Source organism: Oncorhynchus kisutch, linkage group LG2 (assembly GCF_002021735.2).
Source record: "Oncorhynchus kisutch isolate 150728-3 linkage group LG2, Okis_V2, whole genome shotgun sequence".
Taxonomy (NCBI): Eukaryota; Metazoa; Chordata; class Actinopteri; order Salmoniformes; family Salmonidae; genus Oncorhynchus; species Oncorhynchus kisutch.
The window spans coordinates 34,669,785-34,741,873 of NC_034175.2; the positions used below are offsets into that span (position 1 = coordinate 34,669,785).

Consider the following 72,089-nt stretch of genomic DNA (forward strand, 5'->3'; position numbering starts at 1 on the left):
GAGAGACATGACCAAGGGTCCCCGACCGATCATCGCCAAATTTGAACACTACCAACAAAAGGAGCTGATCAAAAGCAGAGGAAGGGAGCTTAAAAGGACCAAATTCGGTCTCAATAACCAATTTCCAAAGGAGCTAAACGAACGTCTAAATAGACTGTATAAGGTACAAAGACAACAAAGGATGGATGGTAGGCGTGCCTTTATCATTGTGGACAAACTCTTTATAGATGGACAGCTTTTCTGAGACAGTTCCATAACACCGTGGCTGTACTACATTCTACAGGGACTTCAGGTTACGAAAAAAAAGAACTATTTTCTTGACTATTTTCTTGTCTCTTTCTCTCTTGCATCAAAAGGTCAAAAAAGTTTTAATAGGAGACAGAATGAACTCTTATAGATTTTCCACGTGGACAGGGATATTGGAAATTTAATCCAAGTTTACTGGAGGACAACATATTTTTAACTAAGACAAAATAATTTATAACTGAATTTTTCCAGTATAATATAGGTTCATCAAATCCCATTATTGTTTGGGATACATTTAAATGTACCTTCAGGGGTCATTCAATTCAATATTCATCAATAATTTAAAAAAGCCGTTTCTGGCTAAAGAAACAAGACTAACAAGAGAAATCCATGAACTAATAGTACAGGTAGAGAGCAATAAAAACGATACTACAGAGATAAAAAATAAGTTAGAGGAAAAATAAAAAGAACTCGAGGAACTTATTCAAGAATGGTCTAATGTAATCTATAACAAAAATAAAGAAAACTGGATGGAATATGGAGAAAAATGCACAAAATTCTTCCTGAATCTCCAATACAGGAACGCTAACAAAAATAATTTGCAGAAACTCGTTACTGAAGACGGATTCATCTATATTTTAATAGAGGTAACTAATTATTTTAGGCAGATGTTCTCTTATCCGTCTCATCCTCTCCCACTGAATGAAGATTACGGTAAGGAATTATTTTCAAACAATATAAAAAAATAGAAAATTAACAAAATGTACAGAAATATCAGTGCAAAGGCCAAATTACAGAGGAAGAACTTTGAGGCTATTAAATCCTTTCAGTCTGGAAAAAAACCAGGGCTTGATGGCATACCGGTAGAGGTATATCAAGTATTTTTTGATAAAACCTCCATTGTTAGATTGTTTTAACTACTCCTATAGAAATGGTAGTCTGTCAGGTACTCAGCAGGAAGTTCTGATTCCTCTATTATTAAAACAAGACTCAGATGGCAAATATAAAGACCTGCTCTATCTAAAAAACTGGAGTAAACTCAATATTGTGATGCAAAAATACTAGCAAAATGCATAGCACTCAGAATTAAAAAGGTTTTACCAGGTATTGTTCATCTTGATCAGACAGGTTTTTCATATGGACGATACATTGGAGATAATATACGACAACTACTAGAAATAATAGAACATAATGAAACATATAAGAAGCCAGGAATGGTATTTATAGCGGATTTTGAAAAGGCAATTGATAAAGTCAGACTGAATATCGGTAATTCTCTTATAAAATGGGTAAAAATAAATGTATAGCAACCCCAGGTGTAAAATAGTAAGTAACGGCTACTTCTCAGAGAGTTTTGAATTGTCAAGAGGAGTTAAACAAGGGTATCTGCTGTCACCATATCTATTCGTTATGGCCATCAAAATGCTAACTATTAAAATCAGATCCAATAACAACATTAGAGGATTAGAAATCCAAGGCTTAAAAACAAAGGTGTCCATGTATGCCGATGACTCAAGTTTTACGTTAAGTCCGCAAGCTAGATCCCTGCAATGTCTCGTTAAAGATCTAGATAACTTTTCTGTACTCTCTGGACTAAAACCTAATTATGATAACTGTACAATATTACATATCGGATCCTTAAAAAATACAAGTTTTACATTACCTTGCAGCTTACCTATAAAATGGGCTGATGGTGAAGTAGACATAATCGGTATTCATATCACAAAAGATATAAATAACCTCTCTACAATGCATTTCAATAGAAAACTTGTAAAAAGAGACAAGATCCTGCAACCACGGAGAGCTAAATACCTGTCTATTTATGGAAATATTGCCCTTAGTCATATCTCAGTTTACTCACTTACTTATGGCACTGCCTACTCCTGATGATTCATTTTTCAAATCATATGAGCAAAAAATATTTTTCTTTATCTGGGATGCTAAACCAGACAAAATAAAATGAGCCTATCTATATAATGAATATGAATTGGGTGGGTTGAGATGATTAAATATAAAAAGCACTAAACCTCTCTCTAAAAGCTTCACTCATTCAAAAGTTTTATTTGAACTCTAAATGGTTCTCAAGTAGATTAATAAGAAAAGCTCATCCATTGTAAAAAAAAAAATGCCTCATTTCCGATTAATTGAAAATGATACTTTGAAAAAAGTATCTGTCTTTTTCAAACAAGCATTACAGAGCTGGAGACAATTTCAATTTCATCCCCCTGAAAAGATAGAACAAATATTACAACAAATATAATGGCTGAACTCAAATGACATAGCAGGGGTTGATAAAATACCTGTAGTTATGGGAAAAAATACCAAATTGTATTTTGTTCTTAAATGATATTGTAAATTGGAATGGTAGAGTTATGTCCTTTATGGAGTTATCAGAATTGTACGGGGAGGTCTGCTCAATCCATGAGTACAACCAATTTATTACAGCATTGCCCCAAAAATGGAGGAGGCGGGTGGCAGCGGGAGGAGGTAGGGAACTGGTCTGTCTGCCCAATTAAAGGATCAAAACTGGAGGATGAATAAAAATAGCATAAATAGGAAAGTATACCAGTTTCATTTGAGGACCAGGATGTTGACAACTATGCCATACAGATTGCAAAAGATGTACAGAGTCCATGGTATAGGGTGTATGAGTTGATATATAAAACAACGCAAGATTCAAGACTTAGTGCTTTTCAGCTAAAATTATTATATAGAATTCTTGCCACCAACAAAATGTTGAATATTTTGGGCATAAAATCATTGAAGCTCTGCAGATTTTGTTGTGGGGATACAGAATCAATAGACCATTTATTTTGGTATTGTTCTCAGGTAGCATGTTTCTGGTCTCAGGTTCAGGAATGGCTGAAAATACATAGCATTGATCTAAAATTGACCCTAGAAATAGTACTGTTAGGAGATCTGGAGAGACCGGGTAGGTCAATTACTAATTAGTAAAAGTATTTATATTCAACACGCACTCTGTAGATTCTATTTGATTAGATATTTTGAAATTGTACGTTAAACATCATAGCATAGTTGAAAGATATGTGTTGCGTAGAAACACGAAGTGGGTGGCCAGCCGAGATAGAAACTGGAAACACTTATCTCCCTCACTAGCTTTAAGCACCAACTGTCAGAGCAGCTCACAGATTACTGCACCTGTACATAGCCCACCTATAATTTAGCCCAAACAACTACCTCTTTCCCAACTGTATTTAATTTGTATTTATTTATTTATTTTGCTCCTTTGCACCCCATTATTTTTTTATTTCTACTTTGCACATTCTTCCATTGCAAAACTACCATTCCAGTATTTTACTTGCTATATTGTATTTACTTTGCCATCATGGCCTTTTTTTTGCCTTTACCTCCCTTCTCACCTCATTTGCTCACATTGTATATAGACTTGTTTATACTGCATTATTGACTGTATGTTTGTTTTTACTCCATGTGTAACTCTGTGTCGTTTTATCTGTCGAACTGCTTTGCTTTATCTTGGCCAGGTCGCAATTGTAAATGAGAACTTGTTCTCAACTTGCCTACCTGGTTAAATAAAGGTAAAATAAAATAAATAAATAAAATAGATGGGATGGGCTGAGGGAAGCTGATGGTTGGTATGTGGAATTGGAGACAAGTGGGAGTGGAGTTGCTGTGTGAGAGAGAGAATGTTGGTCAAAAGATAAAGGGAAAAAAAGTCGAAATAAAACATAATAAAAGTACATTTGAATGACACTAAGTGGCAGTGTTTTTACAACTAATGCCGGTTTGCCTGAGGCTGATGCCGTGCAGGTGTTTTTACACATGCATATACACACACACTTCATTCAAATAAACACATACAAGAACACACACATACATGTAATCGTACCAGACATGCACACAAACATATAAAGTAGGCATTGCTGTTACGATTTCAGTTGTCCTTGATGTCCTTTGTTTTAAATGTATTATTTGTTAAAAAAATTGCATTGTTTTTTGCTGTTTTCTGCTGTCTTTTCCTTTTTTCTCTTTAGTTCATTCTCCTGGAGGTTCTTGGGGATGGGGAATGGAATTCATGGAAAAAAATATCTTCCAGTGGGGGAGGGGGGGGGTCTCGAATGGTTGAGGGACAGCTATTGGGGAACTGTGGGGGGATATTGGAGGGTTCGGGCTTCACAAGATTGTGATCATGAAAAAGGAAACTATGACATTTTATATCACTATCATGCACACGCACCCTCACACATTATACAAATAAGACAGAACAGGTAGAGGGCAGCACACGGATCCCCTACCAAATCAAACCCACTCCAACCTCCCAATGCTCTAACAGAGCCCCACCCCAAAACCAGACTTAAAGCAAGCATTAAATACAATGAGTAATATAATATATATATTTTCTTAAATACAAAGATATTATAAAACAAAAAGTTAAGAGTCAAAATAATGATACTAATTCTAAATTTGGGTTGGTTTACGGAGTTGTGAAATTAGCTGGGTCCATGTCTTCTACAAAGGATAGGAAAGGTTGCCAGATATTATACAATGTAATTGCATATCCCCTAAATGAGTAGTGTATTTCTCTAGCTTGAGATGTTGCATATCTTCCTTTATCCAATGCTTAAAAGTAGGAGGAAACTGATCCTTCCACTCACATACAGTGCCTTGCGAAAGTATTCGGCCCCCTTGAACTTTGCGACCTTTTGCCACATTTCAGGCTTCAAACATAAAGATATTAAACTGTATTTTTTTGTGAAGAATCAACAACAAGTGGGACACAATCATGAAGTGGAACGACATTTATTGGATATTTCAAACCTTTTTAACATATCAAAAACGGAAAAATTGGGCGTGCAAAATTGTTCAGCCCCTTTACTTTCAGTGCAGCAAACTCTCTCCAGAAGTTCAGTGAGGATCTCAATGAATGATCCAATGTTGACCTAAATGACTAATGATGATAAATACAATCCACCTGTGTGTAATCAAGTCTCCGTATAAATGCACCTGCACTGTGATAGTCTCAGAGGTCCGTTAAAAGCGCAGAGAGCATCATGAAGAACAAGGAACACACCAGGCAGGTCCGATATACTGTTGTGAAGAAGTTTAAAGCCGGATTTGGATACAAAAAGATTTCCCAAGCTTTAAACATCCCAAGGAGCACTGTGCAAGCGATAATATTGAAATGGAAGGAGTATCAGACCACTGCAAATCTACCAAGACCTGGCCGTCCCTCTAAACTTTCAGCTCATACAAGGAGAAGACTGATCAGAGATGCAGCCAAGAGGCCCATGATCACTCTGGATCAGATGAAACCAAAATTGAACTTTTTGGCAACAATGCAAAACGTTATGTTTGGCGTAAAAGCAACACAGCCCATCACCCTGAACACATCATCCCCACTGTCAAACATGGTGGTGGCAGCATCATGGTTTGGGCCTGCTTTTCTTCAGCAGGGACAGGGAAGATGGTTAAAATTGATGGGAAGATGGATGGAGCCAAATACAGGACAATTCTGGAAGAAAACCTGATGGAGTCTGCAAAAGACCTGAGACTGGGATGGAGATTTGTCTTCCAACAAGACAATGATCCAAAACATAAAGCAAAATCTACAATGGAATGGTTCAAAAATAAACATATCCAGGTGTTAGAATGGCCAAGTCAAAGTCCAGACCTGAATCCAATCGAGAATCTGTGGAAAGAACTGAAAACTGCTGTTCACAAATGCTCTCCATCCAACCTCACTGAGCTCGAGCTGTTTTGCAAGGAGGAATGGGAAAAAATGTCAGTCTCTCGATGTGCAAAACTGATAGAGACATACCCCAAGCGACTTACAGCTGTAATCGCAGCAAAAGGTGGCGCTACAAAGTATTAACTTAAGGGGGCTGAATAATTTTGCACGCCCAATTTTTCAGTTTTTGATTTGTTAAAAAAGTTTGAAATATCCAATAAATGTCGTTCCACTTCATGATGTGTCCCACTTGTTGTTGATTCTTCACAAAAAAAATACAGTTTTATATCTTTATGTTTGAAGCCTGAAATGTGGCAAAACGGTCGCAAAGTTCAAGGGGCCGAATACTTTCGCAAGGCACTGTAGTATAAGACGTTGTGCTAGAAGAGTAGTAAATGCTAGCATGTTGCCCATAGAACTGTTTAGAGGGGCCTCCTGTGGTGCCACTCCGAATAATGCAAAAAAGGCAGAAGGTTCTACAGGTCTCTCCAGGAGCTTAGAAAACGTTAAAAAAAAATTGATATCCAGAAATCGGTCAAGTTCAAAATATGTGTAATAAAGTAGCAGGAGCCTGCTTACATCAGTCACAAGTGGGATCTATTTCTGGTCTAATCTTGGATAATTTGGCCTATGAACAATGCAGCCAATTAATTATTTTAAACTGAATGACAGCATGTCTTAAACATATAGATGAACTATGTATTCTCTGAAGCTGTCACGGCTTTCTTCCTGCGAAGGAGAGGCGGACCAAAACGCAGCGTGGTTCTAGTTCATGGTTCTTTAATAAGAAAACTCAAACATGAACAAACTACAAAACAATAAACGTGAAAACCGTAACAGTCCTAACTGGTGCATAAAACACAAAGACAGGAAACAATCACCCACAAAATACCCAAAGATTATGGCTGCCTAAATGTGGTTCCCAATCAGAGACAACGATAAACACCTGCCTCTGATTGAGAACCACGCTAGGCAACCATAGACTTACCTAGACAACTAAACTGAACACAACCCCATTAATCTAATAAACCCCTAGACAAGACAAAACACATAAATCACCCATATCACACCCTGGCCTAACCAAAATAATAAAGAAAACAAAGTTAACTAAGGCCAGGGCATGACAGAAGCTTACTCTGCCAAGTGTCGTCTGAGAGTTGTTCACCTAAATCCTCTTCCCATTGAGTTCAGGGAATCCAGATTGTGCGATTTTAATAATGTATAGATCAAGCTTATGCCCCCTTTGATATAAGAGTACACTTATATATAAAATATAGAATCTAGAAGGGATGTAGGTGGTTGTGATGGTAAGTGGCTAGAGTATGCAGATACAAAACTACCCAATTGCTGGTATCTAAAGAAATGGGATCTAGGAATATTAAACTTTTTTATTAACTGTTCAAAAGATGCTAAATCCATATCAATGTACAATTCGTTCAGTGAAGAAATTCCTTTTCCGGACCAGATATGAAACGCCCGGAGTAATAATGGAGAGAATGTACAGTATGGTTCTTTAATAATAATGGGGGAGAAGTTGAAAATTCACTGAGCCCAAACGATCACCTGAACAGTTTCCAGATTTTTTGAGAATGTTTTTAGTGTATTTGGAAACAGGCTCAGCAGAGTAAGGCAGCTAAGGAGGTGGAGCCACAGCATGGGGTCTCCAAGGTCAACCAGGGATTTCTGTCAATATAGCATGATAGCGTGATTCTTATATTAGCTGCCCAGTAATAATATTGAAAGTACATAAGTGCAAGACAACCCTGGGGACGAGATCTCTGCAATACGCTCTTACGTATCCGAGGGTTTTTCTTGTTCCAGATAAAAGCAGATATCAGTTTATCTATGGAGATAAAAAAAAAGATTTTTTTAGAAAGATGGGAATACATTGAAATGAGTACAAAACTGCTGTGAGTCAGATCTGTACCGGACTGTGTATCTGTGTGTAGAGTACGTGAGCAAGATCTCAACCAGCTTCATGAGGTAGTCACCTGGAATGCATTTCAATTAACAGCTGTGCCTTGTTAAAAGTTAAATTGATGAATTTCGTTCCTTGTTAACACTTTTGAGCCAATTAAATTAGATTTGTCACATGCGCCAAATACGACCTTACAGTGAAATCCTTTCTTACACGCACCAACAATGCAGTTCAAGGAAGAGTAAAGAAAATATCTATTAAATAAACAAATGTAAAAAATTATAAAAATAAATAAATAAAATAACAATAATGAGGCTATATACAGGGGGTACCGGTACTGAGTCAATATACAGGTTAGTCATGGTAGTTTGTACATGTAGATTGGGGTAAAGTAAACATGCATATATAATAAACAGTAAATAGCAGCAGTGTAAAAAGAAAAGGGGGGATCAATATATATAGTCCGGCTGGCTATTTGATTAATTGTTCAGCAGTCTTATAGCTTGGGGGTAGACTTTGGACCTAGACTTGGCACTCCTGTATCGCTTGCCGTGCGGTAGCAGAGAGAACAGTCTATGACTTGGGTGACTGGAGTCTTTGACCATTTTTGGGCCTTCCTCTGACTCCGCCTAGTATATAGGTCCTGGATGGCAGGAAGCTTGGGCTCAGTGATGTATTGGGCCATACGCACTACCCTCTGTAGCGCCTCACGGTTAGATGCCGAGCAGTTGCCAAACCAGGCGGTGATGCAACCGGCCAGGATGCTCTCGATGGTGCAGCTGTATAACTTTTTGAGGATATTTTCAGTCTCCTGAGGGGGAAAAGGTGTTGTCGTGCCCTTTTCGACTGTCTTGGTGTGTTTGGACCATGATAGTTTGTTGGTGATGTGGACACCAAGGAACTTGAAACTCTCGACAAGCTCCACTACAGGCCCAGTTGATGTTAAGGGGGACCTGTTCGGCCTTCCTTTTCCTGTATTCCACGATCATCTCCTTTGTCTTGCTCACATTGAGGGAGAGGTTGTTGTCCTGGCACCACACTGCCAGGTCTCTGACCTCCTCCCTATAGGCTGTCTCATCATTGTCGGTGAGCAGGCCTACTACTGTTGTGTCGTCAGCAAACTTAATGATGGTGTTGGAGTTGTGCTTGGCCACGCAGTCGTGTGTGAACAGGGAGTACAGGAGGGGACAAAGCACGCACCCCTGAGGGGGCCCAGCGTTGATGATCAGCGTGGCAGATTATTTGTTGCCTAAACTTACCACCTGGGGGCGGCCCATCAAGAAGTCCAGGATTCAGTTGCAGAGGGAGGTTTTTAGTCCCAGGGACCTTAGCTTAGTGATGAGCTTTGTGTGCACTATGGTGTTGAACGCTGAGCTGTAGTCAATGAACAGCATTCTCACATAGGTGTTCCTTTTGTCCAGGTGGGAAAAGGCAGTGTGGAGTGCGATTGAGATTGTGTCATCTGTGGATCTGTTGGGGAAGAGTAAAGCGATTTGGAGTGGGTTTAGGGTTTCTGGGAAGATGGTGTTGATGTGAGCCATGACCAGCCTTTCAAAGCACTTCATGGCTACCGATGTGAGTGCTACGGGTAGTCATTTAGGCAGATTACCTTTGCATTCTTGGGCACAAGGACTATGGCATGGTTTCCATAGTAATATATCAGTTTTGGTTGCCAATATACATGCACATAGTACTTCAAATCACCCCAACTATCTCATACCCCAGTACACTGACAAGGTACGCCTTGTATATAGCCTCGTTATTGTTATTTCATTGTTATTTTATTGTGTTACTATTTTACCTATTTGCACATTTTCTTTTTAACTGCATTGATGGAAAAGGGCTCGTAAGTAAGCATTTTACGGTAATGTCTACACTTGTGTGACAAATAAGTTGAAATGCACATCAAATAAAGTTTAATTTGATATTGGATCTTTAATTGATGATTGTATTAATATATAATAACCTCAGTCTACAAACCCTATTCCCCCTCAGGAGACTGAAACAATTTCGCATGGTTCCTCAGATCCTCAAAAGGTTCTACAGCTGCACCATTAAGAGCATCCTGACTGGTTACATCACTGCCTGGTATGGCAACTACTCGGCCTCCAACCGCAAAGCACGACAGAGGCTAGTGCAAACGGCCCAGTACATCACTGGGGCCAAGCTTCCTGCCATCCAGGACCTCTATACCAGGCGGTGTCAGAGGAAGACCCTAAAATTAAAGACTCCAGCCACCCTAGTCATAGAATGTCCTCAGTGCTACTGCACGGCAAGCGGTACCAGAGAGCCAAGTCGAGGTCCAAGAGTCTTCTAAACAGCTTCTACCCCAAGCCATAAGACTCCTGAACACCTAATCAAATGGCTACACAGACTATTTGCATTGTCCCCCCCACCTCTCTTTTACACCGCTGCTACTCTCTGTTGTTATCATCTATGTATTGACACTTTAATAACTCTCCCTACACATACATATTACCTCAAATAACCGGTGTCCCCGCACATTGACTCTGTACCGGTACCTCATATAGTCCCACTATTCTTTAATTACTTGTTACATTTATTTTTTATCCTTATCCATATTTTTTTCAAATGTCACACTATCCAGGTCTATGCCCAAACAGTTCGAGCTTACTTTTAAAATTCCATCTCTCCAGAAATAAGTCCTTCACTGTTGCCGCTTGTTATAGACCCCACTCAGCTCCCAGCTGTGTCCTGGACACCATATGTGAATTGATTGCCCCCCATCTATCGTCAGAGTTCGTACTGTTAGGTGACCTAAACTGGGATATGCTTAACACCCCAGCCATCCTACAATCTAAGCTAGATGCCCTCAATCTCACATAAATTATCAATGAACCTACCAGGTACAACCCCAAATCCATAAACATGGGCACCCTCATAGATATCACCCTGACCAACTTGCCCTCTAAATACACCTCTGCTATTTTCAACCGGGATCTCAGCGATCACTGCCTCATTGCCTGTGTCCGTTATAGGTCCGCGGTCAAACGACCACCCCTCAGCCTTGTCAAATGCTCCCTAAAACACTTCTGCGAACAGGACTTTCTAATTGACCTGGCCCGGGTATCCTGGAAGGGTATTGACCTCATCGAGTCAGTTGAAGATGCCTGGTTGTTCTCTGAAAGAGCTTTCCTCACCATCTTAAATAAGCATGTCCCTTTCAAAAAATTTAGAACTAAGAACAGAAATAGCCCTTGGTTCACTCCAGACTTGACTGCACATGACAAGCACAAAAACATCCTGTGGCATACTGCACCAGCATCGAATAGTCCCCATGATATTAAACTTGTCAGGGAAGTCAGGAACCAATATACACAGTCACTTGGGAAAGCAAAGGCTAGCTTTTTCCAAACTCCCCAAATTTTAGGGACGCTGTAAAGTTCATGGAGAATAAGAGCACCTCCTCCCAGCTGCCCACTGAATTGAGGATGGGAAACACTGTCACCACCGATAAATCCACGATAATCAAGAATTTCAATAACCATTTCTCTATGGCTGGCCATTCTTTCCACCTGGCTACCCCAACCCAGGCCAACAGCTCTGCACCGCCCGCAGTAACTGGCCCAAGCCCCCCCGCTTCTCCTTCACCATAATCCAGACAGCTGATGTACTGATAGAGCTGCAAAATCTGGATCCCTACAAATCAGCTGGGCTAGACAATCTGGACTCTCTCTTTCTAAAATGATCCACCGCCATTGTTGAACCCCCTATTACTAGTCTGTTCAACCTCTTTCGTATCGTCTGAGATTCCTAAAGATTGGAAAGAGGCCGCGGTCATCCCCCTCTTCAAAGGGGGAGACACTCTAGACCCAAACTGTTACGGACCTATATCTATCCTGCCTTGCCTTTCTAAAGTCTTTGAAGGCCAAGTGAACAAACAGATCACCGACCATTTAGAATCCCACCGTACCTTCTCCGCTATGCAATCTGGTTTCTGAGCTGGTCACGGGTGCACCTCAGCCACGCTCAAGGTCCTAAACGATATCATAACCGCCATCGATAAAAGACAATACCATGCATCGACCTGGCCAAGGCTTGCGACTCTGTCAATCACTGTATTCTTATTGGCAGACTCAACAACCTTGGTTTCTCTAATGACTGCCCCGTCTGGTTCACTAGCTACTTCTCAGAGTTCAGTGTGTCAAATCGGAAGTCCTGTTATCCGGAACTGTGGCAGTCTCTATGGGGGTGCCACAGGGTTCAATTCTTGGGCCGACTCTTTTCCCTGTATATATCAATGATGCGAGTGATTCTCTGATCCACCTCTATGCAGACGACACCATTCTGTATACATCTGGCCCTTCTTTGGACACTGTGTTAACAAACCTCCAAACAAGCTTCAATGCCATACAACACTCCTTCCGTGGCCTCCAACTGCTCTTAAATGCTAGTAAAACTAAATGCATGCTCTTCAACCGATCGCTGCCTGCAACCACCCGCCTGACTAGCATCACTACTCTGGACAGTTCTAACTTAGAATATGTGGACAACTATAAATACCTAGGTGTCTGGCTAGACTGTAAACTCTCCTTCCATACTCATATTAACCTTTCTGGGAAGGGGGTTCTGCTAGCGCAACACCTGGCCTACAGCCAGTGAAATTGCAGGGCGCCAAATTCAAACAACAGAAATCTCATAATTAAAATACAAGTATTAGACACCATTTTAAAGATATACTTCTTGTTAATCCAACCACAGTGTCCGATTTCAAAAAGGCTTTACGGCGAAAGCACACTATGCGATTTTGTTAGGACAGCGCCTAGCCACAAAAAACCATACAGACATTTTCCAGCCAAGGAGAGCTGTCACAAAAGTCAGAAATAGCGTTAAAATTAATCACTAACCTTTGATGATCTTCATCTGGTGGCACTCCCAGGACTCCATGTTACACAATAAATGTTTGTTTTGTTCGATAAAGTAAATCTTTATGTCCAAAAACCTCAGTTTAAATTGGCGCGTTATGTTCAGTAATGCACTGTCTCAAACAAACATCTGGTGAAATTGCAGAGAGCCAAATCAAATTACAGAAATACTCATCATAAATATTGATGAAAGATACAAGTGTTTTGCATAGGCTTAAAGATAAACTTCTTGTTAATCCAAAAAGTGTCCAATTTCAAAAAACCTTTACAGCGAAAGCACACCATGCGATTATGTTAGGACAGTGCGTAGCCACAAAAACCATACAGACATTTTCCAGCCAAGGAGAGGTGTCACAAAAGTCAGAAATAGCTTTAAAATTAATCAGATGATTTTCATCTGGTGGCACTCCCAGGACTCAGTGTTACACAATAAATGTTTGTTCTGTTCGATAAAGTTCATCTTTATGTCCAAAAACCTCGGGCACAACATCCAGACGAAAAGTCAAAAAAGTTCCATTAAAGTTCATAGAAACATGTCAAACAATGTTTCTAATCAATCCTTAGGGTGATTTAATCATATATATTCAATAATGTTTCAACCGGAAAATACCGTTTTCACTAGAAAGAAAAGGGAACAAACGTCACACTCATGGCCACGTGAGATAAACAACTCATGGCTTTCAGCTGAGCCACTTACTCTGAGTGCTCTTATTCTCCCCCCTTTAACAATAGAAGCATGAAACAACTTCTAAAGACTGTTGACATCTACTGGAAGCCTTATAGGAAGTGCAATCTGACCCCACAGACACTGGATATTCAAAACTTGGAAACTTTAGAGTGTTTTCTATCCAAATCTACTAATTATATGCATATTCTAGCTTCTGGGCCTGAGTAACAGGCAGTTTACTTTGGGCACACTTCTCATCCAAACTTCCCAATGCTGCCCCCTATCTTAAGCATATCCAATCCAAAATTAAATCTAGAATAGGCTTCCTATTTCGCAACAAATCCTCCTTCACTCATGCTGCCAAACATACCCTCGTAAAACTGACTATCCTACTGATCCTTGACTTCGGCGATGTCATTTACAAAATAGCCTCCAACACTCTGCTCAGCAAATTGGATACAGTCTATCACAGTGCCATCTGTTTTGTCCCCAAAGCCCCATATACTACCCACCACTGCGACCTGTATGCTCTCATTGGCTGGTCCTCGCTTCATATTCGTCGCCAAACCCACTGGCTCCAGGTCATCTTTTAGTCTTTGCTAGGTAAAGCCCCGCCTTATCTCAGCTCACTGGTCACCATAGCAACACCCACCCATAGCACAGCTACTCGCTAGCCAACACCTACTTTGGCCGCCTTTCCTTACAGTTCTCTGCTGCCAATAACTGGAACGAATTGCAAAAATAACTGAAGTTGGACACATATCTCCCTCACTAACTTTAAGCATCAGCTGTCAGAGCAGCTTACCGATCTCTGCAGCTGTACACAGTCCATCTGTAAATAGCCCATCCAACCAACCAACTACCTACCTCATCCCATATGTTTTCCTGCTCTTTTGCACACCAGCATTTCTACTTGCACTTCCTCATCTGCACATCTATCACTCCAGTGTTAATTGCTAAATTGTAATTAAGTCGCCACTATGGCCTATTTATTGCCTTACCTCCTTACATCATTTGCACACACTGTATACATATTTTTCTATTGTGTTATTGACTGTACGTTAGTTTATCCCATGTGTAACTCTGTGTTGTTGTTTTTGTCGCACAGCTTTACTTTATCTTGTCCAGGTCGCAGTTGTAAATGAGAACTTGTTCTCAACTGGCCTACCTGGTTAAATAAAGGTGAACTAAAAATAAAAACATTGTTGGTTTGGGGCTCTTAAGTAAGCATTTCAGTGTTGTATTGCATGTGACTAATACATTTTGATTTGAAATGTATTAACTAGGTTGGAGGCTGACTGGTCAAGCTCTGTTTTTATCATTAAACATATTCTGATTTACATGTACACAGTCGGAAATAGGCAATTTTATGCAGTCAGTAGCCTACATATAATTCCATTTTAAATTTGGCTCCCCAGTGCGGGCTTACATCCTGGCTATTTTGACGCATCTGGCAGTTTCTTCTCTCCCTAGCCTGTCACGTGGCATGGTTTCCATAGTAACGTATCAGTTTTGGTTGTTTTGATGCGTTGCTGGACTGAAGCAAACTGTGGATGTCCTAGCAACAAACAAGCACTTTACGTGTAGATATAGCTAGCGAACTAGCTAAACTATTGTTATATTTTTTACAGTAGGAAGCTTTCTAGCTAGTAAACCGTTCCTGAAACGTAGCTAGCAAGGTAAGCTGAAAGGTAAGCCTAACGTTAGCTAGCTAGCTAGCTTTGACTATCAGTGTCATGGTTAAGTTAGCTACGTTAGCTAACTAGCTAGCAAGCAGGCTCCTTAATAACTAATTTGTAACTAACAGTAACGTTAATCTAACTAAAGTTAGCTAGCTAAATTATATAATATGCTAAATTATCTCCAGGCTAACGTCACTGTGGTTACTCAAATTAACTAGCTAACGTAGCTAGGTCCTTCTAATAGATTTATTTCGGTCTGGCACCATGCTATGTCGTGACCCCTTTGAAAAGTTTAGTTAATCTTGTTTCAATGTTCTAGAGTTGGTGGCCAAAGCGGGCCAGTGAGGAGGTCAGAATGTCGGGCGACCTGGTAGGAGTGTGGGAAGTGGCCCTGAGCGATGGAGTCCATCGGATTGAGTTTGAACATGGCACAACCACGGGGAAAAGGGTAATCTACATAGACGGAAAGGTAAATCTTGATAAATAATGGTTACGTTATACTTAACCCTATTAATTAGACAAGCAGACAAAACGTCAAGCATCAACGAACTCGGAGAATCTCTCCCCACTCACTCAACTCACTCCCTCTCTCTGTTTGAGATTGAGTGGTAGCTTCTCTTGATCTCCCTCAATGGCAGTCACATTCAGAGAACCATTTGACATGTCAGTCTTTGCCATGTTGTGTGTGTGTGTGTGTATATATTTATATTTGCTTACAATTACTACTCGGGTACTGTCAAAAAAGTAAATGTAGGCATTTTGAATGTAGGTCTAATATTATAACAGTATGACAATAACATAGAATCACACTGAATTATTGGACCTCTTGCATTTGTCCCTTTGCCCAGGAAATTGTAAGAAGAGACTGGATGTTCAAGCTGGTGGGAAAGGAGACCTTCAATGTGGGAAGTGCGGCCACCAAAGCGACCATTAACATTGACGCAGTGAGCGGCTTTGCTTACGAATACACCCTGGAGATCAATGGAAAGAGCCTGAAAACGTACATGGAGAACCGCTCCAAAGTCACCAACACTTGGCTGCTCAACCTGGACGGCATCGACTGCAGGGTCGTCCTGGGTAAGATATGTGCCCTATGTGTCCATTTCCTCTCCCCAGCTTTTAATGCAAACATACAGTGTGTCAACCACTATAAGGGAAAACTGATATTGAACACTGCCCGTCTTTTTGAGCCATTGAGATTTATTTACAAAGTGCCCAAGATTGCTGTGGCAATATTTGTATTTTGTGGATGTTTTGCAAAGCACCTCCCATAAAATATAAATTACATCAAATTACTCAAGTCTGAATGCTGATTAGGCTATGTGAGCCACTCCAGAACTTCAAAGTGAAATAGATGGGTTCAAAATAAACTTCACTGTTTTTAAAATGCCCCAAGGTAATGTTAGGTCTGACTTGTCGTAACACAATGACAGGCAATGGTGCAAAAAAAATCAATGAACTTGTCACAAACCCATGTGTTCGGTTATTGTTAGTTTGAGGATATGGAACTGACAATTACCATTGCATTAGCTAGGCTATAGTACCTTTGATGGTTTACTATTGAACAGAGTGGGCATGACTAAAAACATTAGCAACACTTATCTTCCACTGGTGGTATGTCATGGATGAGGCTGTTATTTTTTATAGCTTCTAAACTCCACACCACCATCCTAGGGCTTATGGAAAACAGTAGGCCTTGTAACTGTTCCAGACAGGTAGCCCAATCCTAAGTCTGAGGGGCAAACCAAGAGCTGGATGAGAGCTGGCAAATGGAGATGCAATCACCTGCTGTTGTGCCCTTGAGCAAGGCACCTCTCACCTAAAACTCTGCGCTTCCGAGTGGCACAGTGGTCTAAGGCACTGCATCTCAGTGCTAGACTCTGGTTCGATCCCGGGCTGTATCACAACTGGCTGTGAACAGGAGTCACATAGGGCGGCGCACAAATGGCCCAGCGTCGTCCGGGTTAGGGGAGGGTTTGGCCGGGATAGGCCGTCATTGTAAAAAATATATAACTGGTCTCATTTCTAAGGCCAAATTCTTATTTTTCTTCTTCATTTGGCACTTTGCCACCTGTCCTCTACACCACTGCTCAGATAAGTTCAGATATCAGGTGATACTCTCCCCTTTTCTAAGAAATGGCTCAGATGGGTTGGCCGGTCTAGCGGTAATGACACAGCCTCTGGCACGTCGACAGTGTCAGCATAGGTTCGAATCCGGCCTACTTTCCCCATGTTATACTCTCACTATCTGTTTTAATAGAGTCTGAAAATACCTTTCAAAAATACATCTATTTTACCATTGCGTGTAAAAATGTAAAAAACTGAAGACACCACGTCATTTTTGGACACATTTTATTGACACGGTAGCGCCACGGATACGGCAGCGTCATGAAATGTCCAAACGCGTGTTGTGGCAAAATGGCTTAAGGACAACAATGTCAAGGTATTGGAGTGGCCATCACAAGCCCTGACCTCAATCCCATAGAAAATTAGTAGGCAGAACTGAAAAGGTGTGTGCGAGCAAGGAGGCCTACAAACCTGACTCGTTTACCCCAGCTCTGTCAGGAGGAATGGGCCAAAATTCACCCAACTTATTGTGGAAAGCTTGTGGAAAGCTACCCGAAACATTTGACCCAAGTCAAACCATTTAAAAGGCAATGCTGCCAAATACTAACTGAGTATATGTACATTTCTGACCCACTGGGAATGTGATGAAAGAAATTAAAGCTGAAATAAATAATGCTCTCTACTATTATTCTGACATTTCACATTCTTAAAATAAAGTGGTGATCAGGGAATTATTACTAGGATTAAATGTCAGGAATTATGAAAAACTGAGTTTAAATGTATTTGGCTGAGGTGTATGTAAACTTCTGGCTTCAACTGTAGGTCATTATCTTTTCTACATACTTTATATCTGGTTTTAGTTGTTTCAGTTTACACTGAAAGGGTCCCCCCCACTGTTTGGATTTAGGTGACCCGAAAAAAACACTTTTTTTTTTGCTCTCAGAAACAATTGAAGTGTTATGCACACTACCCTTAAGTCACATCTACTTTAAATGAACAGTTTAATTGAATGTGCTCTCTAAATAATTACATGAAAAATAACACTGAAGGAAAACACAAATTAATTTAGTTAGGCCTACTACCATAACCAACACAATGCCATCTCGATAAAGGATAGCAGGAGAGCATTTGAAAGAGACTGGAGAAATCCAGGTTAATTTTCAGTTCTATTGGTAATTTTGACTCACGCTCCTTTGAAATCACTCAAAAGCTTATCAGAACATAGCCTAAGAAAAATGCTTTACTTTGGCAGAAGCCAAGTCACAGCTAACTTAAAGGCATGTTCTCATGGTGATCATCAATCAGGAGTACAATATGCGCTGCTTACATTTTCTGTGTATCCTGAAGTATTTTATTGATGTTTGCCTAATATGTGTTATTTCTCTTTCCACAGAGAAAGACACTATGGATATTTGGTGTAATGGACAAAAAATGGAGACAGCGGTAAGCATCTTCCCTCCAATCATGCTGAGAATCACTTAGCAAAAAGATGAATAGTAGCAACGCGGATGCCCCGTCTACCGGGCAATCTGTTTATTTCCTGTGTTTGAGGGGTGCAAAATCGCCTTGTCACTTAAATCTTGCTGGATCAATTGCTTTTATAATAATCAAATTATATTTGTCACATGCGCCGGATACAACAGGTGTAGACCTTACAGTGAAATGCTTACTTACAAGACCTTAACCAACAATGTAGTTGAGAAAATACGTTTAAAAAAAAAGTAGGAAATAATATCAAATAATTAAAGAGCAGCAGTAAATTAAAATAGCGGGGCTATATACAGGGGGTACCGGTACAGAGTTAATGTGCGGGGGCATTGGTGTCGAGGTAACTGAGGTAATATGTACATGTATGAAGAGTTATTAAAGTGAATAAGCATAGATAATAACAGAGTAGCAGCAGTGTAGAGGGAGGAGGGGTGGGAAATGCACTGCGTGCACAATTTAGGCAAATTGTGTTCCTCAGGATTAATTTTATTGTTGAACAAACACAATGCTCTCAGTCAATCCAAAATGTTATTGAACCTCAAACCAGAATGTTTAACAAAGGAGAGGTGAGTTTTGTCTTTCTCGGGGAATATATAAGTGCACAATTATTAGGCAACTATTAGTGTGCAGAATTAGGCAACTAAATTACAAAAATAACTTCTCCCAACTCATTTGTTTATTCAACATTTGAGTAAGTGTAACAAATAAGTAACACAAAATGGCAATTAAATAACATTTTTGGCCTTTCAAAAATATTCAATGACCAATATAGCCCCCTTCTTATCAATAACTGCCATGAGCCTTCCAGTTTCTTGATCTGTTCACGATCAACTTTCGCTGAAGCAGCAACTACAGCCTCCCAAATGCTGTTCAAAGAGGTGTATTGTATTCCCTCACTGTAAATCTCACATTTGAGAAGGGCCCACAAGTTCTCAATAGAATTTAAGTCAGGTGAGGAAGGGGGCCAGGTCATTATTGGGGCATCTTTGAGGCCCTTGCTGGCTAGCCAAGCAGTGGAGCACTTGGATGCATGTGATGGAGCATTGTCCTACATAAAGATCATGGCCTTCTTGAATGCTGAGGACTTATTCCTATACCACTGCTTGAAGAAGGTATCTTCCAGAAACTGGCAGTAAGTTTGGGAGTTGAGTTTCAGTCCATCTTCAACCCGAAAAGGTCCAACTACCTCATCCTTAATGATAGCAGCCCATACCAGTACCCCTACTTCACCTTGCTGGCGCCTGACTTGAAGTGGTGCCCTGTGTCCATTACTGATCCAGCCACGGACCCATCCATCTGGTCCATCAAGAGTCACTCTCATTTCATCTGTCCATAAAACCTTTGAAAAATTTGTCTATAGGTATTTCTTTGCCCAATCTTGACGCTTCAACTTGTGAATCTTATTCAGTGGTGGTCGTGTTTCAGCATTCTTGACCTTGGCTACGTCTCTGAGCACTTGACACCTTGTACTTCTGGACACTCCAGGTAGGTTGCAGTTCTGGAATATGGTGTTACTGGAGGATAATGGGTTCCTGGTGGCTTGACATTTAATTAAAGCTGACGATTCGCAACAAAACGTTTGATTGTCCGGTGGTCACGCCTCAATAGTTTAGCTATTTAAAGAGCGCTTCATCCGCCTGAAAGGCATTTTAAAATGTTTGACTTTTCAGTGTCAATTAAATCTATTTTTTGGCCCATTTTACCTGAGGTAATGAAGCTGCCTAATAATTATGCACAGCTTAATGTAAGTGTTATTCACTTTTGCCACACCCTCCCTCATTACACAAATACATATCACCTGAAAATGATTACATTCAATAAGCATTCAAGTTTGTATAGTTTGGAGTTGGAAAATATGCATAGAAATAAGAAATAAGATCACAATACTCATTTGATTAGCTTGGGGGTAGAAGCTGTTTAGAAGCCTCTTGGACCTAGACTTGGCGCTCTGGTACCGCTTGCCATGCGGTAGCAGAGAGAACAGTCTATGACTACTAGGGTGGATGTCCTGGATGGCAGGATGCTTGGCCCCGGTGACGTATTGGGCTGTACGCACTACCCTCTGTAGTGCCTTGCGGTTGGAGGCCGAGCAGTTGCCATACCAGGCAGTGATGCAACCTGTCAGGATGCTCTTGATGGTGCAGCTGTAAAACGTTTTGAGGATCTGAGGACCCCATGCAAATCTTTTCAGTCTCCTGAGGGGGAATAGGTTTTGTCATGCCCTCTTCACGACTGTCTTGGTGTGCTTGGACCATGTAAGTTTGTTGGTGATGTGGACGCCAAGGAACTTGAAGCTCTCAACCTGCTCCACTACAGGCCCGTCAATCTCTGACCTCCTCCCTATAAGCTGTCTCATCGTCGTCGGTGATCAGGCCTACCACTGTTGTGTCAAACTTAATGATGGTGTTGGAGTCGTGCCTGGCAGTGCAGTCATGAGTGAACAGGGAGTACAGGAGGGGACTGAGCACGCACCCCTGAGGGGCCCCCGTGTTGAGGACCAGCATGGCGGATATGTTGTTACCTACCCTTACCACCTGGGGGCGGCCCGGAAGTCCAGGATCCAGGAAGTCCAGGATCCAGTTGCAGAGGGAGGTGTTTAGTCCCAGGGTCCTTAGCTTAGTGATGAGCTTTGAGGGTACTATGGTGTTGAACACTGAGCTGTAGTCAATGAACAGCATTCTCACATGGGTGTTCCTTTTGTCCAGGTGTGAAAGGGCAGTGTGGAGTGCAATAGAGATAGCATCATCTGTGGATCTGTTGGTGTGATATGCAAATTGGGTTAGGTCTAGGGTTTCTAGGATAATGGTGTTGATTATAGCCATGACCAGCCTTTCAAAGCATTTCTTGGTTACAGACGTGTGTGCTACGGGTCGGTAGTCATTTAGGCAGGTTACATTAGTGTTCTTGGGTACAGGGACTATGGTGGTCTGCCTGAAACATGTTGGTATTACAGACTCAGACAGGGAGAGGTTGAAAATGTCAGTGAAGACACTTGCCAGTTGGTCAAATGGCAACTGCGACTCTTTCATACTCTTGTTCGTGCCTTTAGTATTTCCCCATTAACGTTACAACCGCAGACATTTTTGTAATGTCCTGTCAAGTACATCCTGTCAAGGGCTCAATGGAATGCGTTGTTTTTCTGTTGCATTGATAAGAATGTTTAAGCTTTGTTGTAGATTTAACTCATCGTCTCAACACTTACATCACAAGAAAGAGAAGAAAGTTACCTTTTTTGATGGGTGTTCATTTTATTGGAATTTAATTAAGTAATAATTTAATATAGTTGAAATGTTTACAAATTAATGTGCTGTTATGAAAGCAACTTCTGAAAATGAACACTTGGATTATAGTGATATTATGGCTGATCTCGCAAACAATGTAATGTATGTACAGATGTTATCTAGAGCCACGTGTGTTGATTTTTAATCCAAGAGTATCTTGCTATTGAATTATGTAACAGAACGTGACAACAATGGTAATTAATGAGTCAGTCTAGACAGCACTGGCATATGCAGGTACTGTAGGCCTAGACAAAGTAATTTTTTGGTGGTTGCAGCCCTGTTCCACACCTTTGTTAATATATTCATATATTAAATACACCCGGTGTATTAATGCAAATGAGGCACATATCATTTTGTTCATTTTAACACAAAATATGTTTTTCAATACCTGATACCATTAGAAAATGTATGAGTGGATTCTAGGAAAAAAATTGAGGTTGCATGATTAACATTATTTGATTTTATAAACAAAGCGCAATTAAAACAGGGAAATGCACCACTCCTAATCTCCTAGCCCACTTAAAATCAAATTGGCCCTCTATGTCCGTCCATACACTCTTCATTTATGTATAATATTTACATTACCGGTACATTAAACTTTACTGAAATCTGTTCATCTCTATCTCGTTCACAGGGGGAGTTTGTGGAAGACGGTACTGAGACACACTTCACTCTAAGCGACCATGACTGTTGCATTAAGGCCGTGAGCAGTGGAAAGAGGCGAGATGGCATTATCCACACTTTGCTTGTGGACGGCACAGAGATAGCTGAAACCACAGAGTGATTGTCTGTATAGGTGTTTTGAGCACTTTGTTGGAGTGAAGAAAGCCTTTTTCAAATCAGGGACAAAATAATAGACTGAACATTGGTGCTGTGTGATATTTCACTGTCAAGCTGGAGTCCATGAGGCACCTCTGCACAATGTCCATGATCTTAGATGGTTAACCACCAAAGATCATGGGCATCGTGCAGAGGTACCTCATGGGCTCCAGTTCTGTAGACATACAGTATTTTATATAATTTTATCTGGTAAACTGACATTATCACCAGTGAGTGAAAGGCAGGTTGCACAGTTGTGTCAAGAGGAGTAGTTATGTCAACTAAGTGTTTTTCCTAAATGGGAAAACATCTCTTAATTTTGAAGTTGATTTTCCAGTCATTTTCCAGAAAGTGCACTGTGTATGAGGAATCATCCTTGTACTTGTAATTTACAAAGCACACATTCTGCTTCCCAAATGACACCCTATTCCCATTGACCAGAGGGAGCCATATGGGCCCTGGTCAAAAGTAGTGCACTACTAGTGCACTACTAGGAATAAGATGCCATTTGGGATACAGAACCTGTCCATGGGCCATGCAGCTCACTTATAATGCATTAATGTGCCAGTAATTTGCTTTTTTGTGTAGGCTGCAACATTCTAAAATAAATTAATTGTAATAACTGGAGTATTTATAAAGAGATCTGTCCCGTGCATAGTTGGTAACATCAATGGTATGTTTATGTTAATGATTATTTGATGTCAGCCCTTACAATTAATTAATAAATTGAGTTTAGTCAAGTTTGGTAGGTGATAAGTGTATGTAAATACAGTATATGAACTTGTTGGCCCAAATTCTAACAGTTGCAGATAAAGGAAAACCACACTGGGGGTTCACTCAGAATGTTGATGCTCTATTGGAGCTGTTACGTGATAAGAATGATTAATCTCAGTTAACCCAGAACTATAGTCTTGCATAATTGGTCAGATACCTGAATATGTTCTGGGTGTTTAGAGAATGAGGATCAAAACCGGAACGAAGAGCTTCACAATCTCTCTTTGCAAGTTACGGGCAAGTCTATGGGCAAAATGTCCACTCCCCTTTGGGGAAAAAAGTGCTAACATCTGCGAAATTGTGATTTGTCCAAAGCACCAGAACTAATGCTGCTCGTTATCTCATGCATCCCGTTGTATTTTGACAGATCTACGCTACCATGTATATTTATGTAGTCTGTCCAGGAGAGATTCAAAACTGACACTTGCCATTGGATAATGACGTGAAAATACACCTGTCCTAAGTATAACATAAACCTGTCCATGTACCAGTTTTCCTATATCTGTGATTGATTGGTTTGGGGTCAATTCAATAGAAGGGGACTTCTTTTGCTAGATTCTAGCCAGTGTCTGACATGAACGGAATAAACTGTGCTGTTACCCTCAGATTCTATTTATTTTATATCAAAAGAGCACGATATGTATTCAGGTATAGTTACTGCATTGTTTGTATTATGTACACTGCATGACCAAAAGTATGTGGACAGACACCTGCTTGTCGAACATCTCATTTCAGAATCATGGGCATTAAGTTGGTCACCCCTTTGCTGCTATAACAGCCTCATCTCTTTTGGGAAGGCTTTCCACTAGATGTTGGAACATTGCTGTGGGGACTTGCTTCCATTCAGCCACAAGAGCGTTAGAGAGGTCAGGCACTGATTAGGCCTGGCTTGCAGTCTGCGTTCCAATTCATCCCAAAGGTGTTCGATGGGGTTGAGGTCAGGGCACTGTGCAGCCTAGTCAAGTTCTTCTACACTGATCTCGACAAACCATTTCTGTATGGACCTCCTTTTGTGCACGGGGGCATGGTGATCTTAGGCTTGTGTGTGGATGCTTGGCTATGGAAACACATTTCATGAAGTTCCCGACGAATAGGTCTTGTGCTGTTGTTGCTTCGAGAGGCAGATTAGAACTCGGTAGTGAGTGTTGCTACCGAGGACAGAATATTTTTACGCGCTACACACTTTAGCACTCAGAGGTCCAGTTCTGAGAGCTTGTGCGGCCTGCTACTTTTCCGCTGAGCCGTTGTCGCTCCTAGACTTTCCACTTCACAATAACAGCACTCACAGTTGACCGGGGCATCTCTAGCAGGGCAGAAATTTGACAAACTGACTTGTTGAAAAGGTGCCATCCTATGACGGTTCCACTTTGAAAGTCACTGAGCTCTTCAGTAAGGCCATTCTACTGTCAATGTTTGTCTATGGAGATTGCATGGTGGTGTGCTCGATTTTATACAGCTGTCAGTAACGGATGTGGCTGAAATAGCCGAATCCACTCATTTGAAAGTGTGTCCACATACTTTTGTATATATAGTGTATATTTTGTTTTGTGTGTCAGGTGTTTCAACATGTTTGTAATGTGTATATTTTGTTGAACTTGTCAGACATGACTTATTTTATTAAATCCATGTAATTTCACTCAAAGTTGACCCTGATTGTCTTTGTCTAGAATGTTAAAACCACTTTCAGAATCAGTGTGACCTCGCCAACCTGTATGCTGTAGTCAACTGTGGTGGAACATGTAGCCAAGGCCTAGTTACCTAGATTAGACCCTGCAGAAAATGGATAGGTCTCTTGAAATGGTACATTACTACGTTATTTGTGAAGTGAAAGCTAAGAGATATATTTTTAATGAGAAGCCATTCTCTGGCGAGGTGTAAGGTTAGCAACCTAGGTAAAATGTGTTTTATATTGGATATTTGGTTGTTATTCAGTATTCTCTCATCAATAGGTATTGAACCAAGCCATTACTATGAAAATGATATATTCTGAATCAGGTAGGATGGAGAAACAGTCAAATACATTTATTTTTTATGTATTTTTGACCCAGATTTTAATCTTCAATGGCTCTTAAAACCTGTTACGGCTAGACGTTCCGCTCGACAACATCCGGTGAAATTGCAGAGCACGAAATTCAAATTAAATTATTAGAAATATTTAACTTTCATAAAATCACAAGTACAATACACCAAAATAAAGCTTAACGTCCAGCCACCGTGTCAGATTTCAAAAAGGCTTTACGGCGAAAGCGAACCATGTGATTATCTGAGGACATCACCCCATCATACTAACACATAAAAATCATATTTCAACCAAGCAGGTGCGACATGAAAGTAAAAAATAACGATATAATTCATGCCTTACCTTTGAAGATCTTCTTCTGTTGACACTCCAATATGTCCCAGAAACATCACAAATGGTAATTTCTATATCCCCAAAATGTCCATTTATTTGGTGAGTTTGATTCAGAAATACACCGGTTCCAACTCGGCCAACATGACTACAAATGATCTAATAAGTTACCTGTAAACTTGGTCCAAACATTTCAAACAACTTTCCTAATCCAACTTTAGGTATCCTAAAACGTAAATAATCGCAAAAATTGTGGAGCGAGCTCCAGGTCGTGCGCACCAAACAAAAGAGTCCACTTGACTTGACACTTAGAAAGTACAGCTGTACTTCTTCATTTCTCAAAGGAAAAACATCAACCAATTTCTAAAGACTGTTGACATCTAGTGGAAGCCATAGGAACTGCAACCAGATACCTCATAAATCTAGTTTCCCATAGAAAACAAATAGAAAACACAGTGACCTCAAAAAATAAATAATCCTGGATGGTTTGTCCTCTGGGTTTCGCCTGCCAAATAAGTTTAGCTATACTCACAGACATTATTTTAACAGTTTTAGAGTGTTTTCTATCCAAATATACCAATTATATGCATATCCTATATGCTTCTGGGCCTGAGTAGCAGGCAGTTTACTTTGGGCACGCTTTTCATCCGGACGTGAAAATGCTGCCCCCTATCCCAAAGAGGTTTTAAAGCGTTCCATGACTATGAATACGCTATATTCTGAATCAGGGGAGGACAACATTTTTTGATGTTGAAATGTGATTGTTCCTTATCTCTTTCTTTCTAGAAACAACACATGATCATGAACTCACTGCTAGTTTAAAGCAATGACATTTCTAATTGTTACAAATAATGAATGTATTGGCTACATTTATGAGAATAACATGCTTTTCAAGCTTGAAGATGATACACTTATTTATCACTCAAAAAAAGTGTGAATAGTGTGTGCACCACAACATCTTTTCAGGGTGTTGAGGCATCCTCTTCCCAATGCAGCCTCTTCAAACACCATGTGTAGGGGAATGGTATCCATCTGCAAAAGTAAAGTTTTGCTTTGAAGTCAAGTCATATGGTTTCTACCTTAGCTGTTGTGGTTACTAACAGTGACGCTACTATATTGCCATACACATTGGTATTCAGTCAAGGAAGTCAAGGAAATCAGTCAATTGAAATAAATTCATTAGGCCTAAATCTAGATTTCATATGACTGAATACAGATATGCATCTGTTGGTCACAGACTATACGTACATACCCCAACCAGAAGCCATGGATTACAGGCAACATTCGCACTGAGCTAAAGAGTAGAGCTGTGGCTTTCAAGAAGCGAGACTCTAACCTGGAAGCTTATAAGAAATCCAGCTTGACTGAATCGTACTACACTGGCTCCGACGCTCGTCAGATGTGGCAGGGCTTGCAAACTATTACAGACTACAAAGGGAAGCAAAGCCGAGAGCTGTCCAGTGACACGAGCCTACCAGACAAGATAAATAACTTATATGCTCTCTTCGAGGCAAGTAACGGACGACTGTGTGATCACGCCCTCCGCCGCCAAGGTGAGAAAATACCTTTAAACGGGTCAACATTCACAAGGCCGCAGGGCCAGACAGATTACCAGGACATGTACTCTGAGCTACTGGCAAGTGTCTTCACTGACATTTTTTTAACCTCTCCCTGTCTGAGTCTTTAATACCAACAAGCAGACCACCATAGTCCGTGTGCCCAAGAACAAGAACCCTAGACCCACTCCAATTTGCATACCGCACCAACAGATCCACAGATGATGCAATCTCTATTGCACTCCACACCTGGACTAAAGGAACACCTATGTGAGAATGCTATTCATTGGCTACAGCTCAGCGTTCAACACCATAGTGCCCTCAAAGTTCTTCACTAAGCTAAGGACCCTGGAACTAAACACCTCCCTCTGCAACTGGATCCTGGACTTCTTGACGAGCCACCCCCCAAGTGGTAAGGGTAGGGAACAACATCCGCCACACTGATCCTTAACACGGGGGTCTCTCAGGGGTGTGTGCTCAGTCCCCTTCTGTACTCCCTGTTCACTCATGACTGCACAGCCAGGCACGACTCCAACCACATAATTAAGTTTGCAGATGACACAACTGTGGTAGGCCTGATCAACGACGATGATGATGATGGAGATCAGAGACCTGACCGTGTGGTGCAAGGACAATAACCTCTCCCTCAATGTGATCAAGACAAAGGAGATGATTGTGGACTACAGGAAAAGGAGGACCGAGCACTCCCCCATTCTCATCGACGGGGCTGTAGTGGAGCAGGTTGAGAGCTTCAAGTTCCTTGGCATCCACATCACCAGAAAACTAACATGGTCCAAGCACACCAAGAGTTGTGAAGAGGGCACGACAAGCCCTATTCCCCCTCAGGAGACTGAAAAGATTTGGCATGGGTCCTCAGATCCTCAAAAGGTTTTACAGCTGCGCCATCGAGAGCATCCTGACAGGTTGCATCACTGCCTGGTATGGCAACTGCTCGGCCTACCGCACGAGAATCGGTACCCGGAGAGCCAAGTCTAGGTCCAAGAGGCTTCTAAACAGCTTCGACCCCAAACCATAAGACTCCTGAACAGCTTCTAGCCCCAAGCCATAAGACTCCTGAACAGCTAATCAAATGGCTACCCAGACTATTTGCACCCCCCCCCCCCCCACACACCACCACCACCTCCCTTTTCTACACAGCTGCTACTCCCTGTCATTATCTATGCAAAGTTACTTTAATAACTCTACCTACATTACATATTACCACAATTACCTCGACACCTGTGCCCCAGCACATTGACTCTGTACCGGTACTCCCTGTATATAGCCCCATTATTGTTATTCACTGCTGCTCTTTCATTATTTGTTATTCTTATCTCTTACTTTTTTTGTTGTATTTTCTTAAAAACTGCATTGTTGTTTCAGGGCTTGTAAGTAAGCATTTCACTGTTGTATCCGGCGCATGCGACTAATACAGTATAATTTGATACCTTAAAAAAGGTAGGGGTGTGGATCAGAAAATCAGTCAGTTAAAAAAATGGTGTGCCACCATTTGCCACATGCATCGCAACACATCTCCTTCGTATATAGTTGATAAGGCTGTTGATTGTGGCCTGTGGAATGTTGTCCCAATCCTCTTCAATGAATGTGCGAAGTTGCTGGATATTGGCGGGCATTGGAACACGCTGTCATACATGTCGATCCAGAGCATCCTATATATGCTCAATGGGGAACATGTCTGGTATGCAGGCCATGAAGAAACTTTTAAAGCCCCATGTCGCAAGGATCTGTACACAATTCCTAGAAGCTGAAAATGTCCCGGGTTCTTCCAAGTGCAGTCGCAAAAACCATCAAGCGCTATGATGAAACTGGCTCCCATGAGGACCGCAACAGAAAAAAAACAGAGTTACCTATGCTGCAGAGGATAAGTTCATTAGCGTCGCCAGCCTCAGAAATTGCAGCCCAAATAAATGCTTCACAGAGTTCAAGTAATGGACACATCTCAACATCAACTGTTCAGAGGAGACTGAGTGAATCAGGCCTTCATGGTTGAATTGCTGCAAAGAAACCACTACTAAAGGACACCAATAAGAAGAAGAGACTTGCTTGGGACAAGTAACATGAACAATGGACATTAGACCAGTGGAAATCTGTGCTTTGGTCTGATGAGTCCAAATTTGAGATTTTTGTTTCAAACCGCCATGTCTTTGTGAGACGCAGAGTTGAACGGATGATCTCCGCATGTGTGGTTCCCACCGTGAAGCGTGATGGTGTGGGGGTGCTTTGCCAGTGACACTGTCAGTGATCTATTTAGAATTCAAGACACAATTAACCAGCATGGCTACCACAGCATTCTGCAGCAATACGCCATCCCATCTGGTTTGTGCTTAGTGGGACTATCATTTGTTTTTCAACAGGACAATGACCCAACACACCTGAGGGATGTGTAATGGCTATTTGACCAAGAAGGGGAGTGATTGAGTGCTGCATCAGATGACCTGGCCTTCACAATCACCCGACCTCAACCCACTTGAGATAGTTTGGGATGAGTTGGACCGCAGAGTAAAGGAAAAGCAGCCAGCAAGTGCTCAGCATATGTGGGAACTCCTTCAAGACTGTTGGAAAAGCATTCCAGGTGAAGCTGGTTGAGAGAATGCCAAGAGTGTGCAAAGCTGTCATCAAGGCAAAGGGTGGCTACTTTGAAGAATCTCAAATATATTGTGATTTGTTTAACACTTTTTTGGTTACTACATGAGTCCGTTTGTGTTATTTCATCATTTTGATTTCTAAACTATTATTCTACAATGTAGAAAACAGTAGAAGTAAAGAAGCAAAGTGCTTGGAGCAGGTGCAATTTGCAGTTCAAGAACAAGCAAACATATAACCCCTGGCTTGTCATGCAGAATTCAAAGTTGGGCTGTACAACATGCAAAAATGTAGGGAGTTTTGGTCTAGAAACGACTGGAGGGATTAAACTAGCAAAAGAGTGGGTGGAATGTATAGTAAATTAACATCCTATGTGTAACGGATGTGAAATGGCTAGCTAGTTAGCGGTGGTGCGCGCTAATAGCATTTCAATCGGTGCCATCACTCGCTTTGAGACCTTGAAGTAGTGGTCAAAAGGGGGGTGAGCAATGTAACAGTATAGACTTTACACCCGTCCCCTCGCCGTGAACCAGGGACGCTCTGCACACGTCAATAGTCACCCTCAAAGCATCGTTACCCATTGCTCCACAAAAGCAAGGGGAACCACTACTCCAAGGTCTCAGAGCAAGTGACGTCACTGATTGAAACGCTATTAGCGCGCACCACCGCTAACTAGCTAGCCATTTCACATCGGCTACATATGCATCAGACGTAAAAAAACAAAACAAGGATCTCTCAGAAAAAAAGTTTTTGGAACATGCCTGAACCAAGGCGCATTTGGTGGCAGCAAGCCTTGTAGACAAGGCTAAAGAGGACACCCAGGTTAAGACTCAAGATGAGAAAATAAATTGACACTACATCCATAGTCTTCAGAACAGCCTTAGAAGGAGGCTAAACATCACATCCACATGCCCGCTCATGGCTTTGAGATAGAAGTTGAATCTCAGGAGTTAAATGGACTTGACATGGGGAGTCTTTGTGGGAGGTTTTGAAAACTAAGGTTGGTCCTTTACCTTCACAGCACAGAACAAGTTTGTAATAACTCTCTCACATGGACTCTCCCCCCCTGCACTCACTATGTGTTCCGGGACCTCCCGATTTTCAAATTAAGCGCAGAACCTACTTCAATATTGTCATGGGTCAATATACACTTATATACACATATAAACGTAAAATGTAAAAAGGTTATATGTTTCATGAGCTGAAATAAAAAAGATCCCAGAAATGTTCCATGTGCACAAAAAGCTTATTTCTCTCTTATTTCACAGAAATGTGTTTACATCCTTGTTAGTGAGCATTTCTCCTTTGTCAAGATAATTCATCCACCTGACAAGTGTGGCATATCAAGAAGCTGATTAAACAACATGATCATAACACAGGTGCAGCTTGTGCTGGGGACAATAAAAGACCACTCTAAAATGTGTAGTTTTGTCACACGCCACAGATGTCTCAAGTTGAGGGAGCATGCAATTGACATGGTGACTGCAGGAATGTCCCCCAGAGTTGTTACCAGAGGATTTCATTTTCATTTTTCTACCAGAAGCCGCCACCAACATTGTTTAAAAAAATGTGTCAGTCCTTCCAACCGGCCTCACAACAGCAGATCACGTGTATGGCGTTGTGTGGGTGAACTTTTTGCTGATGTCAACATTGGAAACAGTGCCACAATGTGGCGGTGGGGTTATGGTATGGGCAGGCATATTTTAGGGACAACGAACACAGTTGCATTTTATCGATGGCAATTTGAATGCACAGAAATACCATGACGAGATACTGAGTCCCATTTTTTAAAGGTGACCAACAGATGCATATCTGTATTTCCAGTCATGTGAAATCCATAGATTAGGGCCTAATTGATTTAAATTGAACGATTTCCCCTACTGTAACTCAGTAGACATCTTTGAAATTGTTACGTGTTGCGTTTATATTTTTATTCAGTATCTTTATACAATACTTTTCATGGTAGCGAGCGAGATTGGGTCTAAGCTCCGGGTATCGTTATGGGAATAGCTTTTTAGGGTTGTTGCTGTTTTATCTCACACGCATTCATTCACTCACTCACTCAGGGCAAACCTTTCCCTACAGCTGGCAGTAGCTAGCTGTAACGTTACAAGCATGGCGTCTTTTGCGAGTCATTCCATTTGGCCAACAAACATACTTCAAAATGGTGATTTAATGACAAACCATGTAATTACTTAGGTAAACATATAAATGACATCTTAAACAAGGTTCTGGGAAGTTGTTTATAACTGGCTAGTTGGCGTGTAGTGGTGACGTCAGACCATCTGTTTAAGTAGTCAATAGAAAAAAAATCCTGTCTATCATGTTAATTGATTGGGTTAAGTTGAACCGTCACTCCAAAACTAGTGGACCAATGGAGACTCATTGTCTACGCCTCCTTCTAAACCCCACCCTTCACTGAAAAAAAGCAAAGATATGAGTAGCATAACCAAAAGGTAGTAAATCCAGGCAAGAGCGTAGGCAAATGGATTCAATATAACTGATTTTTGGGAAAGTTGAACTGAAAATTATTTTTGCATAAAATTATTTGCTTGAAAGTTTTGGGGTTTTGCTTTTTATATCATTGTTTTTGTTTACAATTCTATACATTTTGCTTTCAATTGTTTGTTAGTTGACTTAAACATCCATTATTTCCCCCTTCCTCGAAAAGATCATGTTTACATTTTCAACTTTATATTTAATGTTTACAATTTATTTTATTTAAAATGTAATACATATGGCGTAAAATTGGCCACATATATATCGCTCCTGGATGCTCCGGCTCAAGTCAAGCGCCATAGACCCGCAAAGGTATTAAGCTAAATATATACTTTTTTCCTGGCGTTCGATAAGAACTCCCCCTTGTTCTGCCAACAATTTGAGCCCATCGCGCTCTTGCGGCAATGTTTGTAAACACAGAAAGGAGTCTATTTTTAGCTCTCCAAGAATAGGGTTGGAGAGCCTGTACTAGAAGCACTCAGGTTAAGGTTACACAAAGCAACTTTAACGCAATTTTAGTTGGTGACATCCTCTCAAGCAACTTTGCTGTAACATGAAGCAACTCAAATGGCATGCAACTGGCAAACAAATTGAAGCTGCGTGTTTGAGAGTTCCAAACTCACCCCATGTCATCTGTTGCATTACGTCGTGGTTTCACAAATTATTTGTTTTTCCAACCGTTTGGTTATTGTAACAGAGATGTGTGTTCTCGAAATGACATGTATTGACTGTTAAACTATGTACACAAATTTGCATACATCTTGTTTTTATTGGCTGTTGCTGCAACTAGTTGCACAAAGTTGAAAAGTTGCAGATGAGTTACTTATTAGTTGCAAGAGGGTGTTGGTGTTTCATGAAGCAATCAAGAAGCAACTAAAATAGAATGCAAGTTGTGTCCTGTAATGGCAGCCATACAATCAACCTCATTGGTTTAATAGGAATGGGCTGGCAGTCTACACTGTTTTTCAAGGAAATGCAATTTGGCGGAAATTTTTAAAAGTAGTCCTTGTGCATAGAGTTGTATGGGTTGTGTAAATAAGCAATCATTCGTTTATGTTTTTACATACAAAAGTGAAACATCTTGAGTCTCGCGTAATTCCGTTACTATGGAATTGCCCTGAAGCCTTCTGTACAGGAATGGGCGTGGTTGAGAGGAGGAGGCATGTCGCGTCGCTTCCTTAGCAACCAAAATGACAAGTGGCAACAGCTCGCCGTCGAGAAATATACTTACTTGGCTGATTTTAGCTATGAAAGAAACCAGATAACGCCACATTTGATGGGCAAACAATTGCTAGATACTTGTAAAAAAAAAAGGTTATTAGCAGGTTTTGCAAAGAAGGTGCATGCAGGTTTCTTAGTTGTAGCGTTTTGCGAAAGTTGTGGTGACATTATTTTATGTGCTGTTAACGTTACCTCCTCTAACTAACGTTAGCTGACTTCGACCAGTTCTGTAAACGGTTTCAAAGTTACATTTGTTTAAATAGCGCAATCACTAGTATGTAGAGGTAAACATTACTTTACATTCTTCAACATGGAAACTCAGGTGAGTTTGCTCTAACATGACCCACATAATGTTAGCTAAGTTACTAAAGTTGGTTGAGATGGAACCTGAACGGAAAAAGTTGTTTGAGACGGAAATCCAACATATCAATTATTAATTTATAGACCAACTGGAATTAAAGCCAGACTAAGTCAGTGGCACAGATGGAACTGTCCAAGTAGAAGACACATCAAACCCCTTCAAATGTTGATATTTGTTTGTGTTGACAACCAAATTCACTAAATATCTTTACATTTGAAATCAACCTGTGCTTGAAACCACGAGGCCGTTTGTTTGTTTTGGGGGGGTTGAATCCTGTGTTAAATTGAAACAATAGCTTTTGATGACTTTGTAAATAGCATCAGGGCTGGGCCTGGTTATTAATTTGCTGCTCTGTTTAACCTACCCTTTGGCATGATTCAACAATCATTCTCACATTGGTAATATTCATTGGAAAATATCAAAGCGAAGCAGGGCTGGGCTTGGTTAAAACCGTGGATGGGAGACCAAAAGATAGCTTTAGATAGACACATTCTCCAGTAAGAGGTGCCTCCCAGCCTATTGTTATTTTTTTCCCTGATAGTGTACATAACGTTGAAGATCTGACGTTGTCTTAAAGGTACAAATTAAACATATTTTATACAAGGTTTGTCTATGTTAAAATTTGGTTACCATGATGACATAATCCTGTGGTTGAAATTGAATCCTGAAAACATTTGACGTCTTCTGGCTGGGGGAGTTTTGTTAAGTGCGCTAACATGCATCACTTGCGGTACCGTTTTGGAAATGTAAGGTCAGAACGTATCTTTCATATCAGCGAGAAATTGTTTTTGAAATCGGGTTTCCACGGCCATATTTCAGAGTCGACTACCTATGATAATGATATATCTGCAACTCTGAACAGCTGTGTGTAACCAGAAGACTTATTGTCACTGAAAAATACTGTCAGCGGCAACTGTGTTAAAACAGTGTAAGTGTATATTCTGCTTTGTGAAATTATTTTGATGTGATATCAAAGTAGAGACCTTTATGTTTTTAGAACCGTACTGCATTATTAGATATATTTTTAGATGTAAACTCAGCAAAAAAAGAAACGTCCTCTCACTGTCAACTGCATTTATTTTCAGCAAACTTAACATGTGTAAATATTTGTATGAACATAACAAGATTCAACAACTGAGACATAAACTGAACATGTTCCACAGACATGTGGCTAACAGAAATGGAATAATGTGTCCCTGAACAAAGGGGGGATCAAAATCAAAAGTAACAGTCAGTATCTGGTGTGGCCACCAGCTGCATTAAGTACTGCAGTGCATCTCCTCCTCATGGCCTGCATCATATTTGCCAGTTCTTGCTGTGAGATGTTAACCCACTCTTCCACCAAGGCACCTGCAAGTTCCCAGACATTTCAGAGGGGAATGGCACTAGCCTTCACCCTCCGATCCAACAGGTCCCAGACGTGCTTAATGGGAATGAGACCCGGGCTCATCGCTGGCCAAGGCAGAACACAGACATTCCTGTCTTGCAGGAAATCACGCACAGAACGAGCAGTATGGCTGGTGGCATTGTCATGCTGGAGGGTCATGTCAGGATGAGCCTGTAGGAAGGGTACCACATGAGGCAGGAGGATGTCTTCCCTGTAACGCACAGCGTTGAGATTGCCTGCAATGACAACAAGCTCAGTCCGATGATGCTGTGACACACCGCCCCAGACCATGACGGACCCTCCACCTCCAAATCGATCCCGTTCCAGAGTACATTGCGGACAATCTGAGCACTGATGGAGGGATTGTGCATTCCTGGTGTAACGCAGGCAGTTGTTGTTGCCATCCTGTACCTGTCCCTCAGGTGTTATGTTTGGATGTACCGATCCTGTGCAGGTGTTGTTACACGTGGTTTGCCCCTGCGAGGACGATCAGCTGTCCATCCTGTCTCCCTGTAGCGTTGTTTTGGGCGTCTCACAGTACGGACATTGCAATTTATTGCCCTGGCCACATCTGCAGTCATCATACCTCCTTGCAGCATGCCTAAGGCATGTTCACGCAGTTGAGCAGGGACCCTGGGCATTTTTCTTTTGGTGTTTTTCAGAGTCAGTAGAAAGGTCTCTTTAGTTGTCCTAAGTTTTCATAACTGTGGCCGTAATTGTCTACCGTCTGTAAGCTGACAGTGTCTTAACGACTGTTCCACAGGTGCCTGTTCATTAATTCTTTGTGGTTCATTGAACAAGCATGGGAAACAGTGTTTAAACCCTTTACAATGAAGATCTGTGAAGTTATTTGAATTTTTATGAATTATCTCTGAAAGACAGGGTCCTGAAAAAGGGATGTGTCTTTTTTTGCTGAGTTTAGTATTTGGTTGTTTTGGCAGCCATAGCCAATTAGCCTCTAAACAGAACATGTATGGTCCTTGGACTATAAGGAGTAATGTTAGGCTCTTTTTGTCCATTATTCAGTTAAGGAACAGCAGGACAGACTGGCTTAAAATACATTTTGAAGCTACATTATTTGTTTACAAAGATTGAAATTACAACAAAAACAAACATTTGCATAATATTGTTATGTACCCTATACAGTACCTTGGTACCTAGGCTGTAATTACATTATTCAGCACACAATGGATATACAGTCATTTGAAAAAGTAAATACACCCCCTGGAAAGTAATTATTATTTGTTTTTAACATATTTGGACACATGGATATTTGAGCTAAATTCCAACCACATTCATCGATAAAGGTAACCCAATTTAACAAATCACAAAAACAAAAAACAAAAATTGAAAATGTTATGCAATTAAAATAAACAAAAATGCAATTTCCTTATGTGGAAAAATGTAATACACCCCTACCTTTACCATCACATAAAATGGCAAAAATTAGAATCAGGTGCACCAAAACAGGTGCAAATGATTAGAAAATCATTAGAGTAACTGGTTGGTTTTAACCATATGGGTGTGTGATAACACATCATGCCACTATCAAAATACCTTTCCGAGGCCCTTAGATTATTCATGCCCACGAGTCTGGGAGGAATTACAAATCCAGTTCCAAGTTTTTCGAAGTACATCATTCCACTGTCCGATTGATCATCTACAAATGGAGAAAATTCCAGACCACTGGCAATCTACATAGGACAGGTCGTCCCACCAAATTCAGCCTAATAGCTGACCGAAAGATGCTCATAGACGTCTTAAAGAACCCCAGGGTAACATCAAGGGATCTACAGGCCTCTCTTGCCACAATCAATGTCGAAGTGCATGAGTCAACTGTCAGAAAGAGACTGGACAAACTTGGCCTACATGCGAGGTCAGGAAGGAAGAAGCCTCTGCTCTCAAAAAATAATATTAAGACACAACTGACATCTCCAGACAATGCCTGGGTAAAGGCCAAACTACTGGAACAATGTGATCTGGACAGGCGAAAACAAAACACTGCCTTTGAACAGAAGAACCTCCTACCAACAGTAAAGTGTGGAGGCGGTGGCATTATGGTTTGGGGCTGCTTTGCTGCTTCAGGGCCTGGCCAACTTGCCATCATTGAGTCAACCATGAATTCCATATTGTACCAGAGAATTATTCAGGAGAATGCTAGGCCATCTGTCAAAAAGCCGAAGCTGAACCGTACGTGGATCTTGCAACAACAGGACAATGATCCAAAACAAACAGCAAAACTAAAACAGAATGTCTCAGAGAAGAAATGTGGGGTTATGGAATGGCCGAGACAAAGCCCAGATCTTAATCCTGTCAAAATGCTGTGGGTGGACTTGAAGCGGGCCATGCATGCAAGAAAGCCCTCAAACATGACACAATTGAATCAGTACTGTAAAGAAGAATGCGCAAAAATTCCTCCCAGTCGATGTAAAAGACTGATACAGTTACTAGAAATGGCTACATTAAGTTATTTCAGCCAAAGCGGGCAACACCAGCTATTGAAACTAGCAATGTACTTATTTCTTCTGCATTTCTTTTGATTTTCGTTTAATAAAGTATAATCTTTCATATATTCAGTGGGGAGAACAAGTATTTGATACACTGCCTATTTTGCAGGTTTTCCTACTTACATAACATGTAGAGGTCTGTAATTTTTTTTATCATAGGTACACTTCAACTGTGAGAGACGGAATCTAAAACAAAAATCCAGAAAATCACATTGTATGATTTTCAAGTAATTCAGTTGCATTTTATTGCATGACATACATATTTGATCACCTACCAACCAGTAAGAATTCCGGCTCTCACAGACCTGTTACTTTTTCTTTAAGAAGCCCTCCTGTTCTCCACTCATTACCTGTATTAACTGCACCTGTTTGAACTTGTTATCTGTATAAAAGACACCTGTCCACACACTCAGTCAAACAGACTCCAACCTCTCCACAATGGCCAAGACCAGAGAGCTGTGTAAGGACATCAGGGTTACAATTGTAGACCTGCACAAGGCTGGGATGGACATAAGGCAAGCAGCTTGGTAAGAAGGCAACAACTGTTGGCACAATTATTAGAAAATGGAAGAAGTTCAAGATGACAGTCAATCAACCTCAGTCTGGGGCTCCATGCAAGATCTCAACTCGTGGGGCATCAATGATCATGAGGAAGTTGAGGGATCAGCCCAGAACTACACGGCAGGACCTGGTCAATGACCTGAAGAGAGCTATGACCAGTCTCAAAGAAAACCATTAGTAACACACTACGCCATCATGGATTAAAATTCTGCAGCGCATGCAAGGTCCCCCTGATCAAGTCAGCGCATGTACAGGCCCATCTGAAGTTTGCCAATGACCATCTGGATGATCCAGAGGGGGAATGGGAGAAGGTCATGTGGTCTGATGAGACAAAAATAGAGCTTTTTGGTCTAAACTCCACTCGCTGTGTTTGGAGGAAGAAGAAGGATTAGTACAATCCCAAGAACACCATCCCAACCGTGAAGCATGGAGGTGGAAACATCGTTCTTTGGGGATGCTTTTCTGCAAATGGGACAGGACGACTGCACCATATTGAGGGGAGGATGGATGGGGCCATGTATCGTGAGATCTTGGCCAACAACCTCCTTCCCTCAGTAAGAGCATTGAAGATGGGTCGTGGCTGGGTCTTCCAGCATGACAACGACCCGAAACACACAGCCAGGGCAACTATAAGGAGTGGCTCCGTAAGAAGCATCTCAAGGTCCTGGAGTGGCCTAGCCAGTCTCCAGACTTGAACCCAATAGAAAATCTTTGGAGGGAGCTGAAAGTCCGCATTGCCCAGCGACAGCCCCGAAACCTGAAGGATCTGGAGAAGGTCTGTATGGAGGAGTGGGTCAAAATCCCTTCTGCAGTGTGTGCAAACCTGGTCAAGAACTACAGGAAACGTATGATCTCTGTAATTGCAAACAAAGGTTTCTGTACCAAATATTAAGGTCTTGCTTTTCTGATGTATCAAATACTTATGAAATGCTAATGAATTACTTAAATCATACAATTTGATTTTCTGGATTTTTGTTTTAGATTCCGTCTCTCACAGTTGAAGTGTACCTATGATAACAATTACAGACCTCTACATGCTTTGTAAGTAGGAAACACTGCAGATTTTGCAGGTAGTCAAATACTTGTTCTCCCCACTGTACCAGTCAAAAGGTTGGACACATCCAGGGTTTTTCTATATTTCTACTATTTAATACATTTTAGAATAATAGTGAAGACATCAATTATGAAATAACAAATATGGAATCATGTAGTAACCAAAAAAAGTGACAAAACTAAATATATTTTATATTTTAAATTCTTCAAAGCAGCCACCCTTTGCCTTGATTAGAGCTTTGCACATTTGGCATTCTCTCAACCAGCTTCAACTGGAATGCTTTTCCAACAGTCTTGAAGGAGTTCCCACATAATATGCTGAACACTTGTTGGCTGCTTTCCCTTTACTCTGCGGTCCAACTCATCCCAAACCATCTCAATTGGTTTGAGGTCAGGTGATTGTGTAGACCAGGTCATCTGATGCAGCACTCCAACACTCTCCTTCTTGGTCAAATAGCCCTTACACAGCCTGGGGGTGGGTTGGGTCATTGTCCTGTTGAAAAACAAATGATAGTCCCACTAAGCGCAAACCAGATGGGATGGCGTATCGCTGCAGAATGCTGTGGTAGCCATGCTGGTTAAGTGTGCCTTGAATTCTAAATAAATCACTGACAGCGTCACCAGCAAAGCACCCCCACACCATCACACCTGCAGAGATCATCCATTCACCTTCTCTGCATCTCACAAAGACACTGCGGTTGGAACCAAACATCTAAAATTGGAAAGATTTTCAGCTGTCTAAAGTCCATTACTCGTGTTTCTTGGCCCAAGCAAGTCTCTTCTTATTATTGGTGTCCTTTCATAGTGGTTTCTTTGCAGCAATTCAAGCATGAAGCATTCACGCAGTCTCCTCTGAACAGTTGATGTTGATATGTATCTGTTACTTGAACTCTGTAAAGCATTTATTTTGGCTGCAATTTCTGAGGCTGGCAACTCTAATGAACTTATCCTCTGCAGCATAGGTAACTCTGGGTCTTCCTTTCCTGTGGTGGTCCTCATGAGAGCGAGTTTCATCATAGCGCTTAATGGTTTTTGTCACTGCACTTCAAGAAACGTTCAAAGTTCTTGACATTTTCTGAATTGACTGACCTTCATGTCTTAAAGTAGTGATGGACTGTCATTTCTCTTTAGCTTATTTGAACTGTTCTTGCCATAATATGGACTTAGGTTTATTTGGTAAAACTACACAACTGATTGGCTCAAACGCATCAAGAAGGAAAGAAATTCCACAAATTGACTTTTAACTGTTCAGACCTGTTAATTGAAATGCATTCTAGGTGACCACCTTATGAAGCTGGTTGAGATATTGCAAAGGGTGTGCAAAGCTTTTTTTGGTTACTACATGATTCCATATGTGTTATTTCGTAGTTTTGATGTCTTCATTATTATTCTACAATGTCAAAAAAAAATCTTCCCATAATGTCAAGCAAAGAGGCACTGAGTTTGAAGGTAGGCTGTGAAATACATCCACAGGTACACCTCCAATTGACTCAAAAAATGTCAATTAGCCTACCAGAAGCTTCTAAAGGCATGACATAATTTTCTGGAATTTTCCAAGCTGTTTAAAAGCACAGTCAACTTAGTGTATGTAAACTTATGACACACTGGAATTGTGATGCAGTGGATTATAGGTGAAATAATCTGTCTGTAAACAATTGTTGTAAAAATTACATGCACAAAGTCCTCACCGACTTGCCAAAACTATAGTTTGCTAACAAGACATTTGTGGAGTGGTTGATAAACACATTTTAATGACTCCAACCTAAGTGTTTGTAAACTCCCGACTTCAGCTATATATATATATATATATATATATATATATATATATATATATATATATAGTGCTTTTGGAAAGTATTCAGACTCCTTGACTTTGTCCACATTTTGTTACATTACAGTCTTATTCTAAAATGTGTTAAAACAATTGTTAACATTTCATCAATCTATGCACTATACCCCATTATGACAAAGCAAAAACAGGTTTCATTCCCTTTCCTCAGTACTTTGTTGAAGAAACTTTGGCAGAGATTACAGTCTTGAGCCTTCTTGGGTATGACACTACAAGCTTGGCATGCCTGTATTTGGGAAGTCTCTCCCATTTTTCTCTGCAGATGCTCTCAAGCCTTGTCAGGTTGGATTGGGAGCGTCGCTGTACAGCTATTTTCAGGTCTGTCCAGAGATGTCCGGGCTATGGTTGGTACTCTCAAGGACATTCCGAGACATGTCCTGAAGCCACTCCTGCATTGTCTTGGCTGTGTGCTTAGGGTCGTTGTCCTGTTGGAAGGTGAACCTTCGCCCCAGTCTGAGGTCCTGAGCACTCTGGAGCAGGTTTTCCTCAATGATCTCTCTCTACTTTTCTCCGTTCATCTTTCCCTCGATCCTGACTAGGCTCCAGTCCCTGCCTCTGAAAAACATCCCCACAGTATGATGCTTCCCCCACCATGCTTCACCGTAGGGATGGTGCCAGGTTTCCTCCAGACGTGACGCTTTGCATTCAGGAAACCGAGTTCAATCTTGGTTTCATCAGACCAGAGAATCTTGTTTCTCATGGTCTGAGAGTCCTGTGCTCAATTTCAAGTCTCATAGCAAAGCGTCTGTATACTTATGTAAATAAGGTGTTTCTGTTTCTCATTTTTAAAACATACTTTTTTTTTTGAAGAACCTGTTTTCACTTTTTCATTCTGGGGTATTGTGTATAGATTGATGAGGGGAACATTTAATTTAATCAATTTTAGAAAAGGATCTAACAAAATGTGGAAAAAGTCAAGGGGTCTGAATAATTTCCGATTGTTACTCAGTGACATTTGTCATGTCCAGCTAGCCACCTAGGTCCGAATGACAGTGTTCAACGTTCTCTTCACAGAAGTCTTTGCATAATAAGAAGCTGCCCAAGATCCCTGACAGTCCAAACCGCCTCCTACCACAACTTCCACAGGTACGCTGCCTAACATCAGTCTCCCAGGCTTTGGCAATTGCTAACCAGTAAGCCTATGTAACAGACGAGTTTGTCCAATATAGGCTAAGCATAATGTCTTGGTTTTGCTTCATAGAAAGTGTGGGTTGTGTAACTCAAATAACTAACCATCTAATTGTTACATTTCCAATTTTTTTTTATTTGTTAGTCCCATACTCTCTCGTTTTTGCACTAAACTATTCATTTATATCTGTCTTCAAAGATCCGCTCCAAACCCCAGTGGCAGGAGACAGCTCCTGCCTTTGTCTTGCAGCCGCCAGTCAGAGGAGAGTCCCATGGCTTTGGGGCGCCAGTTAGACTGTCCAGTAAGTTATGTTCTCACTGATATAGGCTAGTAGCAAATAGGACATAGTTTCAAATTCGTTATAGTTTTTCAAACATAATTAACCAAAGGTGACTCAAATGGAGAACAGCATATTGTATGTTGCAATCAATGAGTAGACATAGCTCCTTACAATAACAACAATACTTTTTGAACATACACACACCCTCCACAAACTGTAAATTGAGTGGTAAAAAAATGATGGATTTTATAACTGACTTCCTTCACCATGTTTTTTTCTTAGCCTCACATACTGTTACTGCGTGGAATATAATCCCTTCACCCCAATGCCCCATATGTTTCTTTGTGACCTATATGATAAAGTCCATCCACTGTAACTGTGTGGAGAAGGCAATACTATGCTTTATAATCCCCCCTATAAGTGTCTTATGTGACCTATAATGACGTGTCTCCACTGTCCACTGTAGGAGATGTGCTGGGTGGAGGGTCGGGGACCAGGCGTTACCAGAGCCTGAGCAGAGGCCTGGAGGACTCCCAGAGCAGAGAGGCCGGCCTGTCATCAGAGTCCTCCAAACATCGCAGTAGTAGCCACACTCAGCCCAAAAAAGACCGGGAGCAGTTCCGCAGTGCCCTGGTCGGCATAATCCTGTGAGTCCAATCAATTAATCAATCAATCCATACATTGCCTATTCATACCCTTCCATCCAAGCATCCACATACCGACTCACCCGACGTTCGGTAGCACTTTTCACTGAAATACAACATTCTTCTTTCACAAAATTACCCCGTGTTTCAGGCAGCATGAATCTGCCAGTGGCAAAACCATTGTGGAGGACAGTCACCCCCCTACCTGTGGGTCCCCCACAGCTACAGAGAAGGACATCCTGGTAAGGGAAGGTGACATTTTGGTATATATTGTTAATTAATAGGTCCAAAAATGAATGTAGCAACTGTGGATTAGCTCTTTAATGTGTCTTATCTTTTTATGTCCACCTTGTCAGAGATATTACTATTACATCCGCAATGGGATCGACACAGAGCATGTGGCAGCCATGGAGGACTCCTGGCTGGAGAATGTTCTGGACCTGGTGCCCACTCACCTGAAGAGGCTGACTAGGACCATAGAGCTGCTATCAGACGAGATGAAGGAGGACTACCTGCTCAGTGTGAAGAAAGCCATCGGTACCTAACCCAACACAAATCCATCTGTGTTCTTTAAATTATCATTAAGACATATCTGTCTGTAGACTCAGATTTTTCTCTAGATTCTGTTCTAAAATGTGCATATCTATTATTAGTCTTTTGCTGCACAGTAATTAGTCATGTTGTTTTGTTGCCGCTGTTTGCAGTGGATTTCGTACTTCGGGACCCGAGGGAAAACGATGAAGACAAGGTCAAAGATGTTCCTCCTCACAGAGTTGAGTAAGTCCCATAAAATGGAGAGCGAATGTGACAATGTGTGCAGTACTTTGAAACACACTTGGTCCTATTACATGGACAGAAACCACATCGGCTCAGATTAATTGCCTATAGAAAAAAAAGGAATGTCTCCTTATTGTTTTGTTGCTCCCGAACTTGGTTGTTTGATAAAGAAACATTTTGACCGTCATGGTCTTCAGTTACTTGACGAAGACCATGTTGGTTGAAATGTTCTAAGTAGCCTTTTTTGTCAAATTGTATTCCTCTTAAAAATATTAAACTTCTTCTTATCCTCTTTTCCTTGCTGTACATCATTTAAGAATGGAGGTGGTCCCTAAACCATGGAACAAATCATTCCTTCATGCCCAAAAGAGGATGAGAGACAAGTTGCATTCCATCAACCCCACTATGCTATCAGTGCTGGACCTGTGGCATGTGTCTTTCAAGTGAGAACACTTCTATCCTATCATATCCTTCTATCCTATTCTTATAGTCTTATTTCTTTCTATATTTTTCTTCTCTTTCACTGTCCCAAGCCTTTATATTCAGTATTGCCATCTTTTCTGCTCTATGTCTGCCTCTCTTTTTCTTTAATCACTCACCCCCTGCGTTCTCCTTGTAGGAAGATGCGTCTCATCGATGTTGAGGAGTTCCAGAACAGGCAGGAGTCTATGGAGCTCTCCATCTTCCAGCATCTAGTCACCAGACACATTGAGTGTGCCAAGGACATCCTCCTCAAAAAGTATGAGTACATGTAATAGAGTAGGTCCCCACTGGGCTAGAACCAGTGACCTGCATACTAACACTTTACACTTACATTTCCTGTCACCCCACAAAAGCCATGTCCCTTGCTGAAAAAGGAAACAACTACTTCAGGTCTCAGGAGGATTGATGTCACTTGCAGGATGAATACTACAAGTGCACTGCTAACTAGCAAGCGATTCCACATGGACTTTTGTTAGGTTCTGACAAACAGTGAAAAACTAACAGACAAGTAGTCAAAGCTCAAACCATGTTTATTCACCCACTGGGTCAAAAGGCTGCAAAGACAAAGACATGTTTACTTAAACACATATTTATACCCTCCTAGGCGGAGTCCACTCCTTGCAACTCTAGACAGCCAATGCATCTCTGTTGCCAGGCAAGACCTTAAGTGGTGACTGTTCCTTCTCACTTCATCTGACCTGACCTCGGCCCAAATCCTCACTCCTTCTTAAATCACGGCTGTCCTACCTTATCTGTTACTGAAACCAGACGGTTAACATTTTCCTCTCCCTATAGGATCCTTGAGATTTAACAATAACATGTTCTAACAGAATGTAAGCTCTCTGCACTCCTCTTTCCTCTCTCAGTAACTTTCCATACACCTAGTTGTTATCCCTCCATTGACCTCAACATATACATTCATTATACAGCAATCAAATAAGTTCTAAGTTCTAATATGGTAACATGAAAAAACATATTTCATGCTATAATCCAACACTTGATACCAGTGGAGGTTGCTGAGGGGAGGACAGCTCATTATATTGGCTGGAACAGAGCAAATGGAATGGCATCATGGAAACCATAGGTGTTTCTCAAAATGCATACTACTGTGCTCTGAGCACGCAAATTGGGGCATGGCATTGTCAGAGTATGAGTAAAAATCAAGGTATGTGAAATGGAGCACGCATTTGAGAAGCGTACTTCGTTTGTAAATATTTTGAAGCATGCATCGATGCAAGCTTCAATGGAAAGTATGCAAAGAAATATGACGCAGTAAAGTAAAAAATGACGCACGATTTCTTGAAATAAATGGCGGACATTATATGAGCTGAAGCGATAATGAAATGCTGACTATTCACATGTCATATGTTGCCTGACAACACTATTTTATCTTGATACGTTAATAAATACATGCTGTGTTAGTTTTGGCATGTTTACCTGCCTACGTACTATAGATCGCAAGGCCATGAGTCAATAGGTCTAACTGTCTAGCTACTACTGTTAGCTAGCCAGAAAGCCACGAAGAATTGTTAGGTAGCTACCCAAGAAGAATTGACATCTATCTTGCATAATATTTGTTTTTTTGTTATTTTTTACTTGTTAAACAACCTGACTAGATAGATTTTTACGATTCACATATAGCTAGCTGATAGTTATGAAGTAAAACGGTTGCTTTGTGTATATCTTGTTTGGTCTATTGTTGCCATTGTCCTGGCTGGAAGAAGGTTCAGTGAATGGGGAGGTGAAACGTGAGGTAATACAGTAGGGGGAGTGCGAGTGCTTCTGAAATGTAATGTTTTATGCATTCTCCACACTCACGTCCTCACAAGAACTTACTCAAGAGAGCATCGTCGGAGATTACACTCGGAGCATGAGAGTGTGGAGCACAGTAGAATGCATATTGAGAAACACCCCATGTGTTTGATGTATTTGATACCATTCCACTTATTCCGCTCCAACTATTACCATGAGCCCGTCTTCCCCAATTAAGGTGCCACCAACCTCCTGTGCTTGATATAACCGAACACCTAAAAATAACTGTAGCAGGCTTCCGAGGTGGCATGTCAGTGAAAAGTAGCATCTTAGCTGGGCTGTTTCTTGTCTTCCATTTCTAACCTATACCCTAACTTTGTGCTTATGAACAGGTGGTTTCCCGAAGTTCAGCACATTTACTACCAGGGGAACAAACGCAAGCTGGTCCCCAGCAACACCAACGCAGCCAAACTGCAGTCCTTCTTCAACTGTGTGGCTGCCCTGATGGCCTCACAGCTCCAGAGTCTAGCACTGGAGTCCATCCAGGATTACACACACCTCATTTCCCAGGACCCGGTAACTACAATACACACACACACACACACACACGCTCAGTGTATGCCAGTTATTTTCATTTTGGGGTCCTAATTCTCTCCTATCTCCCAGTACTCGGTGAGGGCCTATGAGCACCCTGGCTTTGTCCTGCGTCTGATCCTGGATGAGAATGACATCAAGTTTGAGCCTGACTTCAAAGACTTTGAGGTCATCCTTCTCAATGTCTACGACATCATGCTGAAATCCATCAGCTTGGTGCCGCGCGTGGAGACCAAGCTCTACTCAGAATGGGTAATATATATATATGTATGTATGTGTGTGTGTTGGGATGAAAGTGCCACTGTGTATCTCTTTGGCTTGAATTGAAGAAGTAGACATCCTACTGTGTTTGTGTGTCTGTCACTTACCCTCACAATTTACTGCACGAGTATAAGACTTCACACCCACCATATCACCTCATCCACCTTCCATCCTACAACACTCTTCCCAAGCCGGGCTGCCAGAGCGGGGGCACACTCAAGCCCATCGTCCTCCCGGAGATCATGCAGGCCCAGCAGGAGGAGGTGAGGAGGGTAATCTGGGAGGAGAGCGCCGGGCCTCTGGAGCATGTGCGACTCTACGACAAGTACGCTCCCCTGGTGTCCCAGCAGGCCCAGGATGACGTGGAGCAGTTCCTCCGCGAGCAGCATTCCTTCCCAGAGATCATGATAGAGGTCACCCGTTACCAACAGCTGGCAGATGAGATCCAGTACAGCTCCAGCAAGGTGTGGATCTAGTTTATACCGAATGTTACATTTTAGTCCATTTTAAAGATACCCCATGGAAGTTGAATTGCTCACTTTGGCCTCCCCCATCCCACCATACTCCTCTTTATTAACAGAGTTACGTAAAATAAATACACCTACATTCAAAAGTAAATTAAACTAAGGAAGGTGAAACACATTTTATCTTTATTGAGGACATTTAGGCCTGGGAAATGATAAATATACAAATTGGGGATATACTCAATAGATACTGGGTGCCTGAAGGTATGGACTGTTTGGATTTGTTTGGAGGATATGCTTCACTGCAGTCATTTTGAGCAGTGATAGGCTATTGCAACCACTGTTGGTATTGAGCTTGATAAAGTGTTGCTATGATTTAGGGTTACAACACTAGTTTCAAGCAGCATTGTTAACAAGCTTTGGTCATTCAAACATTGTTTGCAATAGAGATTTCTTTTTTCATTGTCTTCTCTTCCCTGCCATATTGTGCACAACAGGTGGTGCGCCTGGGTATGTTTGAAGTGCACTGCCACGAACTGGTCCGTGCCCTGGTGAAGCGTGCCGAGGGACTGCGGCAACATCTGGTCACACATATGTTGGAAAACCACCAGGAAATGAACAAGAAGTGAGTCACTTTTCTACCCTGTGAAGATTCCCATTCTCTCAGAATGAACCTTAGGTCTAAACAAAGCACACACAAAAATCATCCCTGAGGCCATTGCAGAAAGTGCTCTGTCAGAGTGAAGGTTCTCCTCAAGAAATACCTTGGGCATAAAAATACATTCTGCAATCAAACTTCTCACTTTTGACTAGGGATGCACGATATATCGGTGAACATATCGGAATCGGACAATATTAGCTAAAAATGCCATCATCGGTATCGGCCGATGTCTAGTTTAGCGCCTTATGTGAAAAAACGATGTCAAAGCTGATGTTCATACCTATATAACGAAGGTACGTGACGTAATGACGCCACGTAAAATGTTGGGCTATACGTGCAACACAGCATTCCTAACTAGCCCACAATGTCTGCTGTGAGGATCAAGCAGTCAAGCAGTCATTTGAAAGAGTAACAACATTTTAGCGAGGCAACTCAAAGGCGAAATCCATTATAGCCAAGATAATGGAATTCATTGCCCTTGACAATCACCTGTTCTCTGTTGTAGGTAATATTATTTATTTCCGACTTGTCGAGCACCAGTTAACACTACCAAGTGCGTTATTTTTCCGATGTTTTCCTACCGGAGTTACACAGTAATAGCGTCACTGCTATTAGCTTCACGACATACATACTATGGAATGCCGTTAGGATCTTTGCGTGTCAAAAAAGATACAGTAGCACTGTCAAAGCTGTACAAAGAAGTCAGCAAACAAGCAAACTTCGGCCACGAACGATGTGTTTACAATACCGCGTTGGTAATAAAGCATCATTTGTTCGACCGCAACTCCTGGGGTAGCTAGCTTTAGCTTGGTACCTAGCTAGCACCAATACAACCAGCCTGAAAACAATGACCAGTAAAAACTGCAGTCATTTTCATTATTCTTAGCAATGATTTAGGAATCCTTGTGAGTAAGTATTAGCTGGGTTGCCTATTGAAATTGAACTTCAGGTCATGAAAATAAATAGCTAGCCAGCTACTTAACCCTGTTGCCCAAAGCTAACGTTATAAGCAGCCAGCTAGCTTCATCTGGCTAGTGAGGCTCGACCGGACCAGGTTATGTGTTGGTAAGCTAGCCACAATAAGAATTAGGCACAATAGTGGAATTTTCTGTTTGCCTTCAAAATAAAAGTATGTCATTGACAGTGTTGCAAATGAATACAAATAGTAGAATTATGCCATACTTTTATGAAGGCTAACCGCAAAGTCCACTATTGTGGCTAATCCTTATTGTGGCTAGCTTCACATAGATGGGTGGGACCACCATTAATCAAATAAGAACTGTATTATAAATGAGGGTTATTTTAGATGATGACACCTAGCTATATAGTTAACTATAGCTACTGAAACAGATTATTTAGTTTTGCTATGTTTTTGAGGAAGAACATTGTTTGCATCCATGAGCTAGCTAGCTTTTTTTAATGAGCAGCACTGTAGGTGTGCGAGACAACTTTAACAGCATCATAGCATACGTTTCGCTGAATCGTTGTGACATATGAAATACGAGTGATAATGTAATCAATGTGTAATAACTACGTAAAAAATGTATGAATGCTTTAAATTATTATGTGACGTGCAGTCATATTCAGGTCCTGATTGGTCAACAAGCTTATTTGACACGTAAAATAGTGTTAAATAGTATGTTTTTTGACACACAAAGACCCAAACGGCGTTCCATAGAAATCCTGGTTGAGAATGGAATGACTGAACAAATGAACTAAGGAATCATCACAGCAAGTAAGTGAAAGAAATAGGTTTTGATGATGTTTTACTGGTAATGGCGACATACGTAAATGCCAACAAAATAACTTTTTTGTGTGTGTGTGTAACCTTTATTTAACTAGGCAAGTCACTTAATAACAAATTCTTATTTACAATGACGGCCTACCCCCGGCCAAACCGGGCGGTGCTGGGCCAATTGTGGGCCGCCCTGTGGGACTCCCAATCACGGCCGGATGTGATACAGCCTGGATTCGAACCAGGGACTTTAGTGATGCCTCTCGCACTGAGATGCAGTGCCTTAGACCGCTGCATCCATGTGTGTGTGTTAAAGCTTAAAAGGCCGCAAAAATGTAAAATTTCGGTTATCGGTATTTTTCTTTGGCAATGAAAATATTGGATATCGGTATCGGGCCAAAATGTCATATCGGTGCATCGCTACTTTTGACCAATACAAAATAGAGCGCAGGACCTTAGCTGACCCCACTCTGTGAACAATTTTTTTTTTTTTTTTACAAAAACAAGTGTTATAGCGCTACATTATTGACCTTCAAATCCCAATACCATTCAGAGCTCCCTGTAAAGTGCTATCATTCACTAGTCAGACTTTCATGCTCTGGCCTGGCTGTGCTGCCAACGACTAATATGGTCTGACTGCAGGCTCTGTGATGAATTACCAGATCGCATGTGTGTGTGTGTCCTGTGTGTGACTGTGTGTGTGACTGCAGGCTCTGTGATGAATTTGAGAAGATCGCAGATAATGCACTGAGCACCCCTCCCAACACACAGGAACTGATGGAGCTCAAGGTAAGTTTCCCCGTTACACTCGCTGCTGTAGTGTGTATCATGAGTGATTCGAAACCCAGACATAAAATACCATGATTTGGGGGATTTCCACAGAATGTAAACTATAGAATAGTCCTTTGGAGGAATGATTGTTGACAGATTTGACATTTGTATCTAAAATAATAATCTAAAAATAATAATACCAAAGTTACTGGAATCTTGAGTATATCTATAGCAATAGTTGCGGTAAAGAGGTCAATCGAACTCGACCAAAACAATGGAATTGCCATGGAAACACGTGGGGGAAAGATCCTGAATCTCCTCATTGCCCCCCAGAAAAAGTAGCCTACATTTAGGCTATTGTTTATATGTGAATTTCACACCATGTTGACGTAAAAATCGGAGTAAAATGATTGTATGGATGTCAACCCCAACGCATGTTCATGTCATCGTCACCAATCAACTGCATTATGGTTAAAAAAACGACTTTGACTACCACCAACGATTTCTGTATGCTAGCTATGCTAACCAGCTTATTGACAGGTTGGTTGTTTAGCAATAAAAACAATGTGCGCACAACCATGGGACACAACAGATGAGGTTGGCTTAGATTGTTGACAACATGTAAGCTATATTTAATCTCCAATGTTTATTGAAAAGACAAATACATTTGCTGAATGACCACTCGTTGTTTCTCAAATACTTTGTTAGTTGTTGGTTAGCTAGCGAATTTTAGGCATATTAGCATTGACATGAAATCAGTCAAAACACCTCAAAACAAGACATGATCTCAATCGTGGACTACAGGAAAAGGAGGGTCGAACACGCCCCCATTCACATGGACGGGGTTGTAGTGGGGCGGGTCGAGAGTTTCAAGTTCCTTGGTGTCCACATCACCAACAAACTATCATGGTCTAAACACACCTAGAAAGTTGTGAACAGGGCACGACAACATATTTTCTCCCTCAGGAGACTGAAAAGTTGGGTCTCCAGATCCTCAAAATGCACCATCAAGATAATCTTGACCCGTTGCATCACCGCCTGGTATGGCAACAGCTCGGCATCCAACCAAAGGCACTACAGAGGATAGTGTGTATGGCCAAGTAGACCACTGGTGCCAAGCTTCCTGCCATCTAGGACCTATATATTAGGCAGTGTCAGAGGAAGGCCCAAATAATGGTCAAAGACTCCAGTAACTCCAAGTCCTAGACTCTTCTCTCTGCTACTGAACGGCAAGCGGTACCGTAGTGCCAAGTCTAGATCCAAGAGGCTCCTTAAACAGCTTCTATTCCCAAGACGTAAGAGTGCTGAACAATTATTCAAATGGACACCCCCCACTATTTACATTAATAACCCCCCCCCCCCCCTTTGTTTTTACACTGCTGCTACTCTCTGTTTATTAACTATGCTAAGGGATTGTAAGTAAGCATTTCATCCGTTGTATTCGGCGCATGTGACAAATAAAATTTGATTTGACTTGATTTGATAACAAGATGACGCAAGCCACTTACGATTCCCCACATTACAGTTTCTTATCATTCTTGCTAGGAATCTGGCCATACGGAATCACAACAACAGGCAGACTTCTGCCCCATGGAACGCGCACATTGTTTTTGTCACGTTGTCAGCCAACCCATTTATAGGAATGTTAGTTAGATTTTAGCAGACACTTCTTCTAAACCTGAAAAGGGACAACATCTAAATGTTTTGCACCGAAAACAGTCAAATATATGAAAATCGGACTTAAGTGCCAGTTGTAATACATAAATCTTGAAGGATTTGACGAATATCCTCTTTGTTATATCAGATTGTTTGAATGTGCACCAATATGCTCAATGGAATGATCTGCGCTCCATTGACTCCTTTACTGCATCTACAGTTGAATTCGGAAATTTACATACACCTTTGCCAAATACATTTAAACTCCGTTTTATAAAATTCCTGACATTTAATCCTGGTAAGAATTCCCTGTTTTAGGTCAGTTAGGATCACCACTTTATTTTAAGAATGTGAAATGTCAGAATAATAGTAGAGAGAATTATTTATTTCAGATTTGATTTCTTTACTCACGTTCCCAGTGGGTCAGAAGTTTACATACACTCAATTAGTATTTGGTAGCATTGTCTTTAAAATGTTTAACTTGGATGAAACGTTTCGGGTAGCCTTCCACAAGCTTCCCAGCTCCTGACAGAGCTGTTGTGAGTCAGGTTTGTAGGCCTCCATGCTCGCACATGCTTTTCAGTTCTGCACACACATGGGATTGAGGTCAGGGCTTTGTGATGGCCACTCCAATACCTTGACTTTGTTGTCCTTAAGTATGCTTGGGGTCATTGTCCATTTGGAAGACCCATTTACGACCAAGCTTTTAACTTCCTGACTGTTGTCTTGAGATGTTGCTTCAATATATCCACATCATTTTCTTTCCGCATGAAGCCATCTATTTTGTGAAGTGCACCAGTCCCTCCTGCAGCAAAGCACCCTCACAACATGATGTTGCCACCCCTGTGCTTCACGGTTGGGATGGTGTTCTTCGGCTTGCAAGCATCCCCCTTTTTCCTCCAAACATAACAATGTTCATTATGGCCAAACAGTTCTATATTTGTTTCATCAGACAGAAGACATTTCTCCAAAAAGTATGACCTTTGTCCCCATGTGCAGTTGCAAACCCTAGTCTGGCTTTTTTTGTGGCGGTTTTGGAGCAGTGGCTTCTTCTTTGCTGTGCGGCCTTTCAGGTTATGTTGATATAGGACTCGTTTTACTGTGGATATTGATACTTTTGTACCTGTTTCCTCCAGCATCTTCACAAGGTTCTTTGCTGTTGTCCTGTGATTGATTTACACTTTTCGCACCAACGTACGTTCATCTCTAGGAGACAGAATGCGTCTCCATCCTGAGCGATATGACGGCTGCGTGGTCCAATGGTGTTTATGCTTGCTTACTATTGTTTGTACAGATGAACATGATATCTTCAGGCGTTTGGAAAATGCTCCCAAGGATGAATCAGACTTGTGGAGGTTTACAATTTTCTTTCTGAGGTCTTGGCTGATTTCTTTTGATTTTCCTTTGATGTCAAGCAAAGAGGCACTGAGTTTGAAGGTTGGCCTTGAAATACATCCACAGGTACACCTCCAATTGACTCAAATGATGTCAATTAGCCTATCAGAAGCTTCTAAAGCCATGACATAATTTTCTGGAATTTTCCAAGCTGTTTAAAGGCACAGTCAACTTAGTTTATGCAAACTTCTGACCCACTGGAATTGTGATACAGTGAATTATAATTGAAATAATCTTTGTAAACATTCTTTGGAAAAATTACTTGTGATATAATCACTCACACCTAACCGACTTGCCAAAACTATCGTTTGTTTACAAGAAATTTGTGGAGTTGTTGAAAAACTAGTTTTAATGTCTCTAACCTAAGTGTTTGTAAACTTTCGATTTCAACTGCTTGTATCATATCTTTGGTAATTTAAGATTGTATATACAGTCATGGCCAAAAGTTTTTGACACAAATATGAATTACCACAAAGTTTTCTGCTTCAGTGTCTTTAGATATTTTTGTCAGATGTTATTGTGGAATACTGAAGTATAATTACAAGCATTTCATAAGTGTCAAAGGCTGCTATTGACAATTTCTTGAAGTTAATGCAAAGAGTCAATATTTGCATTGTTGACCCTTCTTTTTCAAGACCTCTGCAATCTGCCCTGGCATGCTGTCAATTAACTTCTGGGCCACATCCTGACTGATGGCAGCCCCTTCTTGCATAATCAATGCTTGGAGTTTTTCAGAATTTGTTGGTTTTTGTTTGTCCATCCTCCTTTTGAGGATTGACCACAAGATCTCAATGGGATTAAGGTCTGGGGAGTCCTGGCCATTCTTTATTCATGGCTGTGTTCTTAGGCAAAATTGTGAGTGAGCCCACTCCCTTGGCTGAGAAGCAACCCCACACATGAATGGTCTCAGGATGCTTTACTGTTGGCATGACACAGGACTGATGGTAGCGCTCACCTTGTCTTCTCCGGACAAGCTTTTTTTCCGGATGCCCCAAACAATCGGAAAGGGGATTTTTCAGAGAAATGACAGTCCTCAGCAGTCCAATCCCTGTACCTTTTGCATAAATATCAGTCTGTCCCTGATGTTTTTCCTGGAGAGAAGTGGCTTCTTTGCGGCCATCCTCCAAAAGTCTTCGCCTCACTGTGCGTGCAGATGCACTCATGCTGCCATTCCTGAGCAAGCTCTGTACTGGTGGTGCCCCAATCCCGCAGCTGAATGAACTTTAGGAGACGGTCCTTGTGCTTGCTGGACTTTCTTGGGCACCCTGAAGCCTTCTTCACAATAATTGAACCACTCTCCTTTTTTTTGATGATCCGATAAATGGTTGATGTAGGTGTAATCTTACTGGCAGCAATATCCTTGCCTGTGAAGCCCTTTTTGTGCAGAGCAATGATGACGGCACGTGTTTCCTTGCAGGTAACCATGGTTTACAGAGGAAGAACAATGATTCCAAGCACCACACTCCTTTTGAAGCTTCCAGTCTGTTATTCAAACTCAATCAGCATGACAGCATGATCTCCAGCCTTGTCCTCGTCAACACTCACACCTGTGTTAACGAGAGAATCACTGACATGATGTCAGCTGGTCCTTTTGTGGCAGGGCTGAAATGCAGTGGAAATGTTTGTTGGGGATTCAGTTCATTTGCATGGCAAAGAGGGACTTTGCAATTGATTTGATCACTCTTCATAACATTCTGGAGTATATGCAAATTGCCATCATTCAAACTGAGGCAGCAGACTTTGTTAAAATTAATATTTCTGTCATTCTCAAAACCTTTGGCCACGACTGTACGTATAATATGTATTTTCAATTGTAGTATGCATTGTTTATATATGTATCCATATTGTTCATGAGTGTCTAGTAGATAGAACATATGGTTGAAGAGAAAATATCCTAATTGATGAAAAAAAGCATCTAATTGACAATGGCATAACCTCTGCGCCTCGTCCAACTATTTACTTTTTTCACAACTGCCACTAGTTTGACGCCAAAACATTGACAACAAATACATACTGACATAGTAAAATAAATGTGTAAAAAAATGTGAATGATTTAAGCAACAAAATATTATGACACCTTCACTGAAAGAAAAGATAACAATGTCCATAAGCCTTATTTGAACAGAGTGCAGAAGTCCAGGCACTAAATCAGACTGGTGGAATAAGAACATCAGTCGTGATGTTCTCTTCTACACAGAAGGTCATACAAAATTATTTCCTGATGATTTTCAGAACTTCCTAATACCTTTCTGATTTTAGTCACTTCAAACTAATCTTCCTTCATATTGAAATACGGCCAAAAGTACTGTCAGACTGATTTGTTAATAGACAATCATCGTCCCAATTAAAAAAGTAAACATTGGCTGTTGATTACATCCCTTTTTTTACATGGTGTTTTATATTGAAATGGGGTCGCGGGACAAAAAGGTTTGGTAGCCCCTGCTCCAAGGGGCATATCAAAGTTCCAAAGTGCTGCTTTTAGAGTTAGGATCCAATTTGTAAACATTACCAACAGAGTAAATGGTTTCAGGTTTCTCCACAAAAAAAATGAGAGAGGTGGTTCGCCACATTGTGGACTGGTTGTGCCACTATGTAAGAAAAATAAGATTTTTTGTTTTAGTTTTTTGTCATCGTATTTATTTGTTATCATACAAGGCAACATGTTTCTTTAGATTGCTGTAAATGGCAGTTACTGGTGTTCAGAAAAATCTTGAGTCCAAAGGGGCACGGCCCACCTCCGGACCTACCCCCGGCCATACTCAGCAGCACCACCTTCTTAAAAAATCACCCTCTGCTGGTGATTTGCAGGGTGTCCAGTGATACAAGTAAAAGGAGGTCTGTAATTGGTTTTATTGCCTACTATGCCAATTTCTCCATATAAAATGGGCCATAACTTTAAAACTCGCTGATATCCCACTCTGAAACTTTGATATGCCAAAAAATGTGCCAAATCAATAGACAAATTTTCAATAATAGGGATGTTTACGTTTAACCGTTAATTGTTTAGACAGCAAAAATACATTTGACCGGTCATGCTTATCAGTATAGGTTAATTTGCATAAATTTGTGGAATTTTATTTTTCACACGCGCACAGCATACAGTCTAGTTTGAGGAGCGGAATAGCCTACCACATGTCAGACAGTGAAAGTATCTCCTCAAAAAGCCTGTAGGCTACTGGAGTGAAACCTGGTGGCCACGATTAAAAATGAGCTATTTTTATTCATAAATCTCTTCTCGTAAAGCGCGCCTCCCATTCTCCATTCGGATGCATAGGTTATAGCCTTCCTACCGTTGACTATCAGTTAGTCATCCACCAGTGCAGTGTTTTTTATTTGAACAGGATCCGGCGCCTCTCAAATTTGACTTTGTTTGTTCCTGCACCTATTTGCCCAGATCCGGTACCTTTCGCAGGATGATTTATTAATTATTTCGCTATTCGCACTGTAGACATTCTAATAATAGCGATCAGCATTAAATAAAGTTGCCTCCTCGTTATTTCTCCCACCCACCAGAAAGACCATCATGTAAAAGCGTGGTGATCCTTCTATGTAATCATCCTATCCTGCCACACTGATTCCAGACCTACTCTCTTATTTGTACATAGAGGTTATGGGGAGTGCCAGTGGGGTAAGTAACTGATCTTGACACAGATCTTGGTAGTGGTGGTCAGCTAGTGAAGAGGTCCCTATGTAATCATGTCATGTAGCCTAGTCTAGTCGTCTCCCTACTGAATTTGAATCGTGGGAAAGCCAAGTAAAAAATGTACATTTTTCAAGTCTAAAAAATCCAGAGAAAGATGGTGAATCCAGAAGGCTTCTTAACAGCTTCTACCCCCAAGCCATAAGACTGCTGAACAGCTAATCAAAAGCCTACCTGGACTATTTGCATTTACCCCCCCCCCCCAATCTTTTTTTACACTGTTGCCACTTGCTGTTTTTTACTGTGCATAGCATAGGCACTTTACCCCTACATACATGTACAGTACCAGTGAAAAGTTTGGACACACCTTCTCATTCCAGTGTTTTTCTTAATTTTTTTCAAATTTCTACTTTGTAGAATAAAAGTAAAGACATCAAAACTATAAAATAACACATTTGGAATCATGTAGTAACCAAAAAAGTGTTGAACAAATCAAAATCTATTTTATATTAGAGATTCTTCAAAGTAGCCACCCTTTGCCAGCCAAATACCAGCAAACACATCTGTAAATAAAAGTAAGCATCACTATGACCTTCTAGTTTCCTATTCCCAGAATTTACCACATTCTATCCCACTTTACCAGGCGTTTGTGGACAAGGTGGAGGCCACGGAGATGCCCCTCCTGGAGACCAAGCTGTCAGAGTCCAAGACCCGTCTGTGTTTCCTAGTGGACTATGTCACCTTCTCCCCTCTGGACATGCGCCTCAACCGGCAGACTTTCCAGTGGCACACACGAATGCCCTCCATCTTCGAGGAGCACCGGCAGATCACCAGGGAGAAGACAGAGCAGTACCAGGGTGGCCTTAAGGTCAGTTAGACAGCAGAGGGAGGGAGAGTGAAAGTAAAAACAAAAAAACATATTGGGTGTATTCATTAGTGCACATTGTAGTAAAACACTGCAACTGAAAACAAAAATTAGTGTTTATTATTGGACCAGGTCCAGGTAGTCCCTCCCTGTTTCATTCTGTTTTCGTCAGTTTGGTGCCTGATGAACATGACCCTGATAATCTGTCTAAGCCACTCTTGAAAGTTAACAGTACACCAAACCCTCACAATAACCTAAAACAACCAATTATCCTCCACCTCACATCAATGACATACAGTACTTTGTATTAAAATGACCTTGCAACAAAACTCCAGCATAAATCACTACAGATCACAATTAATTTAAAAAGTTGTCATGTCCAGACCATTTATTAACTTCTATTTATTCAGGGTAGCCCAATTGAGACCACAGTCCCAATGGTGCCCTGAGTACAAACATTGTCTCACAAACAGGAAGAAAAATGTACCTTACAAATAAAACCAGAAGAATATAAATAACCACAAGGCACAACCTCAACACCACAATGTCAACAAACAAACCACTACCATCAATTGAAACAACTGCAATCCTCAATTCATTCAACACCCGAGTCCTAAACTCCCCAAGTGGCACCAGGGAACAAGATGCAAGGAATTTAGTAGGTTATTCCAACAATGTTGGCACTAAAACTAAAGGAGGATTTACCTAAATTGGTCAAGACCCGAGGGACCTCAAGAGTTAACTAATCCTGCGAGAGGATTTGGTAGCTCATTCTTTTATACGTTAGCAACACAATAGGTAAATTGGAAGCTTGTGTAGAAGAGCTTTGTAAACAAAAAAATTATAATTAAGTGATCTATGGGACTTTAATGAGGACCAGCAAACCTTTTGATACAGGATGCAGTGGTTAGTATTAAAACTGTCACCTGCGATAAAGCGAAGGGCACTACCGTAGACAGCATCCAGAGTTTTAAGAGTAGTGGCTGCTGCAAACTGGTAAATGGTGTCACCATAGTCAAGAACTGTCAGGAAAGTTGACTGTACAATCTGCTTCCTGCTATTTAGGGTGAGGCAAGATCTATGTAAAAACAAATCTTTGCTTTAAATATTTGCTTTTCAACTAGCTCATTCATATATATTTGTTTAAACATTAAGTCTTTGTCAATCCATGCCCAGATATTTATAGGTGGGAACCCGATCGATGGGAGAACCATCCAATTAATGAATACAGTATGTTGTCCATCTGGATTGTTTTTGTTAGAGAGCAACACATATTTAGACTTGCCCACTTTAAGTACAAGTCCACTGACTCATCTACTTTGATAGTGCATACGCACAATTATCTCCAAATGTGTATCTCTCCCACTGTATTTCCTCTTTAGCTGCGGTGTGAGAGGTTTGTGGAGGAGCTAGAGAGCTATGCCAAGCAGGTGGAGGAGTTTGTCACCTTCGGGGACCTGTCTGAGCTCAGCAAGTACCTGAAAAAGGCACAGACCCTTAACTCCAAACTGGACACCGCCATGGAGAAGGTGAGGAGGATTGGGAACATCAGCTTTTCGCCAGGGCTTTATGCAATTAGCATGCTTGCTGAAAGGGGTTGATCTGAAAATAACAGTGGACAATAAAATATTATTGTTCTTCTCTGAAATGACTGTAGATGGCAGCAGAGACAGTATAATAAAGTGATCATGTGTGTTTGTGTTTACATATGGTGTGCAGGTTCAGTATCTCCAATAACACACACCCTCATGTATTTAAAAAAAACTGTTTCACACTGAGTAATTTCTTTGACAATTAATTAATGATGGCTTTCTTATGTTACCACTGTAATTGCCCATGGCAGTCCACTTTGCCTTGACGTCTCTGTCTCCACCTCCCTTCCCCCTACAGATCGAAGGCTTCAACCAGGAGGAAGAGGCCTTCAACTGGCCCGTGTCCCAGTACCCACAGCGCAAGAAGGTCCAGGACCGCCTGCTCCCCTTCCTCCGCCTCTACGAGACGGCTGCAGAGTTCCAGAACCAGCACCATAAATGGGTTCACGGGCCACTGTCCGCGGTCAACCCAGACAAGGTGGAGGGCGATGTGGGCAACTATTGGCGTGCCCTTTACAAGCTGGAGAAGGGTTTCGGGGATACGCCCAAGGCTCTGCACATTGCTAGCCGTGTTAAGGCTGAGGTGGAGGCCTTTAAGGAGCACATCCCCCTCGTACAGGTATGTAGCGCTTGATTGAACATCTTTGCACTTGAAAACTTAATCTAACACCTGCCTCAGACCACTCATAGAACAGCTAAGTGTGTTGTTAATGCTTTTTTTGCCCACCAGCATCACTTAAACACAGAAGATCTCCTCTAAACGTATCCGTCTCGCTGTGACCGCCGATAACTTCTGAACAAAGTTGACTACGAATACAAAGTTGCCAATGTCTTTGCAATTGATACAAACAAGCGATGTATAAAATTATGATTCAAATGAAAACCAAGATGAGTGCATTCAAATATACACTGTGTACAAAATATTAGGAACACCTTCCTAATGTTGACTTGCACCCACTTTTTCCCTTAGAACATCCTCAATTCGTCGGGTGTCGAAAGGTTGATTCCAATGCTTCCCAGAGTTGCGTCAAGATGGCTGGATGTCCTTTGGGTGGTGGACCATTCTTATTTTTTCGAGGGATGGATCAGCTTTAATATTGCGGCTTCCATCATTGTAATTGGCTGCATCATTTCCAACCCCCCATATATATTTTGTTGTTGTAAATATATATATTAATTTAAAGATATATATTTTTTAAATATATTTTCCTTGTTTATTGTTTTCCCCTAACCATACCACCCCTCCCCTAATTGGGGTAAACTAATGGACAACAATACATAGGCTTCCACTTCTAGCTTATCCATACTACATACATTTCACGGACAGTATATTTTACATCAGATATCTTTTGTTTGTTTTTGGTGGACCATTCTTGATACACACGGTAAACTGTTGAGCGTGAAAAACCCAGCAACGTTGCAGTTCTTGAAAAACTCAAACCAGTGCACCTGGCACCTACTACCATAACCCGTTCAAAGGCAGCTCTGTTTATAGCTCCTAAGCAACTTTGCAGTATTTATTTTTGTATTGTTATTTCTTTCATCATTAGTGGCCCAGAACTTTTTTTTTGTGTTATGTGTTATTACATACAGCCTGAAAGATCCTTTATTCATACCCCCAAGGCAATTGAACTTGTCCCAGAGGCTGCTCCAAGACGCCACCGGCGGAGAAGAGGTATTCAGAGTGGACTTCTAGTCTGACTCAGTCAGAATGCACACCATCCACCGCTTCCGAGTATATTACTCGCTAAGGTTCAATCTCTTAACAATAAAGTATACCAGCTCAGGGTGAGGATCTCCTTCCATAGAGACATCAGGGACTGTAACATGCTCTGTTTCACGGAATCATGGCTCTCTCCGGATATACTGTCCCCGTCCATATAGCCAGCTGGGTTCTCAGTACATGCTGGCTATATCATGCAGATAAGAATGAACTCTCCAGGAAGAAGAAAGGTGGAGATCTATGTTTCATAATTAACTACTCATGGTGTGATTGTGGTAACGTACAGGAACTCAAGTCGTTTTGTTCACCCATCCTAGAATACCTCACAATCGAATGCTGACTGTATTACCTCTCAAGTGAATTCTCTTCGGTTATCATCACAGCCATGTATATTCCCCCTCAAGCGGATACCACGATGGCCCTCAAGGAACTACACTTGACTTTGTGCAAACTGGAAACCGCATATCCTGAGGCCGCATTTATTGTAGCTGGGAAATTTAACAAATTAATTCTGAGGTAAACGCTGACGAGGTTCTATCAACACATTGCTTGTAGTACTAGCACATCAATAACTCAACCATTGTTACTCTCCCTTCCAGGAAGGCTACAAGGACCTCCTCCGCCATCTCTTCGGAAAATCAGATAACGACTCCATTCTCCCTTCCTATAGGCAGAAACTCAAACAGGATGTTCTTGCGCTAAGGTCTATTCAATGCTGGTCTGACCAATCGTAATCCATGCTTCAAGATGCGTTTGCAAACGACACAACAGTAGTAGAACTGATTACCATCAATGACAAGACAGCCTACAGGGAGGTGAGGGCCCTGGCTGTGACATGGTGAGGTTGCACCCAGGTGCAGAGAAGAGACCTGACAAGGAATTAGTGGTTAAGGATAAACATAATACTTTACTGAGAAATGGTAACGGAAGGCTCACAGTAACACTGGGAAAACAACAAACACCAATTCTCAAACTCACTCAGGAGACCAACGCACACGGCACTCAATTCAAGCTTAAGCAAAAGTCAACAGAAAACACACATCTTTTAGGGAAATCATATTGAGTAAATAGGACACAACTGACTGTCATTAATGTCTCTAGGATGGTCTCTGCAGCCCTCTGGTGACAGGTGGAGCCATGACACTGACGGAGTGGTGCCAGGTAAATTATCTCTCCCTCAACATTAACAAAATGAAGGAGCTGATTGTGGACTTCAGGAGACAGCAAAGGGAGCACGCCCCAATCCATGCTTCAAGATTGTTTTGATCATGTGGACTGGGATATGATCCGGGTTGCCTATGAGAATAACATTGACGTATACACTGACATACAGACTGAGTTCATCAGAAAGTGTATAGGGGATGTTGTTCCCACTGTGACTATAACCTACCCAAAACAAAAAACATGGATCGATGGCAGCGTTCGCGGAAAACTCAAAGCACGAATCACTGAATTTAACCACGGCAAGGTGACTGGGAATATGGTTGAATACAAACACTGCAGTTATGCCCTCCATAAGGCAATCAAACAAGTACAGAGACAAAGTGGAGTTGCATATCAATGGCTCAGACACAAGACGTATATGGCAGGGAGTCTAGAAAATCACGGATTACAAAGGGAAAACCAGCTACCAGCTAAAACCAGGACACTGACGTCTTGCTCCCCGACAAGCTAAACACCTTCTTCGCCTGCTTTGAGGATAACACAGTGCCATCGACGCGGGCTGCTCTCAAGGACTGTGGGCTCTCGTTCTCCGTTGTCAACATGAGTACGGCATTTAAGCATGTTATCCCTTGCAAGTTTCCCAGCCCAGACAGCATCCTTAGCTGCGTCCTCAGAGCATGTGCAGACTAGCTGGCTGGAGTGTTTACAGACATATTCAATCTCTCCCTATCCCAGTCTGTTATGCCCACTTGCTTTAAGATGTCCACCATTACTCCTGTACCCACGAAAGCAAAGGTAACTGAACTAAATGACGATCACTCCGTAGCACCCACTTCTGTCTTCATGAATTGCTTTGAGAGGCTAGTTAAGAATCATATCACCTCAACCTTACCTAACACCTAGACCCACTTCAATTTGCATATCGTCTCAATAGATCCACGGACGAAGCAATTGCCTTCGTACTCCTCTATCCCATCTGGACAAGAGGACTAACCCTGCACCTTAAAGGCTGCTACCCTATGTACATAGACATGGAATCACTTTAATAATAGAACACCTGTCACTTTAATAAAGTTTACATAGCGTTATACTCATTTCATATGTATATACAGGGTTCTAGTCAATGCCACCCTATTAAACTACTGCTGTATATATATACTATTCTATCCTACGTATTCTACAGATATACTAAATATTCTATCCGCATACCGTCCATAATGTCTATACATCCCATCACACGCACATACAGTGTCTTCAGAAAGTATTTCAGACCCCTTGACTTTTTCCACATTTTGTTATATTATTCTAAAATGGACTTTAAAAAATCATCAGCAATCTACAAACAATACCCCATAATGACAAAGCAAAAACGTTTTTTTAGAAATTTTTGCAAATGTATTTAACAAAAATAACTTATTTACATTAGCATTCAGACCCTTTACTATGAGACTCGAAATTGAGCTCAGGTGCATCCTGTTTCCATTGATCATCCTTGAGATGTTTCTACAACTCGATTGGAGTCAACCTTTGGTAAATTCAATTGATTGGACATGATTTGGAAAGGCACACACCTGCCTATTTAAGGTCCCATAGCTACCAGTGCATGTAAGAGCAAAAACCAAGTCATGAGATCGAAGGAATTGTCCATAGAGCACCGAGGCAGGATTGTGTCGAGCCACAGACCTGGGGAAGGGTACCAAAAAATATCTGCAGCATTGAAGGTCCCGAAGAACACAGTGGCTTCCATCATTCTTAAATGGAAGAAGTTTGGAACCACCAATACTCTTCCCAGTGTTGGCCGCCTGGCCAAACTGACCATCGGGGGAGAAGGGCCTTGTTCAGGGAGGTAACCAAGGACCCGATGGTCACTTTGACAGAGCTCTAGAGTTCCTCTAAGGAGATGGGAGAACCTTCCAGAAGGAAAACCATCTCCAAATTTGAGATAGTGAACGGATGATCTCTGCATGTGTAGTTCCCACTGTGAAGCATGGAGAAGATGTGACCGTTGTGGGGTTCCTTTGCTGACTGATTTATTTAGATTTCAAGGCACACTTAACCAGTATCTATACCACAGCATTCTGCAGCGATACACCATCCCATCTGGTTAGCGCTTAGTGGGACTATCATTTGTTTTTCAACAGGACCCAACACACCTCTAGGCTGTTTAAGGGCTATTTGACCAAGAAAGAGAATGATGGAGTGCTGCATCAGATGACATGTCCTCCACAATCACCCAACCTCAACCCAATTGAGATGGTTTGGGATGAGTTGAAAAAGCAGCCAACAAGTGCTCAGCACAACTCCTTCAAGACTGTTGGAAAAGCATTCCAGGTGAAGCTGGTTGAGAGAATTTCAAGAGTGTGCAAAACTATCATCAAGGCAAAGCATGGCTACTTTGAAGAATCTAACATTTTAAATATATTTTGATTTGTTTAACACTTTTTAGGTTACAACATGATTCCATATGTGTTATTTCATAGTTTTGATCTCTTCACTATTATTTTACAATGTAGAAACTTCCAAACTTTTGACTGGGTTTGTATATTTATTTTATTTAACCTTTATTTAACTAGGCAAGTCAGTTAAGAACACATTGCCTGTCAAAGGGCAAAAGGCCTCCTGCGGGGACGGGGGCTGGGATAAAAAATATATATATATAGGACAAAACACACATCATGATATATACACTCCGGACTCCGACATTGCTCATCCTAATATTTATATATTTTTTTATTATTTTACTTTTAGCCTAAGTTCCATCGCTATCGGGAAACAGGGCCCTTTCACATCACACCGACCCTCATGATTTATGCACTGATTTACTATTATTCTGTCTATTACTGACACTGGATTAATTGATTGTATTCATGTAGCACTTTCCACTAGATCTCAAATAACTTTTACCTTGTATTGCAGCGGCCAACTCATGTCACCCACACTAGTCTTTTACAGCTAGTTCTCAACAGTATAAGAATACCATCATACATTTCCCAGTAATATGAGGATACAGTACACAATACAACAGCCTGCTGCTGTTGCTGTGTAACCCTAGGTGCTGTGTAACCCAAGGCTCATTGACCCCACACTTAGCCAAGACACTGCATACTGGATGCTTCCCAAATGGCAACCTATTCCCTATGTAGGACTACTACTGTAGCTATGGGCTCTGGTCAATTCGGATGTAGGCACAGTATATGACACAATAGATTAACAATAAACCAAATCCCCTCCAACTAAGGTGCTGTGTAACCCGGGGCTACGTGACCGCCACTGGAACACCATGTCGGAGGTGGTGGGCTTCCCGCTGCGTCCAGCCGAGGAAGGTGCCTGCGTGGCCCGCTTCATTCCACTGCGCCTGGAGGCCCACCTGGCCAGCTTCGAGGGCGTCAGTGAAGCGGCCAGCAAGGAGCACTCGCTGGAAAAGGCCATGGAGAAGATGGCCCTGGAGTGGGGCGACATGGACTTTGCCCTGCTGCCCTACCGCGAGACTGGCACGTCCATCCTGTCGTCGGTGGACGAAGTGCAGATGCTGCTGGACGACCACATTGTCAAGACGCAGACCATGCGGGGCTCGCCCTTCATCAAGCCCTTTGAGGCTGAGATCAGGTGAGAAGGGGCACGGTATAAAATTAGGTGAGTTGGTGAGGAGTTTAAATTACAGTTAAAAAATACTGTGCATTTTGTACAATATTCTCCAATTGAATTGTACACATATGGCAGTACACAGTACTTGTCTGGGTCATATTCATTTGGCATTAAACGGTAGAACATTTACTGAAACCGGAAGTTTCAATAAGAAGTGCTTGTTTTTGTTTTCTGTATAATTGTTTATTTTTGGGGGGGGATACTGTGTGCACACTGAATATTCTCCCAATTACCACCTTTATTGACAACGATTATTATTATTCATATTCATGTGATTAGTGATGTATTTACGTTTGTCCCTCATTTTAAGGCCAACACCGTTAAACAATATACCCCTTTAAAATAACGGACCATTCCACCAAGTTAAATTATTCACACCAGGAGACATTGTTTGTGGCCTCTGCATAGAAGTCTTCTCTCTCTTTTTGGTCTATTAATAATTGTTTTATCATCTTTGACTGAGAGGCTCGAGCTCAACACGTCAAGCCTGTTCGCTCAATTCACTTTAGGAAACCTGGAATTTGATTAAACTTTCATTATGTGTGGAACATATGTATAATTACTAATTTCATGAATACCTTGTAGTCCCATGCTCTTCACCATATGAGGAGTAATGGCCGATTTTCACCTAAAACCTCAACCCTGTAAATCGTCAACCTTGTTAGAGGTCCAATGTTAACTTTATTAGTTTGATATTATATGTGAGTTTATTTGTACAAGGGATACTTGATCAATGAGAACATTTTGGATTTATCTCAAACATGCTTTTAAATAATAGTTAGGTAGTTAGCTACATAAGTGTCCGTAACAGGGTTGACAGACAGTGTGGTACAAGTGCAGATAAAATGCTCTTACTTCATAGGATTTTAATCCCTGAGATGGGAAAGGTGTTTTTCCATAGGCTAAACATATCCTTCATGCAACTGAATGTTGAAAGAACAAATATTTGACAGTTAATTTCTTAAAAGTTTACATGCCCAAAATGCACCCATTTCGTGGAACAACCCAACTGTTGTCAAGGTCCTAACATACGCCATGACTTTTTCCACATTTTGTTATGTTAGTCTGAATTTAAAATGTATTAAATTTAGATTTTGTGTCACTGGCCTACACACAGTACCCCATAATGTCAATGTGGAATTATGTTTTTTAGAAAGGTTTACAAATGAATCAAAATGAAAAGCTTAAATGTTATGGCAAGCCTAAATAAGTTCAGGAGTAAACATTTGCTTAACAAGTCACATAATGGACTCAATAATAATGTTTAACGTAATTTTTGAAAGACGTCCTCATCTCTGTACCCCACACATACAATTAGCTTTAAGGTCACTTAGTCGAGCAGTGCATTTCTAACGCATATTCAACCACAAAGACCAGGGAGCTTTTCCAATGCCTAGCAAAGAAGGGCAGCTATTGGTAGATGGGTAAAAAAAAAAAAACTCAGTTGCAGGAGAGGAAGGAATCCACTCATGTATTTCACAATGAGGCCAATGGTGACATTAAAACAGTTACAGAGTTTAATGGCTGTGATAGGAGAGAACTGAGGATGGATCAATAACATTGTAGTTACTCTAACCTAAGTGACAAAGTGAAAAGAAGGAAGCTTGTACAGAATACAAATATTTCAAAACATGCATCCTGTTTGCAAAAGGAACTAAAGTTAAACTGCAAAAAGTGTGGTAAAGAAATTCACTTTATGTCCTGAATACAAAGTGTTATGTTTGGGGCAAATCCAACACCTCACTGAGTACCACTCTTCATAATTTCCAGCATGGTAGTGGCTCCATCATGTTATGGGTATGCTTGTAATCAGCAAGGACCTGGGAGTTTTTTTAGGATCAAAAGAAAAGGAATAAATCTAAGCACAGGCAAAATCCTAGAGGAAAACCTGGTTCTGTCTGCTTTCCAAAAGACACTGGGAGATAAATTCATCTTTCAGCAGGACAATAGCCTAAAACATAAGGCGAAATATACACTGGAGTTGCTTACCAAGACAACATTGAATGTTCCTGAGTGGCCTAGTTACAGTTTTGACTTAAATTGACTTGAAAATCTATGGCATGACTGGAAAATGACTGTGTTGCAATTGTCAACAACCAACTTGACAGAGCTTGAAGAATTTTAAATGAATAATGTGCAAATATTGTACAATCCAGGTGTGCAAAGTTCTTAGAGACTTGCCTAGAAAGACTCACAGCTGTAATCGCTCCAAAAGGTGATTCTAACATATATTGTCTGGGTGCGAATACTTATGTAAGTTAGATATTTCACTTTCAATAAATGTGTTAACATGTTTTCACTTTGTAATTGTGGGGTGTTGGTGCATGATGCGACTCGATTGATTATTTGAAAAAAAGTTGCATGAAAGGCATGAGCTCTTTGTTTCTTGCACAGGCTGCACACACTTCATCAGTCTCTCATTCACAATTTGACAAGCACTTGATAATGCCTCTAATATCCCGGCAGCATCCCCCTAGTGTGTCCGTAATGGTCCCTAAACAAATCCATGCCTTTAGTGGCCGTTGTACTCTTGGGCTGAATTCAATAATCAGAATTCCCTGTGAATTAATTAATTAATTCATCCATCCATCCCCAGGGACTGGGAAGGCAAGCTTCTACTGCTGCAGGAGATCCTGGACGAGTGGCTGAAGGTGCAGTCCACCTGGCTCTACCTAGAGCCCATATTCAGCTCCCCAGACATCATGGCCCAAATGCCAGAGGAGGGACGCCGCTTCACTGCCGTCGACAAGACCTGGAGGGACACCATGAAGCATGTCTCTCTGGTAAGTAGTAACAAACACACTCATACATCAGTTATTAAGGGATTGAATTTATAGTGTTTTTCCAGTTGGCACAAAATGTAAGGCGGGTAACTCAATTTCAACTACAGACGTATGAATTCAGGGCCCTTGGTACCCTGATCTGTGCCTACATGGGTGTGGGTTTACCTGTTTTGGACTTGACTGTCTAAAGAACTAGAGCTATGTGATGGTGGCCTCGGATACAGCGTGTTTGTATATCAATTTGCCCAGGCAAAAGATATGGATATTTCTGTGCATGTGCAGGATTTTACTTTTTAATTAGCTGAGTGCCGACTCCGCTGCCTGCGTAGCTGCTGTGCTGAGTGGTCCACTGCTGCTCCCCCTTCCTTTATCGCCTTTGTCTAGTCACTGGTATAGCCTAAACTTAATGTTGTACACAAAACTGTTTAATAAACTATTGCATTCCCTCAATAGGCTATTATGCATAAGCACAATTTCCTACAAACTTCATGTTGTACACAACTGTTCTATTGCATTCCATGCTTCAGTAAGCATAAGCACAATTTCATGTTATTTTTCATTTAAAAAAGGAGGGGAGTAGGCTACATGCAGCTATTTACATGTTTTACACAAAATACATTATCAACATGTTTGTACAAATGTTGTTGTCAGTATTGCAAACAAGCACGACACAAACAGGCAGTCTAGCAATTTCATGTTCTTCTTCAAATCAAATCAAATCAAATGTATTTATATAGCCCTTCGTACATCAGCTGATATCTCAAAGTGCTGTACAGAAACCCAGCCTAAAACCCCAAACAGCAAGCAATGCAGGTGTAGAAGCACGGTGGCTAGGAAAAACTCCCTAGAAAGGCCAATACCTAGGAAGAAACCTAGAGAGGAACCAGGCTATGTGGGGTGGCCAGTCCTCTTCTGGCTGTGCCGGGTAGAGATTATAACAGAACATGGCCAAGATGTTCAAATGTTCATAAATGACCAGCATGGTCGAATAATAATAAGGCAGAACAGTTGAAACTGGAGCAGCAGCACAGTCAGGTGGAAGTTGAAACTGGAGCAGCAGCATGGCCAGGTGGACTGGGGACAGCAAGGAGTCATCATGTCAGGTAGTCCTGGGGCATGGTCCTAGGGCTCAGGTCAGTTGAAACTGGAACAGCAGCATGGCCATGTGGACTGGGGACAGCAAGGAGTCATCATGTCAGGTAGTCCTGGGGCATGGTCCTAGGGCTCAGGTCCTCCGAGAGAGAGAAAGAAAGAGAGAAGGAGAGAATTAGAGAACGCACACTTAGATTCACACAGGACACCGAATAGGACAGGAGAAGTACTCCAGATATAACAAACTGACCCCAGCCCCCCGACACAAACTACTGCAGCATAAATACTGGAGGCTGAGACAGGAGGGGTCAGGAGACACTGTGGCCCCATCCGAGGACACCCCCGGACAGGGCCAAACAGGAAGGATATAACCCCACCCACTTTGCCAAAGCACAGCCCCCACACCACCACTTCTTCGCTACTTAATTACGTACAGCTATGATATCGGCATATCGTGCCTTCAGAAATTATTCCAATCCATCTACTTTTTCCACATTGTTTGTGTAACAAAGTGGGATTAAAATATATTTCATTTTCATTTTTTAACAACAATCTACACAAAATACTTTGATGTCAAAGTGGAAGAAAAATGTGATTTTGATTTAGATTAGTGTTCAACCCCCCTGAGTCAATACATGTTGTAATCGCTGTCAAAGGTGATTCTAACTGTAAATCCAGGTTTGCAAAGTTTAAGAGTTTTGCAAACCTGGATTGTACAATATTATTATTTTTACAATTCTTCAAGCTCTGTGAAGTTGGTTGTTGATCATTGCTAGATAGACATTTTCAAATCTTGCCATAGATTTTCATGCCGATTTAAGTCAAAACTGTGTCTGTGCTTAGCTCTATTCCTTTTAATTTTATCCTAAAATCTCCAGTGTATATTTGGCCTTGTGTTTTAGGCTATTGTCCTGCTGAAAAGTGAATTTGTCTCCCAGTGTCTGTTGGAAAGCAGACTGAACCAGGGTTTCCTCTAGGATTTTTCCTGTGCTTAGCTCTATTCCTTTTCTTTTTATCCAAAAAAACTGCCTAGTCCTTGCTGATGACAAGCATGCCCATAACATGATGCAGTCACCATCATGCTTGAAAATAGTGTGACTCTGTGATGTGTTAGATTTGCCCCAAACATTACACTTTGTATTCAAGACATGAAGTTCATTTATTTGCCACTTTTTTTTTTTCTTTTTTTCTTTTGTGCCTTAATGCAAACAGGATGCATGTTTTCAAAGATGTTTTATTCTGTACAGGCTTCCTTCTTTTCACTCATTTAACTTAGTATTGTGGAGTAACTACAGTGTAATTCATCCATCAGTTTTCTCCACAGCCATTTAACTCTAACTGGTTTAAAATCACCATTGGCCTCATTGTGAAATCCCTGAGTGGTTTCCTTCCTCTCCATCAACTGTGTTAGAAGGACGCCTGTATCTTTATAGTGACTGGGTGTATTGATACACCATCCAAAGTGTAAGTAATTAATAGCTCATAAGGATATTCAGTTTT

General features: G+C 41.2%; 2 protein-coding genes across 5 annotated transcripts in view; both read left to right on the top strand.

The window, feature by feature from the left end:
• The first annotated feature begins 14,907 nt into the window (after nucleotides 1-14,907).
• LOC109865432 (fas apoptotic inhibitory molecule 1) lies at nucleotides 14,908-25,180 on the top strand. Of its 2 annotated transcripts, none has more exons than XM_020453606.2 (5): nucleotides 14,908-15,103; nucleotides 15,426-15,575; nucleotides 15,955-16,183; nucleotides 18,567-18,616; nucleotides 22,577-25,180. In XM_020453606.2, exons 2-5 carry the CDS (start codon nucleotides 15,462-15,464, stop codon nucleotides 22,724-22,726), a joined length of 543 nt encoding a protein of 180 aa, XP_020309195.1. In that variant the 5' UTR covers nucleotides 14,908-15,103; nucleotides 15,426-15,461; the 3' UTR covers nucleotides 22,727-25,180. The 2 variants fall into 2 exon arrangements, with proteins under 2 accessions (XP_020309195.1, XP_020309202.1); XM_020453613.2 differs by having other exon boundaries at nucleotides 14,919-15,115.
• Nucleotides 25,181-33,749: 8,569 nt separating this feature from the next.
• Nucleotides 33,750-72,089, top strand: part of dnah7 (dynein, axonemal, heavy chain 7) — a 221,003-nt gene continuing 182,663 nt past the window's right edge. For all 3 annotated transcript variants that reach the window (XM_031793644.1, XM_031793645.1, XM_031793655.1), the window contains exons 1-19: nucleotides 33,750-34,087; nucleotides 42,498-42,569; nucleotides 42,811-42,913; nucleotides 43,359-43,539; nucleotides 43,688-43,778; nucleotides 43,893-44,073; nucleotides 44,241-44,313; nucleotides 44,631-44,756; nucleotides 44,933-45,052; nucleotides 46,941-47,124; nucleotides 47,215-47,394; nucleotides 47,595-47,867; nucleotides 48,365-48,492; nucleotides 50,974-51,052; nucleotides 58,369-58,593; nucleotides 59,973-60,119; nucleotides 60,481-60,801; nucleotides 66,308-66,675; nucleotides 69,311-69,497. In XM_031793644.1, the coding sequence (XP_031649504.1) occupies nucleotides 34,076-34,087; nucleotides 42,498-42,569; nucleotides 42,811-42,913; nucleotides 43,359-43,539; nucleotides 43,688-43,778; nucleotides 43,893-44,073; nucleotides 44,241-44,313; nucleotides 44,631-44,756; nucleotides 44,933-45,052; nucleotides 46,941-47,124; nucleotides 47,215-47,394; nucleotides 47,595-47,867; nucleotides 48,365-48,492; nucleotides 50,974-51,052; nucleotides 58,369-58,593; nucleotides 59,973-60,119; nucleotides 60,481-60,801; nucleotides 66,308-66,675; nucleotides 69,311-69,497 (3,051 nt within the window). In that variant the 5' untranslated portion in view covers nucleotides 33,750-34,075. The remainder of the gene's footprint in view (nucleotides 34,088-42,497; nucleotides 42,570-42,810; nucleotides 42,914-43,358; nucleotides 43,540-43,687; nucleotides 43,779-43,892; nucleotides 44,074-44,240; nucleotides 44,314-44,630; nucleotides 44,757-44,932; nucleotides 45,053-46,940; nucleotides 47,125-47,214; nucleotides 47,395-47,594; nucleotides 47,868-48,364; nucleotides 48,493-50,973; nucleotides 51,053-58,368; nucleotides 58,594-59,972; nucleotides 60,120-60,480; nucleotides 60,802-66,307; nucleotides 66,676-69,310; nucleotides 69,498-72,089) is intronic.

Coding starts and splice junctions, on each gene's coding strand:
- LOC109865432 (XM_020453606.2), top strand. CDS start 15,462: ATGTCGGGCGACCTGGTAGGAGTGTGGGAAGTGGCCCTGAGCGATGGA. Junction 16,184..18,566: donor CGACTGCAGGGTCGTCCTGG/GTAAGATATGTG, acceptor CTCTTTCCACAG/AGAAAGACACTATGGATATT. Junction 18,617..22,576: donor GACAAAAAATGGAGACAGCG/GTAAGCATCTTC, acceptor TCTCGTTCACAG/GGGGAGTTTGTGGAAGACGG.